General features: G+C 40.6%; 3 protein-coding genes, 3 long non-coding RNA genes and 1 other non-coding gene across 10 annotated transcripts in view; 5 read left to right on the forward strand and 2 right to left on the reverse strand.

Moving 5' to 3' along the window:
* The first annotated feature begins 15,142 nt into the window (after positions 1–15,142).
* On the forward strand, positions 15,143–16,831 carry LOC123956346 (G-protein coupled receptor 22). The gene has a single exon (XM_046028473.1). It carries the CDS (start codon positions 15,143–15,145, stop codon positions 16,829–16,831), a length of 1,689 nt encoding a protein of 562 aa, XP_045884429.1.
* Positions 16,832–17,998: 1,167 nt separating this feature from the next.
* LOC123986907 lies at positions 17,999–21,367 on the reverse strand. Of its 3 annotated transcripts, XR_006829011.1 has the most exons (4): positions 21,314–21,367; positions 20,880–21,202; positions 19,685–19,897; positions 17,999–18,234 (listed from the first exon to the last, which is right to left on the reverse strand). It is a non-coding gene; the product is annotated as an uncharacterized LOC123986907 (long non-coding RNA). The 3 variants fall into 3 exon arrangements; XR_006829010.1 differs by lacking the exon at positions 21,314–21,367 and having other exon boundaries at positions 21,074–21,244; XR_006829012.1 differs by lacking the exon at positions 21,314–21,367 and having other exon boundaries at positions 19,690–19,897; positions 20,880–21,244.
* LOC123986908 lies at positions 21,047–23,696 on the forward strand. The gene is made up of 2 exons (XR_006829013.1): positions 21,047–21,181; positions 22,511–23,696. It is a non-coding gene; the product is annotated as an uncharacterized LOC123986908 (long non-coding RNA).
* On the forward strand, positions 21,324–21,396 carry trnaf-gaa. Its single transcript has one exon. It is a non-coding gene; the product is annotated as a tRNA-Phe (tRNA).
* Positions 23,697–51,976: 28,280 nt separating the features above from the next.
* ip6k2b (inositol hexakisphosphate kinase 2b) lies at positions 51,977–57,543 on the forward strand. Its single transcript, XM_046028392.1, has 4 exons — positions 51,977–52,567; positions 55,088–55,450; positions 55,598–55,773; positions 55,864–57,543. Exons 1-4 carry the CDS (start codon positions 52,354–52,356, stop codon positions 56,452–56,454), a joined length of 1,344 nt encoding a protein of 447 aa, XP_045884348.1. The 5' UTR covers positions 51,977–52,353; the 3' UTR covers positions 56,455–57,543.
* A 9,027-nt stretch (positions 57,544–66,570) lies between these two features.
* Positions 66,571–70,393, reverse strand: LOC123956431. 2 transcript variants are annotated; one of them, XR_006821536.1, is made up of 3 exons: positions 70,224–70,393; positions 70,064–70,148; positions 66,571–66,798 (listed from the first exon to the last, which is right to left on the reverse strand). It is a non-coding gene; the product is annotated as an uncharacterized LOC123956431 (long non-coding RNA). The 2 variants fall into 2 exon arrangements; XR_006821537.1 differs by lacking the exon at positions 66,571–66,798 and adding an exon at positions 69,209–69,402.
* Positions 69,341–72,089, forward strand: part of sec61a1 (SEC61 translocon subunit alpha 1) — a 7,771-nt gene continuing 5,022 nt past the window's right edge. The window contains exons 1-6 of the mRNA XM_046028608.1: positions 69,341–69,460; positions 70,092–70,159; positions 70,249–70,314; positions 71,105–71,183; positions 71,272–71,403; positions 71,480–71,589. Coding sequence (XP_045884564.1) covers positions 69,454–69,460; positions 70,092–70,159; positions 70,249–70,314; positions 71,105–71,183; positions 71,272–71,403; positions 71,480–71,589 — 462 coding nt within the window. The 5' untranslated portion in view covers positions 69,341–69,453. The remainder of the gene's footprint in view (positions 69,461–70,091; positions 70,160–70,248; positions 70,315–71,104; positions 71,184–71,271; positions 71,404–71,479; positions 71,590–72,089) is intronic.

The raw sequence follows: 72,089 nt of genomic DNA on the forward strand, positions 1-72,089 counted from the left end.
CAAGGTCTTGACATGTGTCCAGGTTTACCGGAGGTCGGTGCCTCGGTCTTTGACAGACGGAGGCACCGACCTCCTTATGGCCAAGCATGCTGTGAGACAGGACACAGGACGTACTTAATAACCCACACCTCGGAGGTTAAAGTAAATACAAAAGCCAATGCACATTATCACTCCACTTAATTTCCACATTTATCGGGAAACGTGACCTCTGACTGTTTCCATTCCCTACCTTGTAAAGAAAAAAAAGTGACAGGAGAAAAGCGATCTGATGCTGCAGTATATAGCCTAAATCTCCAGGGATGAAATAGGGAGGTCACAGTACTAATTGGCCACAGAAAAAACATCCTTGAACCCTGTAGGGATTCAGTTTTTATTTCTTTCTCTCTCTTTCTAGTTAGTATCCTGTGATTTGGCGGTATGTTTTTCCCTCATTCTTGTGGATAATTGGCCAAATCCAGACAACTTGAGATGTTTCCGGAGCAGCTACAAGGAGGCTTGACAGAAAATGTTTCACTGGTCTTAACACATCAGAGAAAAAAGGTCACATGTGGTTATCACTCCTTGAAATCAAAGAGCAAGGTTTTCTTTTTAGCCGTTGTACTGACATTTAACAACTCAGTCACATGTTGCATTTGGAGTTTCTTGACTGGAAAACCTGTGCTCTGCTGTTTCTGCGTCTCCTGAACCCCAATGGCTGCATGCACCAAGTTGCGTGCCCCTTGTCTTGGTGTTGCTGAAAGGTGTTCTGGAAAAATCTAACAGCTAATCAGTGAAATAGATGAGAAGGTGTATACACCAAAACAGTAAATGTACAGCATGTATCATCAGAAGGCTGCTGGAATGTGCTGAAAATTACAAATGGATGATAAATTTACAGTGAGGAGAATTTTCCTTTATGTTGCACAGATCCCTGCTGGGAAAGGCGTTTGAATGTGGGTCCCACAGTTTCTCACTATGTCATCTTGCTGCACACGCTGCATCATGTCTCAGCACATAAATGTTTGCTGTATGAATATTTTGTGTGTTTGTATGTGTGTTTTCTGGTGTCTGTGACTCATTCTGAGCTTTTCTGTTGAAATCATGTGTGTTTTTATTTGCTTTCTAGTATTATGTCTGCATGTTTAGATGTTTTTCTGTATTTTTCCTTGGCTGAGTGACACAGGCATATGGTATGTGGGTGTTTGGCAGATGCTCCTAATCACTGGCTAGCTTTGCATTTGTATGAGAACGTTTTCACAAGAGATTCAGATTGGTAGCAAGGGCAATTCACTGGGTTTTTGTGTTTGACGAACAAAAAGAGGCGGCTGCGCTGTCACAGGGGGGCCTTGGTGTCCAAATGGGTGGCGCAGTGAAAGGGAAAAGGTGGGCTACAGAGAAAATATGGTGGGAGGGGGGATGGGTGTGAAGTGGGTGGGGGGTGGGGGGGCAACAACCTGCTAAAATCTTTGGACTGAGACCATGAGGTGTTTAGTACAATCTGTGAGGGATCATGCAAAGTCGTTATGCTCCACTGTCTTCCTGCAAAACTCTGTACTTGCAGTCCCTTTACACACACATGAAGCCATAGATTGATGCACAACAGTAGTTCAATCCACACTGAAACAAACCTGGGCCTGGAAAATACAGTTTGAATCATATTCCAGGCAAATACCAACATGTAGCAATAAGTAATTGTAATATTCAGCTTAGGTATGAGCTAACTGGCTAACAGAGTGGTATATATCTTATCATTCAACTTTTGCCAATAAAGCAAATAAACATGTTTCCCAAAATGTCAAACTATTACTTCAAACTTTGCAGACTCTGCAGACACAACTGTAGGAAATAACTTATAAACCATGATGATGATGATGATGATGATGACACTGATACCAACAAGAGAAATGCATGGGCAAGATTAGGATGGAAAAGAAACACTGGGGTGGGGGTAGTTTAATTTTAGAGGCATGAAATGTTTCTTGCTTAAGGTCATATAAAGAGAAATAAATCCATCGCCTGTTGAGGCCTTGTTTTGATTCAATTCAATAAAAAAAAAACCAATCATATAAAGTCTTAAAAGATTTCAGAACACATTCCACAATGGGAGCTTATGAACAGTGAACAGCTGCACCAGCGCTCCTCGGAGACCCAGGTGTTCACACCTTTTATCTAAATTTCCCTCTGCACAATTTACCTCTCATATTCACTTGCAGAGTAATTTACACCCCTCACTAAAACAACTGTGAATCAGCGTTCAGCTGCAGTGACAGGGACATTATATTTATTGGATGTCCAAGGTCACAGATTTAACGGTCAGTGACCTTGATCCCTGCACACAGCAGATAGTGACAAAGTGATCATACAGCAGCTGGAAGGATGCACCTTACAATAAGATGATAATCCCCAGGTAAAATATGACTTTGTGAATCTGGTCTTTATCTCATCCTCCACCATCGATGAGGTCGTCACATCTTCAAATTTAGAGTTTGACATATAACCCCCAGTGTGCAGCAAAGCATGGACAGAAGCCTCCTCCACAGTGGGGGGGTGGAGACTGATACTCTCAAGTCAAGCCTGAATCCAGTCATTTTCCTTAGAGTGAGAGCAGGTGAAGTGTGTGTAATACGTTTTGAGAGAGGGAGAGGGCGTCTGGGAGATGCAAGTTATTGGAAAATCTCGTTGAATTACTACAGAGGAACGTTCACCCTTGAGGAATCTCAGGTCGTCCTTGTGAAAGGCTACCCATCACACACAAACACAAACACACACCAGCCCCCCAATCCTTCTCCCGCATCCGTGTCTCCTCCCCCTTCCAACAAAAAACCCTCTCCATCCTCCCTCCCTCCCTCTCCGCTTACGGATCACCGTATTGGTCGCTGGGATGGAGCGACTGCGCTCCAGCGAGCGATTAGCGCATAATCATGCATTTGGCCGGTCCGTGTGTAGGATGCTGTACAAGTCCGCTGCGTAAAAGTGGACAGGTGTAGCAAGCCGTGTTGAGTGGGGAATTAAAAGAAACACGCCAAAAACTCTGTGAGGTTATTTGATTTGTGAGCGGGCACCAGCCACTGCTGCGCTCTGCAACTGCAGCTGTGTCGGGTTCCCCCCTCCCGCCCTCCTCCCTCCCGCTGTAATATTTATGACAAAACGGACGAGAAATATTCTGGTCACGTTTTTGGCTGACAGCCGGCTGTCCTGAAGAGTGCTGGACTGAATCGGGGTCCAGTGTTGGAGATAGCGCAGCGCACGACACCTGCAGTAGGATGTAAAGGGAATTCCCACTCACCAAACTGGTAAGTTTAACACCGGAGTACTTTTTTTATTTCATGTAAAAAAAAATCTTCATGATTTCTTTAGGAATACAGTAGGCCTGTATCAGCATATATTTAAATTATGACAATTAGACTTAAAGGATCTTGGCTCTCAGAGGGATACAACCCTTTGCTAAATGAAACAAATGGTGGGCTGTCTAGTGGAGGGACAAGACGGTCCGAACCGGTTTTGATTCTGGACTGGGGGGCGACAACAACAAATCACCTCATCGTCAGATCAGCACTTATGAGGGGCCAGAAAGCAGCCTCTGGACTTGTGATTTTAATCGTTTGTTTGCATTTTCGATATCAAGCGTCTGTGGGACGTATCCTTCAGCAGTTCCTGACCATTTTGGCTTTTTCGTTCTGTGCAGCAACAATTCAGCAATACTTGTAGCTACCACAAAAGAAAGGAAAATCTAAATATATTCGGTTGGGGAAAAATAGACCTATAGTGATTTATTTTGATCTAAGTGGGTTCATAGTAATGTTGAGCCCCCAAGTCCCCAATTTTCCACAGTGATTGTTGATATGCTTCAGTCACATGGATGCGCCACGCTTGACATGAAGGTGGCCCGTTTGATCATTTTTAAAGAGCAGGGGCTCAGTTCACCAACTAATGTTTTGATATGTAGCGTTTTAATAAGATACTTTTATTCCACACTGCACATTATTAATTTGGCTTGAAATGGCATAACCCCATGAGACCATGATTTCAAATGACTGTTTATCTGGACTCTTCTGCATATATATATATTTATATATAATATAACCTTAGAAAGACAGAAAACAGCATGTAGGCCTAATCAGATTTATAGGAAATTGACTCTGCCTCACTTCTGTCACTTCTGCTTTTATGTACATTTTTAATCTAAAATATGATTGGTTGGTAAAGTGTTCCTAAAGCTGTCTTTTTTCCCTGTACCTTGTTCCTCCAATATAATGATAATGTTTAAATATACAAATACTACGACACTGTATTATTTGTAATTCAGCCCTGTCTTGCCATGTGTGACAAAGACGGCTCTCTTGGTGATGAGATGTGAAATGGAAACGTGGGGTTGAGAGGTGGAAGGTCTTCTGTGATGGGTTTCTCCCTGCTGAACACCAAAGCACAAACATATTCTTCAGTTATGGTTATAGTTACATTTAGTTTCATGTAATTGGGTTTTATTTGCCATAAACTTCCCCTGAAAGACTTTTTAAAAACATTTCTATAATATTAACTTTTTTGTTGGCTCACATTACTTTTGTGTTCCCTCATAACACTCACCAGGTTCCCCTGCAACACTTATCAAATTCTCTTACATTAGTGCTTTCCCACTTTTACATACATTCTGAATTCTCATTGTATTCTTGTAACACCCACAATAGTCAGCTTATTGAATTTTTCTTTAGACTTAGCATAAAATAGTGATGCAGTGTTAGTGTAAGTGTGGTTATGTAATTTGTGAACAACTTGAGACAATAATAAAGTAATACTACAATGTAGAGGATGTAGCCTAGTTGGTCAAATAAAAAAAAATTTAATGTTGAAAACACAGCTTGAAAGGAGGATGGTATTGAGAGGTAACACAACCATATTTTACAAAAAACATTTTATTGTTTTCACCATCTTACCAAACAATCAGTCTTTTTAACTGACACTGTGATGAATTAACTACTCTGAACATGTGTTATGACAACCTACTTAAAAGTACTGACTATCTCATCTTGAGATAAAGAGTGAGTGAGTTGAAACCCACCTTTTCTGTGATGTTTTCTGGCTGTGTGTGTGTGTGTTTCCTTCTCTGTTCCGTGTACACCCCCTGCTGTGAATCCCAAAGGGACAATTGTTTTAATGTACCCAAATTTTCACTCTCATGGCAGCAGCCTGTGTGTTTGATTTGCATGTGGGTCATTGTGTGTTTGCGTCTGTGCATGTATTTATAGAGAAGCTTTGATGCTGCTGGTGGGGAAATATTCCACCACACGTGTCACTCTCCAGCTAGAGGCCGCAGCGTAGTTGAAGGAAGATGTCATGAATTATTTCAGCGATGGGCAAAGGAGAACTTTACCTCTCATCTGATGAGTTGATTGAGAAGTTATATTTACCTTCCGTATATCACAGAGTCTTGTTGAGGGTATTATAGGACAACAACAGTGTGGGAAATGCACACAAGATTTATGTAAGAGCTGCTCCATTGTCATAAAAAGTTCCAGGCAAGGACACTTTTTGAATGTGTTGTAAAAGTTCGCAAGTTTATTTATGTAAATGCAATTCTATTGTATCTTTAACTTGTCTTGTAAATAAATCGCTAGACTTTCTGCAAGCATGGCAGGTGTTGAATGAATATGTGTAAAATTTGTCTGCAGTAACTAAAACAAACACATTTACAGCTGTAAAAGCCTCCAGCAACATGCAGTACTTTAATAGCAGCTGTAATTAAGTAATTTAAACAGTAACTATATTTGTTTTTCATTAACGGTACAAAAGAAGAAGCAGTCTTTGAACTATCATAACAAAGGGGGGGGCTAATATACTGACTTGCATGTGGATGTATTGATTACAGATGGCTGAGATTGCTCTTCATTCTTATTAGTGCACACAGTAAATAACAATGTTCCTTGAATTGCATGAGCATACAGAAAGACAGAGGTGAAGCAGACCTCAGAGACACAGGACAGGACAAAAGCAGGAGAAGGATGATGGTGAAAAAGTGAGACACACAAAGAGCAAACAAGAGAGATGGAACGATAAATCATTAGAGGAGCAGAGTGGAGTGACCTGGTGAAATAGACTATCAAGAGGAGGGAGACAGAGTCACCATGGAAGACTTTATGGGCTCAATGTGGCAACCAATAACAGGAATACAGCTGCTTTCTTGCATATTTATTGTACATTTAGGTAAATTCTAGGATAATTACCTGTATATTTTTATGCTGCTGAAATGGCTACATTAGTCAAAACATGACAGACAGATGATGTGAATGTATCCCATTTACTTTGCCTCTCCTGGTTTCCTTATGAAACCTCTTCATGAGAATAGCAAATGAATCCCCTTTTCCCTCCCCTGAGACCTCTGTCTGTCATTATGGTGTGATAGTACAGATGCCTGCAGTGATGCTCTCCCCTCTTGGCCATTGACGTCCTGTCTGCAGGAGATAAATGGCATTAATTGAGCTCTAATTGCCTTTTGGAGTGAAATAGCTTAATCATTTTAACCTGCCGCACACAACTTCAGTCCTTCTTTTTCTAGTTCAGTTCCACGTTCTCCTTTGCTCTTATTCCGTTGCCTTTAAATTTATTTTTCTAGTTTGTCTGATCTCTTCATCTGCTCTCCACTTCTCCTAAACCCCATCGTCCATCAGCTGTTTCAGACAGCTGTAAAACATGATACTGTTGCACATAGAGAGATTCATCTCTCTGCAGGCACTGATCTGCTGGAGCAAGGTTTCATCAAATTTTAAGAGGAAGGTGGCAATTGTCCTGATTTACTGTTTCACTACAATGCCTTTTTAAAGGTATCCTTTGAAGGTTTTGACCACTAGTAGCACCATGGAGCAATATTTGTAGAGAGTTGGTCCCTGCTTTGTTTGCAAATGTTTTATGAGGAAGGAAATGCATTTAACACGTTTCTTAGGCCTCAAGGATACAATGCATTTTAGAATCTTTGTTTACATGAAAAATCCACTGCATCTTTTCATTTTCTTTTTTCCATATGGCAATCGAAAAGGAATTAAAACAGCTGTGCACTTGTCTCCATTGCATACACCCAATTTATTGTATACTCATTTTGTGAAACAGACTGTTAGCGCATCTTAAACTGAGAGCTTTGACAATAAATTTGGTGCATGCATCGGAGATAAGTATGGGGATACTTTGATTTCTTTTCATTTAGACCATTTTTTACATTCTGGAGCTGTAAGACTTGTTGTAGTATGTGTTTACTCTGGAAATTATCTTTCCATTTAGGCAAGTCGAGTTGGAGACTAAACAATTATTGTGCTAGACAAGGTATGCACCTGAAAGTAGAGTTTGTTGGATGCCTTAAAGGGATACTCCAGTTATTTAACATTGCCTTTTTGTTAAACTCTAAGATCACAGGATACTTCACGTCCCATAAAACAACTCAATAGCATTTTTTTTTTGTATTGACCCTGGCTTTCTGGTAAATGCTCATGTCTCTGAAACTCCACGCCACAAGGTTTTAAGGCTTTCTGTGCAGTCACAGAAGATGATAAAAGTGTTTTCACAGGCTGAGTAATACTCATCATGACAAGCAAGCTGATCTTCATGTGCAAAAAAGACAGATTGCACCTTGAATTGTAAAAACAAAAAGGGAAGAAAATGTTAAAAATTCAAATAAAGTAAAGAAATTCCACCATTTTGAGTCAACATATCCTGTTTGTGTGAGATTTTCAGCGTTGGTGTGTGGGTGTGTTCAGCAATGCAGGTCTGCCAGTGCATGTGAGCACGGGTAAAAGCTTTTCTTTGCTAAAAGTCAGTCAGGCCGGTTATCACACAAACAGCTGTTGGTTTGGTGCTTTATCACCAAAGCAGCATTAAATAACTACAGACCTTGCGCTGTAATTTGATTATTTATTCACAGCACAACAAAAAAATCCACACAGGTAGTTGCAGGCTACTTCAGTTTGATGACTGGATTTCCATTAGCTCCTGAATTCAAGTGCTGTTGAAACGGAGGGATGGAGGGACACGTTGCAAATCACAATCAGTCACTTTAGAATACATAAGAAAAGTAGGAGTAATTACTGGTATAATAAAAATATAATGAACACTGTTATACCTCTCCGTTATATTGTACTTCTCATGATTATTACTAATCATTGCTATTCTCTTCGATGAGCCAGTGAACAGCCTTCCAAAGCGCTGATTTACGTAATGGACTCCACTTGCTCTGACTCAGTTTTACTTAATTTCACCAGCTTTCACACTTGATTTTGATTTCTTCTTGTTTTAAAGAACGGTGATTGCATGGCAGCCTTGATTAGTGCTTATTTATGGGTGGCGCATGTAATAGCAAAATTACAGGCTTGGGACGTCATAGATGGATATAGGATACCAAGGAGTGTCTTTAATGAATGGTGGATTCAAATGAAATCCATCAAGCACACTGTCAGGTGATAATGATGCCTCACATGCAGTGGACCAGAGCTGTCTAAGACCAAGGCCTTCTCTCTCTACAGAGCTGTTCTAATAGATTAAAGGCTGTGATAATTACCCTGCCCAGTATAGCTTCGTTATTGATGTTCTGGTAGCAGCAAGAATTGTAGGATGTAAAGTGATTGGACATATATGTCTTTTTTTTGCCTATAAGGTCTCTGATGTAGTGACAGCAGTCTATGAGAGGCTACTTGCACTGTTGCAATATGAAACGTTACTTTAATATTGAAAATCACAGAATAGTCTGTCCAGGCGATCTGGGGGGATTACACTAAGATATTGCATGGCGTGAAAGCAAAGAGCCATGTGGTGGTTGTAAGATGGATGGTGAAGAGGGGCGGCACAACTGGGACTATTAAAAAGAGAGATGGATAGAGGTAGTGAGCGGGTAGCAAACATTCCCCTCCAGCGAGCACGAGACTCAGCATCCATCTGCACACCCCTAAGCCTCCCTCCAATCCATCACTCGCTCACTGCACCTACCTCCTGCTTTTATCTTTTATCCGTCCCTTTCTCTCTAACTTGTCTCAGGCATAAGGGCGAATGGGATTCAGCAGTTTCTTAAACACACAAGATGTCATTCACCTCAGATCGCAATCCATCTTCTGCTGTATCTGCGGAGAGCATATGGGGCAGGGGAGCGTGTGCAGAAACGCGGGCTGGCAGTGGGTGGCTGTGTGGGGGGATGGCAGTTAACGATGCATTGTGGACTACATGATGTTCCTGTGTGTCTTCTGCGAACTTGGCAGGAATTATGATAACCCATTTTTAAATTTTACAGCTTTAAGTGTTGCTCGGCCTCACATAAGGAGTAGTAGTCTTGGCATTAACACTACTAGAGTAAAGTAATAACCACACAGTATTCAGTTTGTTGTGTGCTCTCACATTCAAACTGGATTCCTCCTGAAGTTCCTGAAGCTGTCCTGATCAGAAACATGTTAGATACGGTGGGACGTTGTTGCTCTCACTGAGCAGGTTGTGCTTTTGGCCAGTCCAGGCTTGTTTGCTGGGAGCCTTCCAGGGATGCTGCTGCCCAGCTGGTGGCTGCTTGCTGTTAGCACTGCTGGGTGAATTGAGTGGGAAAATTAAGCCTTTGATCGATTGTCTCACTGCGGACGTTAGGAATACCTAAGACAGCCATGAGTCAGCGTGCTGCATGCGCCATCATCCTGTATGCTTTCTCTCTTTTCCCTCGTTTTCTCCTTCAATCCCCTTCTTTCCTGCCCCTTCTTTCCTCTCATCTGTTTCCCTTTCTTCCCTAAATGTCAACCTTTGGTGAAGAATAAAAGAGCAATGGCTTTTCACCATTTTCTACTGACATTCTACAGTTTTACAAGGAAAAATTCATCAAAGAAAAAAAGATCTCCATGTATAGTGGCCTAAATAAATAAGCACTGTAGTCAGATACAATCTCCCTCTTGTTATCTGAACAACCATGCGCTGCTCACCACCACAGCATTTCGTTTTTCCAATCTCATTTTTGGAAAAGTGATACACTGGTTAGTGTTGTCCTCATGTAAACAGCACTGACTATCCCCGTCCCCTGAGGTGGACCAAAGCGCAGAGACTCATGGAAGAGCTGGATCATTTCTAACTGCTGAAAATAAATCACAGCGGCAGGTATTCTTATTAAAAGTAAGAACTCCTGCCAACAGGACAGAATAACAGCAATCCATTGTGTAACTTACTCAAACCCGCAAGGAGGTATGCACTATTAAACAAGATTTTTCAGATAAATATTAGCTGGTTGAAACATCAGCTCATGGAAGTTTGAGCTGCTCATCAGTCATCTTACTGTGCACTGACTTCATTTTCAAGCAATTCATATTGTCTTATAGCAAGACTGTCAGTCTGAAAAAGCAGAAACAAACTACACTATACCAACTCTAACACTTAGAAATCACTAGACAAAAAATTTACAACAGACAGAGATACAGCAGACCTTGTCTTCTTTGGAAAGTTGTTACACCCTCAGAAATATGCAAACTGAGCACATAAAGTTTTCTAGAGGGCACAGACGTGCTTACATTTAAATAATTAGCAAACGAAAATCTCACGTGTACCGACCACACTGTCACGTCTGGATTGCCGAGGACTGAGGAGAAAATGGGAGAGTGCCCTCAGGCCCTGTGCAGGATCAACACTTTCCTCATACATCAGCACGACGGACAGCAGTCATGACACAAAGGGCCAGATTTAATCATTTCGGAAATGCGTGTGTATGTGTGTTCTTTATCAGACAGGTGCGCTGGCCTGGAAGTGCAGTTGTCATATGATGTGCGTCTTATGTGAAATAAGTGAAGTGTGCCTCTCTGTCCACTGAGGTAAGATTGCAAATATGACATTGTAGTATATTTACGAGTTTATGTGGCTTGTGAGTGTATGGAAAATTCTCTGACTGTAAAAAGCAGGTGCGGTCAGAGAATTGTGCCTCTGTCATTAATGTAAAACTTGAATATATTCTTGGCATCCACCAAGCTGCTGTGGAACTACTGTATGTTGATTGCACTCTTTTGAATCTTGCAGTGTTTTGCTGCAATTATCTTGGGGGTACAGGGAGACATCAGTTATACCAGTGCCATCTACATCCTTTAGCATCTTTTTACGTCAGTTCATGTCTATACTCCACCTACCATGTAAGTGTATCACTGTTAGTTTAAGCCTTGCACATGACCTATAGCACATACAGTTTTGGACATTAAATATCCTTTTCCACTGACATGTATTCTCAGTGTAGTTTATGGTGTATGTTATTTCACCAAGACAAGGCATACACATATGCAAGGATAATAAAATGTCTTCCACTGTGTTGTTTTATACTGAGTCTGGGCCAAAAAGCAGGCATATTGTTTGTCTTTGTGTTGGGAAGAAGTAATTTAGCCTCTGGCAGGAGTCGTCAAGAGACAAAACGAAATACATGGATGGCTTAGACAGTGTGCAAAGTCCATGCAAGATTGCACAAGCAAAGAAAAAGTTTAAAAAAGAAAGAGAGAAGCTGAGCACCCTCTGATATTGTGAGAAGGGGGTTGCCAACCTGTCATCTACTACCTAACACCTATAATAACCGTGACAGCAGGGTCTAGGACACTGTCAGTTTGTTGTTGTTGTTGTTCTGGATCAAAACACAGACTCTACAGTACTTGAGACACCAGATTTGATGAAATCTTCTGCAAAGCCAAAGAAATAATCTATAGATGACGGTTACTCACTTGATTACATACTGAACCAACCAGTAACATTATTTAGCTTTCAATACAGGCCTGTAAAGGACACTGTTGATTGATGTCTGAGGTGAGGGCACATGGGTTTATCAAAACCAATTTAAGACACTGTGACTATAATGAAGTAATCCCTTATGACGATCACTCAACACAACTGATGCTTAAAAACATTTAGCTTCATGTTTGTTTGTCTCTAGGATTAACTACCAAAGCAGAACCGGCAGCTCTCATTTTAACGTTTGGGTTATTTCTTAATATAACATCTTTTGTAGTACATGCCTTTAGTTCCCTCTGCCCCTTTCCTGTCTGTCTGATGTGTCATTCACAGGCTGCATGTCATTTATGATGCTGAAGTATCACCTTCTTTCCTTCTTTCTTTTTTTTCTGTTTCACCACCTTGCACACAAATACACAAGCACACAAATACTCTGGTTGGTTGCAACACACATGCAATGGCACAATGCACTTAGAACCAAAACATTGTTACACCAGATTGCACTGCACTGCCTTGGAGTTCACTGCAGGCTTGTTTTTCGGTTACCAGGACCCCACACTGTATAAGACTGATCTGTAACTCCAAATGAATCTGAGAATTTACAGTTCCCACTGAAAGACACCAACACTGGTGATTAGGAAAAATATCCCAAAGTTCACCACCCTGTCACACATTTTAATTTTCTACTTCCCCCTCTCCCTGTAAATACTAGAACACTTTTCCTGACCGCAGGCCAGAGTCACAGCTGTTCATATGAAGAGCTTGTGACATTTTGTCTTGCCCCCAAACCACACGCTAACAGATTTTCTACTCTTTTGTCTGTGGCTCTTTAGATCTCTTACCAGTTCATCACACAGCACTAAATGTCCGTTATCACTGGATTGACTGTGGCTCATTGTTTCTCTTAGTCATAGAACAGCAAAAATGACTCTTGTGAAAGCTATTCAGCCTGCTCATTTCACCAGTACACAATAGTCCTGTTGTAATTATTGACAGGACGTTTAAGGGAAACAGACGATGGCCTGATGTTTGATGAGACTGATCAAATCAGTGACTGCAGAATATCACGGATAATTTTACTCTTGTCAAAAAGCACCAATGAACCTGTCCCTGTTATCATTTTCACATCATCTGTGAAGATTAACATTTTGATCACATTTGATTGTTGTGTCAGCGATGGTACGCTTACATTTACAAGGAGATTTATTTTGTTTTACTTATATGGTAGCACACAATTCATCTCTTTTCCTGATGTGAATTTACTGAAGTGCTTCTAACAACCCTCAGATGAGATGAGATGGAGGACACTGCTTGGTCAATGCCGTATTGACATGTATGTTGCCTCTGTGATTGACTGTCATATATAAAGTGTTCCTTTGCTTGCTGTGTGATTCTCTGGAGGACCATATTGAACTGTAAACATAACTGATTCTGTTGACATTATAAGGTCACAGCCCGCTAATTATTCTAATGCTAAACGTTCTGCTTGAAAAGTCTCAAACATAGGCTGGATCTGGATTTATACGTTTTTACTCCCAGGACCATGTCTCTGAAATCAGATGATTATGCTGTCATTTTGCAACCCACAGGTCAAATCCACAGACTTTTGACTATTTTATGGATAGGGGAAATTCTACAAATACTGTAGGTTACATTCAAACAAACGTTGTTCATTATGTGATGTACTTCATGATACTGTGACCTGTGTTCAAGTAAATGAATAAAAACAATTATTTAACTGCAGTTGGTGATTAAAGGGAGGAATAAAACAAATTGGCTCACAACTATTTTATGCAGTGCTCAAAATGAGACCACAGATACCTGAGAGTGGATGAGATAGGGAGTGTGTTTCTGTGCTCCCTTGCCTCAGGCTTGTTAAATTGGCAGATCGATGATGCTTTAAATCAATGTTCCAGCAACACCGCAAACCCCATGGAACCCATTAGTGGATTAAGATAGACCACTCTTCCACAGAGTCCTGTTCTGCCTGCAGGTCCTTTCCACATGACAAATGGGAGGTGTGTGAAATGAAAACTGTGAAATAAAACAAAGGGAAAAGGACAAACGAGAGGGTGAAAACAGAAGCTGTTGCAGAGGAAAGGTCGGGTCAGCGCTGCCAGTAAGGACATACCTGTAGCTCTTCGTTGAGGGACTCTCTTACTCAAGATTTCTTTTACTGTGTTTTAAATAGGGGTCTTATATCGAATCAACCAACACACTATTATTTCCCAAGCACAGGAGAGCATCCAGCCAGCCATGAAAAACATGCTCTACATGCAAAGTAGCCTGTCTCAGCCAGTAAACTGAAAAAAGGAACAGAGTAAGAAGGGATGTAGGAGAAAAGATGAGAAAGAGGGGGTGTGGAAAGAGGAGGCCGGAGGAGCTGGTCTTTCTCTGATAGCATTGTTTATGTGCCACTGTCTGTGGATCATTGATCCATTCATCTCCATTACGTCCTCCTGTGAGAACTATTAACTGCTGCCACCCTCAGTTGGGTGCCTGCTGTGTTGACACGCACTGCACGGTCTCTCTACCAGCCCACCAATGTCCCTGCCACCTCACCTCTTGGAGGTATAGAAGCTGACAATTTTGTACTGCTTGGAGGGGGGGGAAACAAGATAGAGGCTTTTCAACTGGCATTTACTGGATTTGTACAGGCGTTCACAAGGTGGGTTGCATGTACAGGTAGATCTTACTACTATAGGCATGTATGTCACTGCCATCTTAACGGTACAGGTGTGGTTGGTTTCCGTATATGTTTCCACTTGATTTATCCTGTAAGCTTCGTTCTGACCCATATAATGTATGTTGTGTAACAATTAAATAAACATCCGCCCACCAATGCATATGAAAAGCACGGTTACATCTTAACAGAAATCAGCATAGCACATGAACTGTAAGCACAGTCAAGAAATAAATCCCCATTGGCCTGTTAAAATGTGTAGACTGTTCAGGGATCCTCTGCTGAGTCCCTGCTTAATGCGCTCATACCTGCAAATGTCCCCCAAGAGACCTCCTGCTCCAATTCCTCTCTGAACTGTTTTGTCTATGCGAGGCATTTTGTTGTCCAACTGCCTAAGCCCAGTGAGACATCATGGGTCAGCAGCAGCAGCTTGAACTGCATCCTATGACTCCAATCAGCTGCCAAGATCACTTTCACCTCGCTGTGTCAACTCAAAGCTTCTCTTCACTTGTGAAATCTGACAAGTTTGACTTGTACTTGTTGTACAGTGCTCTTTTTGAGTAAACAAGCTGACTGACAACTGCTTGATCTTTCTCTGTCCCCTGTCTGTCTTTCTCTCCCTCTTCTCCTTTCTATGTCTCTTTTCTATCTTCTTTATAGAATCAACCACGGAATCTGGCCGTCATCCTCATCACTGCCTCGTTTGAGCCAGAGGAAAAGGAAAGACAGAGCATGGTCTGGTGTGGTGGCCACTGTTGCTATGTGTGAAGGAGTGCTGTGCCGTCAATGGAGACCGAAGGCTATCGTGACGTCCTGGAGACCAGCGATGGTCACGGGGTAGGCCTGCTGGATGGAGGGGGCGAGGTGGGGGTGGAAGAGGGCTGGAGCACACCCTACCCTCTGGGCTTCCAGGTGTCTTTGACCACTGTGCTGATCCTGGAGCTGGTGTTGGGCTTCAGCAGCAACCTGACTGTACTTGTGCTCTACTGTGCTCAGAGCAACCTGGTGGATTCAGTCAGCAACCTGGTCACAGTCAACCTCCATGTGCTGGACATACTGGTCTGTGTGCTGTGTCTGCCACTGACTGTGGCTGTGATCCTGTTACCAGCTAATGGAAATGGAGTCGGCAGCCTGGCCACGCTGTGCTGCTTTCATGAGGCTTGTGTCACATTCACCAGTGTGGCCACAGCAGTCAACGTGCTGGTGATCAGCCTGGACCGATACGACATCTCAGTACGTCCAGCCAGTCGTCTGCTGACCCCCAGGCGTGCAGCATTGCTCCTGGCAGCAGTGTGGGCCGTGTCTCTGGCTGTCTTCTTCCTGCCCTTCCTTGAGGGGGACTTCTTCTCTTTGAAGGCTGAGGGTGGTGAGGATGAGGAGCCGGAAGGGCACAGCAATGACTCTGAGCTCACCACTGGGCTGACCCCCATTTCCCCCACCATCTCTCCTTCCTCTTTACCCTCAACTCATCCTTCCTCCCCTTCAATGCACCTGCCTCCTGTATGGCAGAACAGGACACTGCTGTGTGTAGGAGGGCAGGGGTATTACACAGGCATGGCTATGTATTACCACTTGTTACTTCAAGTGCCGTGCTTCTTCATCGCTGTGGTTGTCATGTTGTTCACCTACTCCAGGATCCTGCAGGCCCTCAACATTCGCATTGGCTCCCACATGATGAGGAGTACGCGTGCGAAGGACTCCGGCTGTAGGATACGCTGCAGGAGGCAGAGGAGGAAGGAACTGAACCTGCCCACAGAGGTAGTGTCCTCCAACCAGAACCAGAACCTCAACCATCCCCCTCTCATCCCCTCTCCCCCCCCTACACCCACATCTCCCCCACCACTCTCCTCCATGCCCCAGGGGATGTCTGACAGTGGAGCAACAGTCACTACTGTCAGTACTGCTGCCACCACTCCCATTGCCACCACACCAGCCACCCCAGCTTCACCAACCCCAGCTTCAGCCTCAACCCAGACCCACGCCACCTCACCACTGCCTGCCTCCTCCATGGGTGTACAGGCCTCAGTGTCTGCCATCATCGCCTTGAGGCGGGCAGTGCGCAGGCACAGGGACCGCCGAGAGCGTCAACGTCGAGTCCTTAAAATGTCCCTAATCATCATATCCACCTTCCTGGGCTGCTGGGCCCCTCTGTCTGCAGTCAATGTTCTGATCCTGTGTCTGGGTCCCAGCGACGGCCTGGTGCGGTTACGTCTCTGCTTCTTGGCTATGGCTTATGGAACCACCATTTTTCATCCTCTGCTCTACGCTTTCACCAGGCAGAAGCTGCGCCGTGCCCTCAAAACACGTGTCAAGAAAAGGGTAGTGTCCCTTCTGCAAGTGGACCCAGCTCCCAGCGGGGGGACAGTTATTCATAACTCCTGGGTGGAAGGTGGAGGCCAGAGGAAGAGTCGCAAGCCACGGGTGGAGGCCAGTGATGGCACTGATCGATGTCTCACAGAGGCAGTGAGGGAATAAGGCTGGAGTGTTTGCATGTCTGGGTGTGTGTGTGTGTGTGTGTGTGTGTGTGTGTGTGTGTGTGTGTGTGTGTGTGTGTGAATTTGAAGAATTGTATGTATTTTCCCTATTTAAGGTGGATTGTGTGTATATTCATGCATGGGTGTGGAAAAAAATGAGAACCAGTTAGTTTACAAGGATCGGACAAATCCCATGACCTCTGGTCCCACGTACAGTATATGTGGACGCTTTCTACTGTCCCTACACAGGCCTTCATTAATCCACTTCCTGACTGACAAGGTGGCCACTGTGTCTCCATGGCAGTACTGGCCAAGTATTATGTCAACACACAAGTAGGGTAAAACGATAGATAACATCAAATGTATACATTATTCCTCCTGAGTGCACTTTCATCTTGCATGTGCATGTACAAATGCACACATAGACAGACAGACACACACACGCACACAATGCACATTGATCTATATTTAGTCATTATCTGTGAAAGCACACTATTATCTACCTGCACAGATTTTCTCAGTGGGAAAAATGTTAATGGAAGTCTATGTTTTTCTTTCTTTCCTTTATTTTTTCATGCCTTAATTGAGTTATTAATATATTCTCATGGTGCTGAATGTCCTACTGTATGTTTACAACAATGTATCAGAGTGACAGGGTTCGCACATACTGTATGTGGTATAGCAAATTAACGGCGGGTAAATGCAAGCATTCAGATTCAAAGTTTACAGGCTCATATGAATTTACCAGGAAACTGCAAAAAAAAATCCATTTTAATTCCAGTAAGCACCCTATTTCTCTATGTGTGCAAGTTAAAGCTAAAAAGGCATGACTTTATTTTTTTTCTAATAAACTTTACAAGTAACAGTCATGATGAGGGCAAGGATGAGCGATTGTGTTCGTATGTTTGCATGTGTGCATGTATGCGTAAATGAATAAACAAGCGTGTGTGTCCATGATGATGTGCAATAAATCATGAGCAAAGCAATGACCCCTAGGATGTGAACAAAGAAAATGTGAACACAGAATTGTTGGCTTTCTATGGACAGTTTAGATTACAGGGGGAAGAGAGAAGAAAGGGGACTTATTCTCTTTAACAGCGGGACACCACAAGGAATAATACAAAAGTAAATTACGTGGATCAATTGTATCTGTGGAGAATCAAAGGGCAACATTTTGTGAAAACTTTATTAAAATTGTGGGTAAAATTTCATCTTAAACCACAGGAATCCCAACTTCTGACATAGGACATCTCATGTTAGGTGTTTGTTGCTCCGGAGGGCCAAGTCACTATTTTTGGACAGCACTTTCAATGACTGCGGAGGCAGGCAGGCTTTTGTCAGTTTCTGGACAGAGTCCTGGACATTTCTTTCTCCTCAGGGCTTTGTGTCTCATTTCCAAACGTTCTGGATGTAAAACAATAAACCAGCCCTCAATCAGCTGTTGTATTATGGGTGTTACAGTAGGCAAAGATTTATGTCCATAAGTAGATAGAGTACACTTTAGACTTTGTCCGGGCTCAAGTCTTGGAGAGCTTTTAGGGCTTTGGGCTATCTCCTTCATCCTCACCCCTTTTACACTATTTATGAGCCAGAAAGAAGACAATAATTCTTGTGTATTCATGTACATTTTTCAGGGATGTAAATATTGAAGTGTCTGTTTTGGGTTTTATTCAAAATAATTGTTTTTTTTTTGGTCACAATCATCTGCCGGACAGAAAATCAGCCATTGTGATAAACTCTGAACGAGTTGGACAGTTAATGTAAAGAGAAGTAAGTGTATTTGTGTTAATACTGTATGTGTGTACACTGTACTGTACATTTATGACCTTGTGTATAGAGAAATATTAGTATTGTATAAGATTTATATTATGTGTTATTATATAGAACAGAATCTGTATTAAAAAGGTGATCTATCGAAGAAGTTCACTGTGTCAGTTCATACACCTTTCATGTTCAGTGTACTGGTTGCTGTCAAATGTTGATTATTACTTATCAGGAAACTTAATTATACAGGAAAATATATTTTGTACATAGCTGTGTAGATGCATTTTATCTGCTATAATACTGGAAAGAAGAAAAATATGAATATGGGTGTCTTCTGTTTGCTTCATGACCTTTCAGATACTCAACAGAATGGAAATGAAAAAGAGAACAAAAGCAATACAGAAGAAGAAATTATATAGATTTACAAGAAATTGCTCATTCTTTTTCAATTTAATAACCTGGATATTTTCTTAACATGTAACAATGACTGACTTAATAATCCAAATCATTTGCAGTATAATTTTACAGAAAAGAGCCGACTGAAAGGGCAAAGAACTTTTTGTATATAATGATTATAATGATGTCTCTGATCATTAAACAATTTAAGAATTCACAAGAATCTGATCTGTAAATGGATTAATTAAATATGATAATTATCTCACTCTCAAATAGAAATACATCACAAATAGAGCTGTATTTCTACAGTCATAACAGGGAACTGCTTGGATTCATCCTACTCTGTGTAACGTGGGAATTCCTCCATCCCTCTTCCTCTGGACCTCACTGTCCAGATCTGTCTCTCTTTTTTCCAGCTGTCCCTCTCTTTCTACATCTCCTGTTTCCACTCCCCGTTTCTCTGATCCCTAAATTTAGAAACTCTGTCCCAGATACTTGCAGTATTTAGTGCTGACTGTACCGAACCCTCACTATGCCTCACTGTGATGTGACAACTGTGCTAATCACCAGTACTAATGAACATCAAAACTTGTTAGTCAGGTAAACATCTGTCAAGGCGACTCAATTTCTTGATGTTGACACCTCATTTTTTATTTTACTAGAACAAATCTGCTGCTCATGCGGTGTGCGTTACCTTACTGATTTGTGCAGTGAAGCAACACTGTAGATTCCTTCATCCTGCTTGATAATCTCATCAGTCTCCCCCTCTTTCACACCCCCATTTCCTCCCTTGGTTCTCCTTCTCTTTATTCCGCCGGCCTGAATCTCTCTCATCTCTTATCCACACTCAGGCCTTCCAGAACAAAGCGAGGAACAGCTGCAATGTCTGTGAAGGAAGGAAAGTCACCTTGGGGGATGACAGAGGAACAAAAACGTGAGAGAGAGAGAGAGAGAGAGAGAGAGAGAGAGAGAGAGAGAATGAGAGACAGTATGGAGGGAAGATTAGGGGGGGAAAAGAGAAGGGAGGCATGGAAGCTGGCTTGGTGACATTATATGACTAATAAAGGGACAGCACTGCATCACTGCAGAGCCACGTTAGGAAAAAAAAAGAAAAACAAACACTAAGTGCAGAATAATAAGATTAGCAAGATCTACTGTTTTCTATCACTGTTGGCCCAGTAGAGTCTTACACTGTTGCCCCTGCCTATCTATCATACTCTGAAAATGTCCTTACATTTGGGTGTCATCCAAAAAACACACAAAAAGTCAGAATAGTCAAGCAATAAAGAACAATAGACCGACAGCGCTTTGACATGACTTAATGCATCTGCTTGTCCCAGTTGTCGCAGAGGCCTTCTGATTTGAGCAATATTTAATAGATTGTAATGTTATCTGATGCTGAGATGCTCAGTTGATACAGCTGTGAGCATGCTGAATGGTTACAGACCCGAAAAACAGAAAGAACAGAAAGGTAATTCAATATAGGTACATTTATTAGTATGTCAAAAATATGAAACACTGGATCTGCTAGCACGTCAATATTCTAAAATACACTGCACTGATGGTGCATGCGTTCTATATCTGTTAGTCTACATTATAGTAATGGGCAAAATGATGAAAAAAAATGTGTTCAGTATATTTACTTTTTCTATAAAGTTTTCTGATTTTGTTAGTTTGGACAAACAAATAGTGAGTAATAAAACAATGTCTTAATTTCATATAAAGTCAACCACTAGCAACACAATTTATTTAAATGCAAAATGATTGAGATAGAGGCTTGATAATACATCACAATCAAAAAGCTATGGCAAGTTGGAAACAGGAAATGACACATAAAGAAAATGGATGGTAAAAGTCACAAATTTTAGTTTTAAACAAGCCTTATTTACCATTGTTATTTTCAGAGGTCCACAGTGACTAAAATATCAACCAGCGTTTAATGTTCACTAATGGCGCCATCTTGTGTTTAAACGTAATTGGTGACCATAGTTGGCGACTAACGTAATATGGCTGAACACGGCTAAATGTAGTTAGATGGTACGTTAAGAGTTTGTATTTCTCCACTGGTGTTCCTGTTAGTTACCGATATCGCTATTCTTTCATTTATCCCGCTAAAGACAGGTCCTGCTGGCTCATCACTCTGCTGAAGAGATTCTGTAGTCTTTCCAGAGCGATGGAGCTAGCCTGCTCGGTACGGCTATATTGACGTTAGCTGTCGGTGATAACATACATTCATGGTTACACAAAGGCTTGATACATGTACGGTATTTGTGTGTTTCTACATATATGAGTAAATATATATTTGAATGTGTTGACCGGCCACTTTTGTACGTGCCGAAATAGCTCAGTTGGGAGAGCGTTAGACTGAAGATCTAAAGGTCCCTGGTTCGATCCCGGGTTTCGGCAGCAGATGGGTATCTATTTTTGTACGCTGCTTCAAAACACGGTTAGCTAATAGAAATGCCATTAGGCAATCACCAAAAAACATGTTAGACTTTTGATAAAAGATGGAAAGCAAGAGGAAAAGCATATAACATTACAACAATGGGAAATTAATCCACAAGGGGGGAAATCCCTTAATGTTTTACCCTAGTTAAAGTAACTTAATGTTAGCAGCGAAATGTACTAAAGCTAAAGTTCAAAATTAAATATTAATATTATTTTTGTTAAGAGGAATGGTTAGATTTAGAATGTTCAATTATGTAACATTGTGTATTAGCTATTGTTTGGCATTTTAATATAACGTTACATTCACCAGAAAGAGTTAAACGTGACAATCCTAATTTTACTCCTCCAACAAACACTGCTGTGTAAAACTTTCAGTGTTAGATTTTTGTTGAGAATTTTATAAATTGATGTAACCTAATTCTGTTGTTATTTTAGAAGCAAGCAAAATTTGTATAGGTGAATTAACAAAGCCAACAAATTACAGAAATTGTAAAATAAAACGTGGTTCAGTAAGTATGAAGCAGAAAATAGTAACGCAGTAGTAATGTAACAGTACCTCATGCATGTATTTAAATAAACCCTAATTTACTTGCCTCCTCTGTCAAATACTTGGGTTTATAGTTCACTGGTTCTGTGTACAGTGTATAAAGGTTGACTACAATTCATTAGTTATTATGCATACCAAGCATGGATATACAGTGCATCATCTACTGAGTGCTCACAACCAAAAGGAAACAAGTTCACATAGATTTTCACCAGGGGGCGATGTTGTCCATTAAATCATTCATCTCAGAACAGCTGGGTTAACTACTCCAATCAGCCCTGACCTGTGGAGCCATGGACTCCACTAGACCTCTGAAGGTGTGCTGTGGTATCAGGCACTAAGATGTTAGCCGCAGATCTTTTAAGTCCTGTGAGGTGGGGCCTCCATGGATCAGACTTGGTTTTTCCACCACATCCCACAGAAGCTCATTTGGATTGAGATTTGTGGAATTTGGAGGCCAAGTCAACAGCTTGAATTCGTTGTTGTGTTCCTCAAACCATTCCTGAATTTTTTTTTGCTTTGTGACAGGGCGCATTATCCTGCTGAAAGAGGTCACTTCCATCAGGGAATCCCGTTTCCATGAATGGGTGTAAATCAAAGGAACATCCACATGAATGGCAGGAACCATGGTAGAACATTGCCTAAAGCATCACACTGCCCTCTTCCCATAATGCATCATGGTGCCATGTGTTCCCATCGTTGTGATGAAAAAGAAAACCTGATTCATCAGATCAGCCCACCTTCTTCCATTGCTCCGTTGTCTAGTTCTGATGCTCATGTGCCCATTGTAAGCTCTTTTGGCAGTGGACAGCAGTCAGCATGGGCACCCTGACCAGTCTGCAGCTACGGAGCCCAGTATGCAACAAACTGTGATGGCCTGTGTGTTGTGACGCCTTTCTATCAGAACTAGCTTTAACTTTTTCACCAATTTGAATCTGTTGGATTGGACAACACTGGCCTTTGCCACCCATGACTCTGTCGCCGGTTCACTGCTTTTCCTTCCTTGAATCACTTTTGATAGCTACTGACCACCACAGACCAGGAACACCCCACTACAGCTGTAGTTTTGGAGATGCTTTGACCCAGTTGTCTAGCCATCACAATTTGGCCCTTGTCAAAGTCACTCAGATCCTTATGCGTGCCATTTTTTCCTGCTTCCAACACATCAACTTTGAGGACAAAATGTTCACTTGCTGCCTGATATGTCCCACCCACTGACAGGTGCCATGATAACGAGATAATCACTGGTATTCACTTCACGTGTCAGTGTTCATAAAGTTATGGCTGATCGGCGTATGTTTGTTCAGAAAATAGACATTGAGGATTAAAAGGCAAATATATATTTCATGATATTCATGCCCACAGTATACAAATTAATATATTTACAGGAACAGAACATCTCTGTTCTTGAGGGTAGCGTAGTAACACAAGCACAAATGTGCTGAAGAAAAAATTCCTGAGTTTAGTTCCTGGAGCTATTTTAAATATATCAGGCCCATGTAACCCTAGCAAGGAGCGGGGGGGTAATGACGTCCAAATATGGTCACTTCAAAACACCAAAGGGCAACGGTCATTATGCCAATTTCGAGGTTTCAAAATGGTAATTTACAAACCAATGGGTGGTGTCACGGTGGCTACGTCCACTTCTCAGTCTATGGTTCGTTCATGCTATGTACTTGTCCATGTTCAAATAAAAATGTCTTTCAAAAGACAATATAGAGATAATATAAATAATATAAATTCATCTCAGCAATTCTCAGACATGCCAGCTTGCTCCTATTCAAACTGAGACAGACTTGTAACCCTTCACCATCTAAAGCCAATTTCAGACCCACATTCAGTTTAATGAGACCAATGCTCTGGGAGAATGGGGGGGTTGGTGCAACAATACTGGCTACTTTGCTGCTGTACATCCTCATCCAGGAAATGTAGTGAATATATAAACGTATGTTATGTAACAGATAGCTTTGGCCAATCATATTGGTGCACTTGCACACAGCAGGTAAAGTAACTTGTAGCATGTATGTCATGTAGCATGGTGCTAATTTACCATTTACCTTGTGAACAATTATTTCTCCTGTGATAACTTTCCAGGGCTGCACAGTCCTGCCTCACAACACTTCGAATTAGATGACCTGTTTTAATTTTACATTTCATCTGCTGTACCTTGTCCACGCCCAAGCAGCCCCTTTGCTTTGTTGTCCCTTCCTCTTGTTGGCTTAAAGGCACCTACATCCCAACAGTTTGATACAAAGACTCACACGACATGCCATGTGACTTCAATGACTCTTGTGTGACGTCAGGGTGTGAAAAAACACAAACTTTAAAGGCTTGGAATTCACCACCACTTGCAAGTTAAGAAACTTTTTGGATAAGTAGCAACATGTTTCTGATTCTTATAATAAGTCCACTAGACTTTTGTTTATTGTTTGGACAGTTTCTGCTTCTGGGTTTTTCAAAATTTATTTTAATGCATAATAGCTGTGGTCCTCCCCATGTGTGTGAAATCTGCGTGCATAACTGTTTACAGATCTCCGGTGAAGGCTATCACATTTCTAAATGGCTATACAAAATCTAAGGTAACTCCAAAGCAACTGTGTTATGTAACTTGCCATCGTCCCTCATTTCACGCATATTTCATATTATGTTTGCATTCCCCCTCAGCAGTAACCTGACACTCCTACACCCTCTAACTCTTTCTCTATTTACCCCTTTAGTCTCTCTCAGTAGTTTTCTCTGTCATTACTTCCTTACACAAGTGATGATTTCACACCACAATTGTTTTGGGTTCATAAGCCTAAATATAAATCATTAAAGAAACAATACCATTTGTCCGCCTTTCACAGCACATCTTATATCACAAGTGAAACATTAGTTTCAGTGAAAATGTTCTTCCAGGACCTCACTCTCTTCCTGCTTGCTCTGCCTGCTGTGTCTGTGTATTTTGAACTTTGTACACACTAAATTTGATCTATCTCTGTCTATTCATATACTTTACTTCTCTGTAAGTATTTCTCTTCTTCTCAGATCTGTTTCTTTGCCTGTGACAGTCCATTAGTGAACATACCACTGCTTAGTTGTTTAGTTTTTTTTCCAGAGAAGACTGAACCCAGTGCACTCTGATCATGAAATGTTTATTTTGTGCGTGTCAGTGTGTCTGTGATGCAGACACATGGAGAGGATGTGTTTGAACTTGTCTTTGATTTGCAGAAATTGTTTACATCTATTCTTCTATATTCAACACTATTTACAGGGTTTCTTCCTCAGTAGAATAAAAGTTTAGGAACCTTCGTAAACAGGATTTTGTTTCTTTGTGTTCAAATGTGTTTTTTCCTGAAAAATGTCTAATTCATTAAACATGTGTCAGCAAACATGTTGAAGTAGTATGCTATAAAAATATGTTTTCGTTTTTTAGTTTTATGCAGACTGAATCATGACTAGCGGATCACGTTCATTGTTAGTAATTTGCTGATATGCAGACGTTTGCTGACATGCAGACAAAAAGTTGATGCACCGGATTGTCTGTGTAAGACATTTGTGTTGTAAGTCAAAGTATAACTCATAACATGTGGTTTTATACAACAGACCGAGATGGTACAAGGCAATGGTTGAAAAAGTCTGGCAATTATCCAAAACCATGCCATTTTTTAACAACATAACATGAAAAAAAGCATGTTTTGTGTTATTGTAAGCCATCATTATTTGAATGTTACATTGAGGACAAAGTCATGCGACCTGGTCTCTGCTAACACCTGGATTTAGCAGTAAAGTTGCCTTTAAGTCCTTTGTGAGTTTAATGACACAGTGGCAAGATTGATGATTCACATACAACTCACCTGTTTCACATCATTTTGACACTTTGTGGTCAGGCAGACATTTTTAGGTGACTTATTGCAATTTTGTGTGTTAATGTGTGTGTGTCAACACACACTTTAATCGCACTTTAGAGTCAACTGAGTATTTATTATATAGGGAGCAGTGAACGATGAAGTGATTTCAGACACAGCCTTAGCCTTTGTCACAGGAGACATTTTGACACGTTGTAGTATAAAGCACAGGTGCAACTTTATGTTAACAATGGCTCAGCTCCTTATAAGTGTCTCAGTAAGCAGTGGCAATGAGCTGGCATGCAAAACACCAGGCCTCTGCAACTGGAAAACCTAAATTGAATGCAGTCGATTGTTAATGTTTTCAATTGCACCTGCACCTTTCCCAATGCGACAAGAAGTCCAATCCATGCCGTGCAAGAGACCTGTCATGTATCTTTGTTTCAGCCCTTTTCTGTTTGTCCAGTGTCCACGGGAAGACTCAGATGTCGTGGACTCAGCAGTTATGTTGAGTTTGTACGTCAGCACTGCAGGCAGAGAACAGGATGAACATGTTTCGCAGCACAGATGCTCAAAATCACTTCCTGTATTTACCCAGACCCACTCCCAAGTACACTTCCTCTTTTGAGACCTCAGATTGCACTTTTGTAGCCTTTAGTGTATTGGCCTAACGAATTCACATGGCCAGTTAAGTTGGGAAGGAAACAGGACAACTGGCGCCCCAGAGTAACTCACGTCGAGGGAACGTGAGAGACAGGTTTGCAAAAAGAACCAGAGACGCATACTTTTAAATGTGCTGTCACCAAATGCAGGCTGTGGTCTAGTTACAGGCCTGGTGCCAAATACACAAAGACCAGGCTGATTCCCTGATGCCAGGAAAGAATGAGGCCTCTGTACCTGTTCCAGTCATGCTTGTCCCAGAAAGTTTACAAACCGCTTCTGTGTCATGATATCACAATTACAGTCTCTGTATTATCTCAGCATTGAACAAAAGAAAGTAACTCTGAATGGCTGACTAATAGGGTTACCTATCCAGGCTAGGAGTATGTGTTTATCTAAATTTCCAAACTTGCTGGAGATAACCATGACCACTTATTATATTACCATTTTCTTGGTCCATTCTTATTACCTACCTATTCTTACCTAATCGTACACTATTTCTTGATTTGTCAAAACTTGTCGGACATGTCAACAGTGGAACAGGTACATTTGTTTTAATTTACAAACCAAAAGCACTTCAGGAAATGCCAGGTCCTTGAGGTTGTTAGAAGACTTCTTTCTCATATATCTGGTCGATAAGAAGGTAGCGGAGCATGCGAGGGTGTGGGAGATCTTGGTGTTCTTCCAACCATTCATATCTGTTATTTTCCACTCATCCCAGACAGCCAAAATGAAAAAGAAAACCTGTTGTCTGTATGCAAAACTTCCTTTCAGGTAAAAAGGGTAAAAACAATCCCGTTTCATTTTGCTTTCTCTTTCATTCCCTTTGAAGGAACTGGTTTCGGTCTAGTTTGTCAGTAGAGTGCAGTTCTTTCCATTATTTCAGCATTAGACCTGTATCTGGAAATAGGGCCAACATTTTCTAGTATGTAATTGATGTGGATTGTGGGATAGCAGGAAGTTCAGCCCATTCATCATTGCAATTTCAGACAAGCTCAAGTGTTTTCTGTCAGCATGAAACAATGAAGTGAAAGGTGTAGTTAAGTTCTGCTGTAGCTCCTATTCTCCTGTTGCCCCCTCAACATGAAACAGAAAGTGATATAAATATCACACCCATTTTTGTGTTATCTGGCTATTGCATTAGCTGAACTTCAGGTTAATATTCTTAATCAACACTTAAACAAAAGGAATGGGGCACTTTTGTCTTGTTTGTAGAAGGTGTGTTTTTTGCATTTTCTGGTCTAGACAAGGATTCAGTTTAAGAATTAAAATCCTTTTAGGAATATAATGTACAATCCACAGCCTGCAGAATGCATAGCAGTATGCTAAAACACCTCTGGAAATCTTGGAAGATGCCAGGACATTTGGTCTGAACCTTCTCTTGAATGTTAGCCAGCAAACTCTGGCAAGTGATCGACTGTCAGCATCTGTCATGTACTTAGAAACATAACTGTACAAATACAGAGATGTCCTTTGGTAGCAAGCATTTATCAGGCTGGCCCCTCTTGTTCCAGTTGTTGATGGACAGCAGGGTAATGCGATACAGTGAGACAAATGCCACAGTGGTAGAGACTGAGAAGGACTTGCAGTATTAGGCCTTTTATAGGGTAGGAATTCCCATTGACCAGTGTGTCGGGGACTCTTTATTTATAGCATGGGAATGAACCTTAAAAGAGTGCTGGCATGAGGTGTTGTTGTGATGTGTCGGGGGTTACTGTTGCTGTGATCCCTGGATCAGCATGTTCCGGTTGTAGCTGTTTCCTGTTACTCGGGCACACAACGAGGGAGCTGACTTCGTTGTGAGACAGTCGGAGAAACAGTCTTACTCAGCACTGACTCCAGCAAAAAGAAAATGATCTTCAAATCCCTCATAGTGCTGCGTATCGTTTAACAGAACATAGAGAAACGGTTGATGATCCCTGTAAGTCCTCTGATGATAGGGGACCTGGTCCAGCCAAAGCCCAGTGAGACTTTAGCGCTGATGTTTCAGAGATTCGCAGAGACAGGGGTGTCATGTGTTAAACACCGGTGGCCCGCAGGGAGTCACTGGCAGCGTTTGGCTTCGTCTTCGCCAGGTGACATTAAGTGTGTTAGGACTGTCAGCTCAGCAGCTATGAGGTTTTATAAACACCATGTGAAGCAACCACATCTTTGCAAGCCTACCAATCATCTTCCTCCCCAGTGTGTGTTTATGGTCCAATGTCATTTATTGACCGGCAATGCCCACTGTTTACACAGATCAGACTTGTCCAAGTTCGCCAAAAACGGACTACATTGCTGCAGTAGACAGTATTCCACAGTTTAATGAAACAGCAATTTATTTTAGAGTAATCTGGTTCAAATAATTCAATAATTCTCTCTCCCCTGCAATCATTGTTAGATTTTATGCTTCTATGTTTGAGTTTGTAAAACATCAACTCCAGCTTAAAAAATTACTTCAATAGTTTCTATTAACATTTTGACTGTGGACTAGTCCTTGAGCCATCCTTCTTTGAAATTAGTATCCTCTGCTAAGATCATTAATTGTTAGCAGCAATGCCCCAATTATCAAGATTACTGTCACACCCTTGAGTTCCTCTTGTCTGTCACACGTGTTGGAACATCGCTGAGGTCAGTGTGAGATGAGGTAATTTTACTCTATTCTTACCGTTCCTCTTGGGAGCCTCAAAAACAGTCTATTGGGTCGGTATTGTTACTTCTATGAACTCATTCTATGGGTCTCTCACTGACAGACACACGCGTATAGTAGTACAAGGGCATATTGATTGTGTAAGGTCCTCTGCAGTGTTAAATAGCCTGTACTGGATCCATTGAGCTGTCACGCGTCAGAGGTTGCCTAGTCTTAGGTTACCACATCCCTGCATCTCAGAATACAGGGTGAAGAGATTGGGATGAATAAGTGAAGCGCTCAGGCCCTAAGGAGCCCTGACACACAGACACACAATATCATGTAACGCCTGCAGCACTACAGCTACTGTACCAGTCCAAAAAGCACAGACACATTTGGAGCTACTTATCTCACATGGACAGCTAGAAGCAACATGCTACATGTTTAAATTAATAGTTTAAACTGGTAAATTAGCTCCAACATTTGTTTAATTGATTCATAAAAATCCGTATAAAATATATTTATATAGTTATATGAATCCAGACATGCAAAATGAGCATTTCTCAGATGTCTGCAGTGCACATATGTCTTGTGCCACAGTGTTGAAGGCAAATAATGTTTTTACAATCTGAAAAAATTACTCTCCCCTCCTGCTCTTAAAGGTTCAGTGTGTAAGTCTTAGTGGCTTCTAATGGTGAGGGTTGCGAATTGCAACCAGTTATTCAAGGTGCATGTGCTCCTTGGATGGTCCTATATCCCGAGTTGTAAAGTCGTTCTTCCGACTTCGGTGTGTTTTCAACTGCTTGTGCAGACTACACGACTTTCAGCTTTGGCCGATGGCCGTGCCGTTCACACTACACAACTTGCCGTCTTGTGACGGGAGTCTTGAAGTCGTTGTGGCGTTCAAACTATGGATTAGCACACGCAGGTAGCAAGGATTGTCTGAACTACAAAGAGCTGGAGGGGAGTAAAAAGAGTTTTGCTGTGAAAAGTAGCTGACTGCTCTCATTGGCTGGATGTGGATGTCGAGTCAGCCGACTCCTCAAAATATTTGGCATGCGAGATATCTGGCAGACGTCGGCGATGTGTCAGAAATGTGTCAGGGAGCCATTTTGACTCATCTTTGAGTAGTTCACACATAACAACTGGCGACCGCATGAGAAGCTATGGTGGGCTCTGTCAGCTCTTGTGCTAAATAATATGTGTGGGCCTCCATTTATCCAAATTTCTCTTCTTTTCTTACTTCTAATAAACCAATCGACTACTACGACTAACGTTACTCGTTCTTTTTTGAACATATTCAACGTAGTGATGAAACATACTCTGTAGCGCAGTTTGGGCTTCTGTAGAAACATGGGGGCGCAACATTACGATGTCCATGTAAGAGGACCCGCGGTATGTGTAGATAGAAATGGCTCATTAAGGTTATGTAAGGTCTTTATACACCACTGAAAATATAGTTATGTATATTAAATTGCATTTCTGTCAATAGATCCTCCTAAATATTACACACTGGATGATTTAATGAGTGTGATAATATTCAGCTCCTTATAATAAAAAAATGTAGAGATCAGATTGCACTGGAAGGAGTTAATTATTTCATTTGTCTGATGTAAACTGAAAGGAAACAAATGTGTAATTTTCACAAATTATTGCATGAGCATGTGTAGTCTGAATAACATGCCAGAGAAACACACTCTTACCTGCACACCCCAGGCAGAGTTAAGAAAATAAAAATGTCTGTCTAATGGATGAATTGCCTTACTTAATACAGAATTAATACATTTTACGTTCCCTTTCATTTGATATGTTTAAGTTTTCGATTTCGATACACTCACTGTGGTGTCCCTTGAAGAATATGCCAGCACATAAGAAATCAGTTTTACATAATGAGGGAAAACATCTCTGCTTTGGGAACAGGTTGTTGAGCACACCTACATTTGTTAAAAAGCTCACAGTGAAGAGGAGGAGGAAGATGACATGTGACAGGGGTACCAGGCTGAATTCAAACCCACTGTAGTTCACAGGTGTATAATGTGATGGACTCTTAAAAAGCTCTTGTCTGTGCATGCCACTGAAGCACAATAGGTTTACTATTATAGCTATTTTTTAAAGACTAACCCAATTTGTAATCATTATCTTCAAGCATGTCAGCGTTAGACAGACTTACATATCTTACACATAATTGTCCCATTCATAGAATCTCTCACCCTCCACTGTAGAAAGAATAACTATTACTCATCCACTGCAAGAGCTCTGTCTTTATTCTTATTTCTCGAGGCTGTAAGTCTAAAAAAAAACAGTGGTCTCCCTCAGTGTGTTTGCTGGGAGTTGCAGCTGTACCATGGAGACAGATCCGTTTCCCTCAATCTTATGTAAGCAAAAGGTGAGGTCATGTCGACAGTGTAAAGTCTGAAGAGAGGAGAAGTTGGGTGTTGACTTTGGCTCGTGACAGGGTATCTGACTCTTATGTAAGGAATAGTTCTCTTTGGGTCTTAAGCTGATTATACACAGAGTAACTTTTAGAGCAATGGTGCTGGGCAATATTGCCAATGGTAATGAGTAAAGATTACTACCGTAATCCCCTTCCTCCAATCAGCCACCCACCACGCGCCGCTGCTATCTGTTCAAAACATAGTCGGACTTGCCACCAGCAACATTGCCCAGCAACATTGCTTAAAATGTTGTCCCGTGTATCATCAGCTTTAGTGAGTCTGAGCTCTTTGGAGGCAGGTGTGGCATGGAGAGAATGAAGGAGGGAGAGGGACAGAGGTACAGATTGGAAAGAGGTGATGGAGTCAATACCACGTCAAAAGGCAAAACATATAGTTCATAGCCAAACGCCCACACTTGAAGGCCGATTGAAATAGAAAGAGGCGAGATCCGATAATCATTTAAAAATGCGAATAACAGTACACATTTTCAGTCAGTTGTCAGTTTTGGAAAGTTACAGATATTGTCAGATGCAGCTCCTCCTATTCCGACGTCAGAGAGGTGTTGGGGACAGTATTTTAGATGTTTGATAAGCTGAAAAGCATTTCTGTATGAGCGTGCTTATACTGTGAGAACATACAGCTATAAGGTGGCCCACTGGCTGTTTCGTATATTAGTTTTACAAATCTAAAACTTCAATTTATTGCCTTGATGATCAGCGTAATATCCTTGCGGACATTGTATAATATCCTTGTGTATATTATTCTGCAACAGACATTTCTTGCTTCTTCGTATTCTTCCGTACTTACACTATTTTGAGTGCACAAGTCTGCTCACACGGTTGCTCCGGTGAACACTGTGAGTTTGACAAGTAAGCACATTACACAGTACACTGTGTACTTAAGGATTCTGTCTGAACTCACCCGTCCTCTCTGCCTATATTTAAGCTGTTCTAGTTAGGAGTAATATGTGTCCTCTTATCCTCTGGCATAGGCTGTAATTTGCCTTTATTTCTCTCATACTGAAAGGCTGGGCTGTTTTTAGCTTCGTCTCTGAAGGTTACTTCCACCATCCCTCCCTCCATATCGCAAGACATACCTACCTTTTTGTTTTTTCTATCTAACTTTTGCAGATACTTTACCTTTCACCTAGGGAGGCCTGCCCTAGTTCCCAGCTCTTTTTTTTTATTTTTGAAGCGAGAAGGAATAGGTGGGAAATACGGATTAGGGTAGAAAATCTCCTGACCATTCCATTTGCTTGATTTATTATCTCATACCAGAGCAGCACCTGCTGGTATAATTAACTCTTCACTTGACTTGTTTATTAAGCCCTGCCACGTTGTGTACCTGACAGCACAAGGCAAATGGACACAGCGTTCATTCGGGGGGTTGTGTTGACATTTGTTTTCACAGCGTAAGCCACTCTTTTTTCTGGCAGTGCCCTCAGTCTGCTGCCACAGTGTTCTCACCCAGTCTGTGTTCTCAGAGGAGATGGCCAAATGCCCTTTGCTGCCTGCCAGTCAAACAGCTTCACATCCACTGCCCCTTCTATTTCATCCTGCCATTGTTTTTCTGTCCTCCTTTTGTCCAAACCCTTTCTTGATCTCTGGGATTTACTGCTGGTAGTTGTGATGGTGGGCTTTGAGGTCAGGGTTATGCAACCCTGGGATTATTCCATGGGACAAATAAAGTTAGACAGGCTGAAACTACAGTACATAGGCCAGAGGTTCAGAGACATTCCTATAGAGCAGGTTAGAGGAAGTCATAGAAGCTGATAGGTTGAGGTTTAAGAGAGTGTCTGTTCCGTGTAAATGTTTACCTAATAGTTTTAAACTGATTACCTAACCTTTATAGGCCTTTCTCCTCTTCCTTTTGGTACGGTTTGTTTTGACTGTGCCCTTTGTTTACGCGTATAAGGACAGATGAGTGGCATATGTGACAGTGGCCTACTCCAGACCCCCTTGGGATTCCCATAATCCACCCAACCCCCACTCCCCATCACAAAGGCCCACTGGATCTAGTTTCCTTTGGCGCCTGAAAGTGACAGAAAGAGAGCAACACATTAATAGGATGATTCAGGGAGGAGTGGTTGAGCCTTCTCACACACACGTCCATACTGGTTGGTGTTTGTTACCCTGGAGAGATCTCATACATGTCAAACTTGTTTAATTAATATTTTGTCAACCTGTTGCCAGTGTTCCTTGCATGTGTTGGCCAACTTCTCTAACCCCATTCCCTGGTACATTCAGAAGCTGAGCTGGGTGCCGAGTAATTATGCTAACATTCCGAATTCAATTCTGTTTGAGTTTTATATTACTCTGCGTCCACTGAACCACTTACTCTGCTTTAAGTTGCATAACTCACAAAGTGCACTTACTGCAAACACATCCATACACCTTAACAAGTACATCATGAGTCCTACATTTTCCTTTTTCTAAAATAAGTAAAAGAAATCAGCAAGTAGGATGAAACCAGCGTCAAAATGAAATTTTCCAGAATGAACTGTCTGTTGATTACTGTGAAGATCTTCTACCAAGTCCAGCCTTTTGCCTTTTATTTTAACCTTCCTTAGGTGTACATTAGTGTAATCCAGTTACCTATACAAAGAAAAGTTTTATTTGTAGTGATAATTCAGCTGTACACAATCAAACTGAGTGTGTGAGTGTGTGTGTATGCTGTATGTATCTGTGTGTACTGTACGTACACAGTATGTCACAGCTGAGGTTAAATGGGGGGCCCTGAACAGTAGTAGGTTAAATGTTGTCATGTCCTACACATCACTGGTGACGCAGGGGAATGATCTGTGGGGTGAGGTAGTAGCGCACACACACGTCTTCACTTTCTCACTCCCTTACCACCATTTACAACGTCATCATTCTTGAGCTGTCCCAACAGACTGCAGCAAAAGCCTGTCCTAGTCATTTACCCACTAAATGACCTCGGTTGCAGCCATTACCACATTACCATAAAAGCCCTTTATCGCGGCAGTCGTCACAATCGCAGAATGTCATTAACACATTTCCAATCACCTCCTCCACATTCACACCAAAAATGCTGCAGTGTGTGACTGTGGCATGACGGTTTGTCAGATTAACTGCTGGGAGCCATTCGTCCTTCACAACCAATCTATGTACTGCTGAGAATTAACGCACATAGTTGCACTCTAGTGATGCTGTATTTTTAATGGTATTACCGTAATCTGTACATGGTCACATTCACTGAAGAAGACAGGCAAGAGAGGTTTTGGGCAGAGAGCCTTGTCTTTTTTATACTGGCCTTCAGAGACTAATAACAGAAAAACTACAGTTACTGGAAATTATTTCTCTCTCAATATTTCAGTTGTGATAGAATAATGCAATTGGCTGTGATTGCTGCAAGTGAAGTGGACAAATATTTGAGTAAATGCCCCAAATGCACTACAGGTAGACTCCTCAATCATTCATTCATCCATTCATTCCTTCATTCATTCCCTTAATAGTGCTAAATCTGTGTTTTAAAAAAGCTATTCCAGGCAGGTCATGGTTCTACTGTATGTATATATATTTTTATATTTTTTAAGTCTATTAATTTGTGTATGTGTATACTCATGCTAATATGTATATAATGCTAACAGCAATGCTAATACAGCCATTTGGTTCTGATTCATAATCTGTATAAATTAGTAAATGAACAGAAGACTGTACCATATATTGTTATCCACCTGTCTTTTTGTCTGTCTGGTATTTTTCCACTGAATTTGTGGAGGGAGATGAGGTGGCAGGTTCTTCATCATAACGGCTCTGTTTTGTTTGTGTGGTGTGTGTTAAGTAGCATTCGGCCTTCCTCCTTCCACCTCATCTTACTTTACACCATCACTCCGAGTCCCGGCAATGCAGCGCTGGCTGTGCTTGGAAAATTCCACACTGCAGCAAAGAGAGGGGTGGCAGCACAGAGAGAGAGAGCAAGAGAGAGAAGGGAGAGACTCAGGTGGGATGCAGGAGGGAAGGGATGAGAATATGCTTGAGAGCTGTAATTGATGTGGGATTTTCATAGTGTCATGGGAGGAGGAACACATTCAGACTTTGAATGATGCAAACACCATGAGATATGCGAAATAAGAGAGACAGAGGAAGTGTGTGTGTGTATCTGCAGTTAGTTAGAGTAAAACATTACACTGTAAAACTGGGGAAAACTAGTGCATTAAATTATTAACTATTTTTTGAAGATTTTAACATACAATCAAAAAACAAGGACTGAATGAGGACAGAGTTATAACCTAAAGGAAATATAGATAATTGTGTGCTATTTAATATAATAAGCTGTGTAAATTTTTAGCGGAAGAAGGGGGGGCTGTAGAGGGAGTGAGGGATGGAGGGATGGAGAAGCGCAGCTCTTTGGGCATTGTAATCTCTGCAGAAACGTGCATCCATCATCACGTGCACAGAGAATAAGCAGAAAACCACTGCAGTACCCCAACTGTACTGCTTAAAGGCACCCACAAATCCTTAACTCAGCTGCAGCTTTAATCCACTCCCCTACTCCCACACATCTATACTGTATTTAAATACAAATTATGCTACTCACACAGATGCATGCCTTTTACTTTCTCATGTCTATTCAAACACATAATTCTTATGATTTATGCACATTACCAGTGTAAATATGACAATAAATAAAATGAACAAGAATGCAGCAGATTGTTTGCCTAGCGCAGGTTGTTTTTCAATGCACTCAATCCATTGTTGGATTTACTATAGACACTGCAATAATTGTAGCCAAAAGACAATGCTGGCGTATTACCTTTTAAGTTGACATGGCAATTTTATCAATCATGCGGCAACATGATCATTCATTTGGAGTCTTGTTTCTAGCCACCTGATAAATGTCCTATAGATAAATGTCCAAAAAGTCTTTTAGCTCTGTTTTTGGTCTCTACCAACTCCTGAGGGAAACATTTTGCCACTGTGTCTGTCTGCTGTTTAGTGCTGAGCAGGTAGTGTAAAGTGGGTTTTTAGATGTTTTTTTCACTGAAAACAGCTGCCTGCTGCTGCCGAAAACGAGCAGTGATAGTCAAGCAAAAGCGTTCCATAAAGTGAGGGCAGCTGCAGACAATTCTCCTCAGGTTCATCAATAGCGACTCCTTTGACATTGTTTTCACATTGTCATTTGATACATTGTTACTATAAAAATATTGATTATAGCCACTTTAATTAGACTTAATTATCCTGTATTGAATGTAAACACAACTCATACAAGAACTAGATACTAATGTCACATTGAAACACACTCAGGGCTAAGTGCCACAAAACACACGTCACATTGTTAAAAATCAATCAACCTGCCTCGGGGATCTGTTCCATACTGATTGATTCAAAGCAAATATCCTAATGCATCAATGATCAACAGCACACAATTTGCAGATAGACTGACAAGCGGTTGGAAAGTTAGGGAAGAGTGTGACACGTGAATTGGAGACGGGTGTGCCACCAGCCCTCATTATGGTGCTCATTATATTCAGTCCACATTTTGAGACACTTCTATTCAAAATGAGGCTAAGTCCTAAGTGCCACTAGTTTATAGCAGTGCTGTTTTAGGTCTAATTTAATTTGCATGAAGCAACTCGTGCCGCAGGGAAGGTCAGGTCTGATTTTTGAGTCAGCACTTCCAGGTTTGTTTACAGAAAATTAAAAAACTTTTTGTGATGCTAGAGTCGCGTGACTCAGTAATACCCTGGAAAAATAAAGTATGATATCTGTAGGTTTATGATCTCAAGCTGCTTTATGATATCAGGTTTATTGTCTGTTCTGTAATGTTCAGTTCAATTTTAATTTGAGTCAAATTGTTGCAGTGCATGTGCAAACCACCTTCAGATATATTTTAGTGTTTAAGATATGTCTGACATTCAAACAATTAAAACTCGAGTAAGGCCAGACACATGTTGGTATTTATTTAAATGACTACCTGAATGTTTAGTACAATTGCTATTTAATGACAAAAGACATTCTTTAGACTGAGCTTATATTGGGAAGTTGAAACCAGATCCAAAACAGAAGTAGCTGTTCGAATCTGATTGTATCATTGCTACGTATGCACTTTGTGTGCTTGTTTGCATCATGGAAATGGTGCTCAGCCTCTAGTTTAAATCTGTGAATTATTCAAACTTCAGCGGTGCTCTGAATCTTAAACAGACAACTCTTGTTACAGGTAACCTTCTTAAACAAAACAAACCAATCTTAGTTTTTGAGTCAGTCTTTTCATCTTTTTCATGGATGCTCAGTCTATTAAGATAGGGAAATATTTCCAAAGATATTGATGTCATTGTGTGTAGATGTTCCTACGAGTCCATAAATTTGTGCCCAAACCCAAAAAGAATCAAACAGGACACTTCTATTATTTGAAACCTTAATCTTGCAGAACTAAAAAATGCTGGCCCCGAACCCACAACTGATGACAAACGTGACTTGCATAAAATCAGCTTTGCAGTTCTGTTGCACTTAGTATAATAAAGCTTTGATGACAATTGCTCATTGGTTAGCAGAACTTTAATGACAATTGCTCATTTGTTAGTTGCTAACCTTAGCGTTGCTAATTTGCTATTACAATTACGGACAGCTCACAGAAGAGTAATTTCCTGTATTTGTGTCACGTGGGTTTTGTCACTGCCTCGCCCCATTAGGAGACTAGTGGCAGGTCCTGAGTCTATTCACTCATAAAATGGATATTAGAAGAAGTGAAGGTGAGAACAGATTATAACAAAGTCTTTCACCCCATAGTCACCAAGTAAATATTAGACACAAACCACATATCTTCCAAACATTCTGACACTAAAATGTCATTTTTCAGGCAGACAAATCAGTTTGAGAAATGTCTCACAGTCTTGGAAGATCTGGTAACAGATCTCCCAGCTGGCAGAGACAGTTCAGAGAGTTATCAGTTATAAGTAAGTTATAAGTTATATTATCCATTGATAACATAATGCACCCACAACCCAATATGCTTCCATGCATCCACACAGGAGAGGCAAGTGTTTACCATTTCGTACCATTGGTGCAGCTTGTAATGCGTTGTTACATCTGTGTCTGTGTTGAGAACAAAACTCTCAACCCTGAGCTGTAGTCCTGTCTCACTGCTGTTGACGAACATCCATTTTCTCAGTACAAACAGTGAATGCAGCAGCAGAGTCAATGGCAGCCTAGCTATTGACTCTGCTCCAGCAGCCTAGTACTTCTGACACTGAGATATTGATGGTCTCTCACCATGATAGCACTAATCAGTGGTATTGAGGTACTGGCTGGCCAGGGCACTAATTAAAAACAGGTGATCAGTTTGGTTTTGATTAAGTTGGTACCATAGTGACACCATTAAGGGATCCACATGGCATAGCAGCCTGAGTAAAGTTCAAACATGATGTCCCATGCAGAGGTCTTCCATGGTTTCAGAGTGACAGTTCTATGGCCTGGTCATCTCAAAAGTTTCATTTATATTTTTCGTGTTCAGACAAGAAACCTAACAAGCACTGAAATAGTTTCTGGCTTAAGTAAGATCACCGTAGTCATCCGCTAGCTGTTAGCTTACCTCAAAACTTAACTGCTCATTAGTTTTTGAGCACCAGTCTGACTGTGCACATCATTATTTCTTAAACCAAAGTAAAGCTCAGCTGCAGTCAAGCACCATTTTTGTCTGGTGCAAAAGGTTAATCTGCTCACTCCAAGTTGGTAAAAAAGATCCATATTATGGCAAGCCATTTTAACATTTATTCTTTACAACTTACTAGTCGCTATTAGTACTTTATTAGTTACTAGTAAAAAAATCCATTAGCTGCTAGTAACTATTCCCGTTTTACAATTGATTAGATACGAGTACTTAATTTTTGGTTACTAGTAACTATTTTTTCGTTTTACTAGTAACAATTCAAATTTACAATCAACAAGCCATTTTACTAGTCATTAATGAATGAAAACTTACTAGTAAGAATTCAAATGTTACTAGTATCTTTTTGAATTGTGACTAGTAACTAATACTAATACTAACTAATAGGTACTCAAATCTAAATAACAGATACCAGTAAAATGTAAATAGTTCCTAGTAACTAATGAATAGTTGATATCTGAACACCAGAGCCCCATTGAAAAGATTTTTGCCATTGATTTCAATGGCAAAAATCTGCAACTAGTTACTGGTAACAAAAAAATAGTTACCAGTAACTAAATTATCATTCACTCTGCAGAGAAGGTGATTGGCTGCATCACTTCAGGCGAGCAGGAAAGATTGCAGCTGACTCATCCCACCCCAGACATGAACTGTTTCAGACTCTCCCCTCTCGCCACAAAAACAGCTTCTTCCCGTCTGCAGCTAGCCTCATCAACAAGGCCCAGGTCCCCCCACTGACACGCCCCCTTTCATATAATGCAAATGTCTCTTGCACATGTAAATATTATTTCATTTCACATCTTACACAAACCTGGCACATTGTACATATTTGTTGTTAATTGTTAATCGTTAGTGTTTTATTGTTATTTTTATTTCAATTTATATATTTATGTACACTGTATCATCTTCCGTCTGCACAACATAAACCGGTATAATGCACATGTAAATATCTGCCTTATTGTTCTTTCTCTGCAATTAGTTGTATTATTTTTCTCTATTCTTTTATTACTCTTATATAACGTGCATTTGTTTATTCCATATTTATTTTTATTTCTACATCTATTTATGTCAACTGTATGTTTGTCTACGTGTAGCACCTTATCACCAAAGCAACTTCCTTGTATGTGTAAAACACTACTTGGCAATAAGGCTCCTTCTGATTCTGATTCGTCTGATTCTAAGGGATTAGTTACTAGTAACTAATGGAAGAGTTTCTAGTAACTAAAAATTAAGTACTAGTATATAATCAATTGTTACTTGTAAAACAGGAATAGTTACTAGTCACTAATAAATAAGTACTCGTAGCATTTAAATAGCGACTAGTGAGTTTTTCCACAATAAGTGTATCTTTTAAGCTAAGTTACTATGAATTGAGTGCACTGCTGCTGATACCATAATGCTGCAGATCATTTTCCAAAGAGAGACATGAAACTTAGAGATAGGCAGTTATTTAGGTAAAAGACACTAATCACCATCCATGAATCCAGCTGGGGATCTTTGTTGCATTTCTCTCCCATCTCTCTTACCCACAATTCTTCAACTCTCCACAGACTTCTATCTCATCAAGAAAGTTGGTGGGAAAAATGGTGGGAAGCTCTAACATCTGAGACTTGACAGTCAAATGCAAAACAGCAACGTTTGTAATGCTTTCATGTTTGCTTATGGTTTGGGTTCTGATTTTAAATATCCAACAAAGTAGAAATCATGTGTTTTTAGCAAGGAATTAACTTCATTCTTAAACTAGAGTCTCCCTAATTTGATGGTCAGCATGTTTGTGTTTGTGTGCAGGGCCACAGTTTTGAACAGCCTGTACTCCAGTCAATGTCATGGGGTTGCAATACAGTCAGATTGGACTCACTGGACTGTTGCATAATACAGCAGGAGCACACAGAACCCATATTCGCTCCTTCCTCTCTCTCAAACACACACATCTGTGGATGCACCAACACAGGCATGCAGATACACACCCAGGCCACATATACACACATGCTCACACACGGCTGATATGTGAGGGAACTCCAAAAGCCTGAAAACAAAACATGCTCTCTGTCTAGCCAAGTGGGGAGGAGTCTTGATTCTGATTTTCAACAGATGATGTTTATCCCACTTTTCCTGGAAAAAGAAAACGGGTGTACTTGACAATGAGACCACTGCACACAGCAGTGAGGACATTCATGTTCATGACCATTGCACCTAGAAAGGATCTTACTTACCACCGCTAAAAATACGGTATCAGAGCAAAAAGTAAAGCCAGCCTTTTATCTTTACTCATTAATCTTAATTGCAGGGACAAACAAGTGCACTCTTTGTCCAGGATACAAGACTAAATCCCTGACTTAAGTATTTTTCCACTCTATTTAATCCTATGCAGTGTCTTGAGAATTGCAAACACTTTCAAATGACATTAATCTCCAGGAGTTATGCTACATTGTAGAAATTGGGGAATAGGTTGGTGATGAATTTTGGGAATGGTAAGACATTGTTTAAGCTCAGTTTTGCTCTTTGGTTTGAGAGTTTTGCTTCCATGTGACCCAATGAACTTCAATTTCATGGAAGTCCTTGAATGGTGAATGTCTCTCTGCTCTGTTTGTTTTGGGCTGAATCTTCAGCATGCACAAGTCTGACCTCAGACAGAATATATATTGTGTGTGTGTGTGTGTGTGTGTGTGTGTGTTGTGCATTAAAATCAAAATATTATGGTTCTAGATTTTGGCAGTCCTACAGTAGACGCCATGTGATGTCCTGTGTAACACGTGGAGAGCAGAAGGAGTGGTTTTGTTTATATAAATGACCTTTTTTTTTGGCTCTCTCTGCACATTTGGGTCATATGAAACTCATTAATGTACAGTGAGTTGCAGCGAGAAATGCAAAGCTGCAAGGTCTGCACCCACTCTCATTGTTTCATTGTCTCATTTTGAGTAATTTATGCCATAGGAAATCGCACTCATTGTCACACTAAAGCACAGACTGCATTAATGAAACCAGATTTGTGAGTTTTAGTTCAAAGCTGACAGCAGTTGTTACTGACGCCTCTCTGTCGTTGCCAATTAACTCCAGGTTTTGGGAAAGCTGCGGGGAAGATACCAGAGATAAAGCTGCTCATGTTTCTCTAAAAACAAAGTCATGAGGTAGGCCATGAGGTTAGAAGTCCCAGGTCAGGTCTCAGGTCCTAGAGTTCAGGTGGACCAATGAAGACCAATGTTTCTCCATGGCCTCTGATTAATGTCTGGAGTCTAGACTTGATTGATTTAAATATGTCACCTTTCTGCAAAAATCTCATTTTTGAATACAAAATATGTTACTTGTGGGATTCGTGTAAATATGATGAGTTCATGAAGGGAGGAGGGGGAGAAACTGTACCAGGCATTCTGAGTTGTCACAAAAAGCACACAAAAAAACAGCTCCAGGCTTCTGTGCTTGGCACCTGAGAAGACTGAAAACTGAATTATGACTGCCTGCATGCCTTAAGAATTTCTTTTTCTTAACACCCAATGAGGTTTTCAGACATGCAGGACTCTACTGTAGGCTCTCTGTCAGTACTGGACCGGATGCAAATTTAAACCCACAACTAAGCTGCATCATGTGAAATCAAATGTATACCCCTTACTTTGTAAATGAGCTTAATGACTGCTTATTACACCAACACAGAACCAAATTTAGTTTGGTTAGTGGCTTTCAACTGGTGACCACAGTGTTAGTACTGAATGTTCATTCGCATGTAGTTGATTCACATATTAATATAGGGAGAAGATGTTGGTGTTGAAGTATGCTCTTTGATGAAAGTGCTTGAATTTAGCTTTTTCAATTTGTGTGTACAAAAGATGGACATTTTGAGTTTACATATTGCTTTGATTTATCCATGTATCTCTGTGTGTGGATCTGTTACTTTCAGGAAACTATATGAGTGCTGCATCCTGCTCCTACATTATGTGAGAAGTCACACAACAAGAATTACTGTGACATTGAATAAAGGAATAACAATCTGTGTGTAGCAACACAGATATTGACATACTTTGCATCGTCTACTATGAAATATCCATTAAACTTTCATTTAATTTAGTATTGGTTCTTTGCAACTTATTTTCTATTTTTTTAAAGAGAAAATGCATTCAGACCCTGCACTTTTCCCATTTGAAAATCAAATTTCATATGCTTCTTGTTTCAAAATGTTGGCAATTTATTTGCAGCAAATTCCTGAAACATTAGTACTATAAAAACAAGAGGAGACTTTTTCAGTTTAAAAACAGGATTTCAGAAAGATTTGAGATGCCAGATGGAGGGACATTTTTGCAATGAGCCGCTGAGCAGATTTACATGATGGCAAAGGTTTTACACAGCAGCGCACAGGATGTGTGAAAGGTTGCACTAGCCAAAGATATGCTCAGCAAGTCTCTGCCAGTGCCGATTCATTCTGGTCCATGTCTGAGAGTGACACCTACTATCCTTTGACTTTGATGGTATGTAGATGTGACAGTGGGCCAGATATGGATTTGGGGCTGGAGGGGGCAGGGCTGCGGGTGTCCGTCTGAGGCAGAGCACGTGGAACAGACTTGGTGCAGCGGATTGGAAAGTACCCAAAGGCCACATGCAGACAGAACCTGGCCACCCAGATCCTGGATAAAGGGGATGTGGAATGTGACCCAATTTTGCCTCCAGGGAAATCAGAGCTCGGGGAGACAGTATCATCAGTGGATCAGGAGTACAGTAAGTCCAAGTAAGTTTTAGGAAGAGGGTGGCTAACCTGGCAGGGTGTAGGTGTGTAAAAATGTCAGCAGAGCTCTAATAGACTACCAGACATGAGCCACAGGGGCTTTGAAAAACCTGAGGCAGTTGTGTGACGTATCCTGTTCGTGTTTACATGGAGAATGAAGTAAAGTACAGAGAAGAATTCAAAGGCTTATTAGTAGCTGGCACACTTGTATCCAACATCACACAGTTTGTTTAATATGGCATGTTAGAATTACACTTCATTTTTATAAGGTCTCTGCTTCCCTGAACCTGTCTGTATCCTGCCCTAACTTACTACAACCCAATAAAACCTTGAACATCTATTCCCACACGGCTCACATACATGCTGTCCTCTTGAGGCTGTTCCCATGGTGAAATGCTGGTGCAGAACTAGAATTGATCCACTGGGTTTAGAAACTGGGCCATAACACTGAGGCAGTTAACCCGCACAATAGACAGAAACATAACCTCTGACACTCCCAGCGACTGACAATCACTCACTCTTCTTTTGTTCTTTTTTTTTAGTGTGATGTGTATGTTTACAGACAGATTTCCTGAGGGGCAACAAGCTGTAGACTTGAATCAAAATGGGTCAGGCTTTAGTTGCTCACTGACAGGATGAAAGTGTCTGGCTGATAGCATAGTATTATCTCAACCTATGGAGGCTGCAGCACTTTTAAATACTGCAATCATCTGGTGTCGAGGCATCTCATGACTGCATGCATTTATCTGTTCCTGACACTGCTCAATACACCAAGTATAGCTTATGCCATAAGATTATAAATGTTCTCAACTTTCACTCTGCACTTGATATTCAGAATGTTCCACAGCTGGCTTCTGCAGCATCAGTGTTTTCAAGTGAACGTGTGTTTGCTTCTCATTGGAATATTGAGCGGCTTGCAGTTTATCCAAGTAAATCCATTTCCAATTCTCCCACTGCCTGTAATCTGGAGGAAGTTTGTTCAGGGATTACCCAGCCCAATAGCTAGTTCCCTCCGGCCATAGACCATTCGTCACCTAGAAATTATACGTTTCCTTTTGCGTTCTCAACGATTTTCAGATATTGAGCTTCAAAGTTTCTGCATTCCAAATGGCAAAAACAAAATGTGGAACAAGTCTCATACATAAAAATGACAAACACCCTAAATGTATTCTAAATGTACAATATCAGCAGGTCAAATGCAGAGGGAACCTTTTAATCCTAAGAACTCACTTCCTGCTTGGAATTGTTTTCAAAACATGATTTTCAAGTAACACAGAGTTACAGAGTTTACTCATACTTTTAAACCGTGAAAGTAATGTCTGTGTGTATGTAAGTTAAATGTAGTGCTTTCTGTGACATTTCTACAACCTTCTTTTAGGATGAATCATATTATATATATTATTAATTTATGGTAGGAATATGGTTGGTTATTAAAAAGTTATTCCAGGAACCATTCATTTAAGGTTTATTTGGGTAGTTAGTAGACAGTAAGTCTAACCAAGGCTTTATTCCACAGACAGTGAGACAAAGTATAAAGTATAAGGATTTTCTTGATATTCTCTCTACAGATCAGTACAATAATCAGGTAAGTGTGTTGGGTTCATCTACGTTTACGTTTTTGTCCCAGCAAGGAAGTGTAGAAGGTCAGTGTAAAGAAAATATTAGGTTTTGTTTATATCAGAAATGTTGACTTTGATGCACCAAAATATGTCTTTTTTAGGGGGAAAGGAAAGAAAAAAATAGATGGATGTTTGAAATTAGTGTTTATGTTGTAATTGCAACCCTGTCAATTCAAATATAAAAATAATATTAGATTCTTAGTCCAAAAAACTAAGACATTTTAAGACTTTTTAAAGAACTGGAATAAGATGCTTCAAGATGTTTTCATGTTTCACAAAGAGAAAGGTCTCACATTCTCGTGACAGACAGGAGTACAGGCTCTGGTAAAGTTCATTGAGTAAATCTTCTCTGACAGTTGTTGTTGACTGTATGCTTTCAAAGACAGTTATACGGCTAGTCTGTACATACCACCACCACCTCTTCAAAGAGGTCAGACCTGCATAACTGGCTGCCACCAGTTATGCTTCACATGGAAATAGATATTTTAAACTCAGGGACAAAAAAAAAACACTACCACACACTCCTGTTTGTTCTTAGTACCATCTGTGTAGATTTTAAGATAATTGTGATGACTGTTCTTCAGGTACATATTTGTTTTAATTCCCACTTCATTCATTCGCCATTATCTTTTTTTTTTTTGCAGAATACTCATGTCTGTGTATTTACTTCTGGGAAAGGCAAAGGGGGTGTGCAACTAACTGGGGTGACCTGGTTAACTCTAAGGCCCCCATTCCGTATGTTCTTGCTCTTTCTTACCTTGACCACCCACACCCCTGAACTAGAGATAGAACAATTCTTGTTTTCTAAATAAAAAGTCAAAAAATGCATGTAAATTAAGAAAACTCCTCACATATTGTTAATAGCAGAATACGTGATTAACATGTGAATAGCTCAAAAGCACAAAAATGTCAGCTAGAACCTTGCAATTCCATGGTGAAGCATTGTACATGCCTGTGCACAACTATGTGTTACAATTTGATGGGCTTCAGGAATGTATTGATGCACTTTTAGAAGCCAGAAGAAGTTAGACTGGTATGGTTGGTTAGGTACAAGAAAATTATCACCAATAAAACTGACACATTTAGACCAATTATAACTACAAAAATCAAGTTCACATTACTGGATGTGCAAAGGTTGGGCAGTTTTTGGCAGTTTTAGTGCATAGGCTATTCCAGTTTCTTAACTTGTGTTAGTTCATGTGACCATGCTCTGAGGATTGAAATAAACTGTCAACTTACCTTGAAGACCACTGGCATCAAAATGATACTGTTTGTATAAACCCACTCACCCCAATTTTATCAGTCTGTGTCTATTTTTTCACTCTTCAGCGTCTGCTTTGGAGAACCCTCCCCTGTGTAAACAATGCATGATAGGCTAGTGTGAGACAGGTCATAAGAGGGTTTATTGCTATTCCTCATTTCAATAGTTAGCAAAAAATGTGACGCATCAATAGAGAAAGTCTTATCCTCGCAATGGATTATTTACTTGTTGTTATTGCCCTGACTCACTCTTTTATGATAATATTTTCTGTTTAACAATACATCCTCATGGCTATTCAGGGATTCTCATGTTCGTCACTGTCTTATGCAAAATTAACTGTTGACATACACATTGTTTGTCATTTTGTTCATACAAGTGCAGCAATCTACCCTTTTCTGTCATTTCTTGGGAGGAAATTCAGGACACACTGTGTGTGACGCTAAATAGATAATCTATGCAACTTGTTAAAACAAGTCTTGAATAAATAATAACTAAATAATGTATGTAATAAATAATGACTAAATAATAACAAATGTTGTTTGCTGGGGATGGTTGATGTTGGCAGATATACACCAGTTGACAAAACAGGTGTTTTGATTGTGTATTTTAATCATCAAGCAGTCTGTGCCTTGTGATCAGGTGAGCCTTTTTTTCCATCATAGACAAATGGAAAGTCAGAAGGAATTATATGTGGAGCATGAGGGGTGGGGGTGGGGAATGCAGTAGTAAACAAGGCTGTCCTTGACTTGGCATTGGCTGTCAGAGTGGCAGCAACACTCATAACCATCAACACAGTTTTATGTAGCAGCCATAGCCTAAATGCAGGAGCATAACGGCCCATCCCCTCTCTGCTCTCATACTCTACCATGTTTCGCTTCCTCACGTGTCTGGCTTTCTGGGGGGTGTGTGTGTCACTGTTATGATTTTTCCCAGAAAGGAATTTCAAGGCACTCCTTGCCTCACAGCACAAATCTTACTCCCCAAATTCGGCTGTTTTATAACTATACTGTTTCCTCCTGAGATAGAAGGAGCTTTTCAAATCTTGACTCATTACCTTAATGGAAAAGTAGTCCATAAAAAGTCCGTGATTAGGCTGTCCATGGACATCTACAGCCATGTGTTGTCAAAAATGTGTTGCAGAGAAGGTCGGGTCGCTGCACATGGTGGGACATGTGTGTATGTCTTCTCCACCGCCATTGAAAAGCAGTGCATTCCCTGAGCTTTTTTTATGGGAACCATAGGCTAGTAAAGTGAATAGCAGTCATCCAATTCTGTGATACCATACAATATTCAGAATAATCCATTAGGCAAACTGGGCCACATCACAGACAGAAGAGTGATAGCTAAGCTCATGGGGGAAAACAGTCAGAGCAAGGATCACACTCTCTAGGTCACACTAGTACAGTATTAATTACGGATTCTTCTCTGTGATTGTTACACCTCACCTTAACTATGTTGTATGATGCTGATCATAAAGGTGTATCAAGCATATCCTTTTTCAGAGTTGTGTCAGCAGTATTTTATATCGCTCAGATAAGGCAGGATCAATAAACGGCAGCAGAGCTAGTTAAAAAAAAATCTAAGAACTGTGGATTTACCAATCCAGCTTACCAAACACCTCTTCTTAGGATGTCTGCCAGTACCGAGTACCAATCCAATACCAACGCTCTCTTTATCCCAAATGTAAAGTCTCTAAACTTCACTGTGTAGAAGTCAGATGTGATAGCAGGAACACTGAATTTTACACTGACATTGTCAAAAACTGTATTTAATGTGAATCGGCCAAGTCAGTATCAGAGGTGATACTGATCAAATTAGTTCATTCCAAATAAGTAACATGTCATGGTGTTTTTGATTTAAAAGAAAAAGAAAACATTTAACCATTTAATTTCTGTAAGTGCTGATGCATTTGTACAAGGCTGGATTTCTAGAGACTTCTGCTGCAATTCTGATGCGTGGAGTTTACAATGACTGCTGTGTTTGTAGAAGGCCATGCATTATACAGTGTGCATGGAGGTGGTTGTTGGACATTGCATCACTGCTCTGTTTCATAGTTGGTTTGAGGGCCCTGTGGCACAGCCTGGACCTTTTGTCCTGGGGCACGGACCCATGACATGAGAGGGGAAGCCATGCTAAGCTGACACAACACTGACCCATCAGTGAGGCCAGGGTGACTAGGCTAGAAAGACGTTAACTCATACACATGAACACACACTTTCTTGCATCCTTCTTACTGTATATACTATCATGAATTTTAGTGGGATGAGTCACAGTTCGGTTCGTCCCACAAAACAATGTTGAAGAGTTTAATGTTTTTTTTACTTTATTTTATTTTAATGAAATGTCTGATCTCTAGAGCACACACACACACACAGAAACACACAAGTTCATCTCTGACCACAGTGTTGAGGCCCACTCTACACCTTTGCAATCACACAAGTAAGTCCTTCACACGGTAACACGACACGGCCATGGTTTTCTTTTCCCGAAAGATGGACTGGCATGATTAAGTCAGTATTGTTTTGTTGATCCTGGGATCAGAACGTCTGGGAAACCCAGAGTCCTAACACACACACACACACACAAACACACATTGCTCTACACACGCTTATCTCTTCTTTTCTTTTGTTCTACGTTTCACACCAGACCACCGGGGAGCCCCTGCCTATGAGACCAGTGGAAAGAGAAGAGTGGGTACCATGCTTAAGGGCTGATCATTTAATCCCCTCCCTGACTTGGTCTGGAATCCTTTTTTCCCATTTGTAATCCCAGTGCAGAACTGGAACATCAGAGATTAGTGTGTGATTAGGCTGTAACCGTCCAGTGACCTGAGCTTGCCCACAGTACCTCAGCTTTGTCTGGCCTGGCACACCGGTCAGACTCATTAGGTCGACTGCCACTCACAAATAAATTTCCAGTTTGGTCTGTATATCTGAAGCTTGTTGAGTGAGCAATGCTCCTTTACTTTACAGTCAGCCAAACAGCTAACATACCAGGATTTTTTACTTATTTGTAGATATTATGTCACAGCCTACACCAAACATGTTTGTCTTCTGGCATTGTATTATCAAACACTGTGGGAAAATGATAAAACCTAGGGTCAGGGATTTACACCACTGAAAAATGTTCCAGTATTGTGGTTAGCATGTTAGCTTGCAATGCTGTGCAATGTAAACAAAACTAAAATAACAGATGCACCAAAATATTGCTATCAGGGGTTTATTTATAGCAGCGGCGAGGTTATCTACCAATGGGATGCATGTTAGGTTGCAAAAGAATGTTGGTCTCTGATACACAGATGATGCACTGCAAAGATCGGAAACTTGTTTAATCACTGCCCATTTTTGTTTGTGTTTAGTGTTGCACACTTTAACCCAATCTCTTAACCAGAACCAAGGCAGTATATTCATATGAATAAATGTGATCCTGTTCAGGTCTTTGTGTTTACGCCATTAATGGAATCATGTCCAGAAACGTTGTCTTCTTACTCATTTAATTTTCTTGGGTCCAGACCTCTGAATCCACCCACTGAGTTGACTGATTTTGGTCTGGCATCATGACATGAAACAGCAGTTTATTGGTTAAAAAGCGATTGATCCAATGAGTGCCGCTGGGTGGACTAAAGATTAGAACTAACGGCATTGTCAAGGAGGAGTAATAAGCAACCACTATAGACAAGATATGCACTGCTATCGAGGTTGTTCTAAATTGATTAAAAGTAAGTAGTCTGTATTTACTTCGCTCTGCTCTACTCTTAAACCGGTATGTTGGCATGGCTGTGCATCAGTGTATGGAAAGCCGTTTTAACATTTATTCCTTAAAATTTACTAGTCGCTATTTAAAAGCAACTAGTACATATTTATTAGTTACTAGTAACTAATGGAATACTTACAAGTAACTAATAAAAAAGCACTAGTAGCTTTTAAATAGCGACTAATAAGTTTTAAAGAGTAAATGTTAAAACTGCCATAATCAGTGTCTACTTACAATTATGTTCGATTCAGGTGGTCTCTAGTGATTGGTTAGGGAAAATCCCCCCTCCCCCACAGAAACCAGTTAAAGTTGAAGCAATGTCCGACTAAATATGGAGACTGACATTTTTGCTGCCATGATGACTTTCCATTATTTCCAGATTATTTTGACAGATACTGCGATATAAATCAGGATTTTAGTGGGAATATTCATTTTTGCTGATCATAATGATGATGTGATTTTTGCTGGGATCTGGACCAAACAAGGACGTTCCCTTACATCTGGAGAACGTGATTTGTAGGCTGGGATGTCACTGTAGCACCACAGTGCTTCATTTAGTTCAATTTGTTGTGACACATTTTACCTTGATCAAAATTATTGATCAAATTTATTGGCACATCCATTATACAAAAGCACTGATATCATATGGAAGTGATGCAGCCACCCATGTTTTGTAATAATTTCATTTTATTATATCCCACCCCCTCCCTACTGAAGGGATTTTTTTCAGTTGGATGCTTTCAAAAATCTAGCTGTGTCTTGCTGGTTTCTCCAAAGTTGCCTACCACAGCTTAAATAGACAGAGCTGTTTTGGCACAGATTCAACCCTCAATTGACATCAAAGTCACATGCCTAATGACATGTTGGCTTCCAAGTCATAAACAATCTTTCTCATCTCTGTCTTTCATATGATGTGAACATGGCATTAATCTCTGAGTTGTTTCTGTTCCACTGGTGCGTAAACATCCTCTCAATCATACAAGATATTTATATTCATCTACATAGGTAACACATTTAAATTGCCCTGATATTTGACTTCCACTGCATGTACTTACGCTGCCCAAACACACCTTGTTACTGAGATATGAAAAGTGAAGTCGAAATTGTAGAGTGAAAAAGAAACGACCTATGTGCAATTTCGATTTCCTTCTTCCCTTCATTTAATGGTCTGTCGCAGTTTGCTTCCAAGGTTATTAAACAAAATTAAACTTAAAATTCAATGTGAAGCCTGTCTCCAAAGTAACAACAACAATGAAACGTGCAAGTACATTTAAAGAAATCCCGTCAGTACTGTGTTTTTGTGTCTAGTATTTTTCCTGTTCTCCCCTCCCCCCATGTTTTCTCTCCTTCCTCTTTGTTTGCCTGATCTGCTTGATCCTCTCCTAGGTGCCTTGTCTCCTCCCAGCGACAGCTGCGGCTCTATGATTGGCTGTCTGTGGGGAGAGGTGGGACTTGCTGGTTGTCCTTTCTGTTTTTCTAGCTGGAGGAGCAGCTCTGTCGTCAGTTGCTCTGTCGTCAGTTTCGGAAACAGTCCGATAGCTGAAACGCACGTTGCTATAAAGTGTGTTAAGCAGGTTTGAAGTAATATTTTATTACGTATACAAACACAGAGAATATCCAGTACAGCGGAGGAGCTCTACAGGTTGACCTCATAGGAGGAAAATAACGGGAATACGGGATTTTGTCGTTCACTCTGTCCTTCCTGTTCAGCCTTTTGTTTGTCACCGCTGCGCTTGAGCAGGCGACCAGTAGCGCCCCCGTGCGAGCCAACAGAAAAGAGCTCTAGGATAGGGAGCCAAACGAGCGGCCGAGCTTCTTGCTTCCCGACCGACGTGGGTCCCACCAGCTTAGCTGTCCGATGCGGAGTGAGGATGAGTCCAGCTCTGGAAGCCCTCATGCAGGCGGACGGGACTCCATATCCCGGAAAAGGGGTGATGCTTGAGCCCTTCGTGCACCAGGTGGGAGGCCACTCCTGTGTGCTACGATTTGGGGAACAAACAATCTGCAAACCCCTAATCCCCCGGGAGCACCAGTTCTACAAGAGCCTCCCTCCAGAGATGAGGAAGTTCACCCCTCAGTATAAAGGTAAGACCCCCTTCCCAAATCTGGGGGAAGTGTCAAGACAGCGTATATGAGATGATGTTTTGGTATCTGGCTTTAATCGTTTCCTTCTTTTTCCGTAGCTTTATGCTAGCAGCTTGCAATATATAATGTACCATTTGCTGCATTTGATATTAGCGTTACACTGCAAACAAATGCATCTGTTCAGATCATAAGGTTGCTGTTCTGCTATGGGCAGAGTGATGGGTTGTTGCAATGGCTCAAAGAACAATGATGTACACAACAACACACTACATAATGTGTTCACATATCTATAGATACATTTCTGTTTTCAATGGCATCATAATGGGACCTGTGTTCAGCGTCACTCATGTAAGAATGAAGCAATTGGCAGGCCTGACTACCTACCAATACGGTGAGTAGCCAGAGGCTCTTTACGTGCGATGCCTGGCTTAAAGGCGGGTACGGTTTCAGAGTGAGATAGAGTTCCACAGGGATCAAAAATAAATGGGACAGATCACCAGGAGAGAAATGCTAACGTCAAGTTGAAGAAATGTCCAGGACTGCTTGCAGGTCCGTCACAGAAACGTTGGATCAGTCTTTTGTATTTTGTTTTTTTTTAAACCAAGATTTTCTTAAAAAGACAAACCGCTGTTTCAATGCCACACACGAATACACATTTTTATCTACACACATAGGCATTTCCTGTTTCTCACGATTTCACCCACAGACAATGACACCTAGCACATGCTGATACAGACGTCTGTAGGGGGTCAAATGACTGTGGTAAGACACACTCATGGTATCTTGACTCCTCAGAAATGCAGCATGGGACTATAAAAAGACTCAGGATGAGGAGGATGTGGGATTTGGAGGGGCAGATAGTAGAGGACATCTGGGGCCTTTGAATGCTCCTCAGCAGTGACATTCTTACATTGTCACTTACATTTCACACAATACATACTGGTGCTTTGCTTAGAGATAAAGACATTTCAACAATATCTAATTGTTCCAGGACACCTTGCTACACCTTGTAATCTGAGCAAAGAAGAAATTCATGCTTATAACTAACTGTACAACATATTATGAACATTAAGGCCATCACAAATGTGTATATGTAGATAAAGATAGTGTACAGGATTTTAATTGCAAGATGCAGACATGAAAGCAGGATTTGACATCCAGAGCTATTGAACCTAATTATACAAAAGCCACTGATAATGATCTGCAACTATGTCAAACCCCTGCTAGTATATTACAGTCAATTAATGCTGGTGGGCTGTAAAAGTATTTATCGATGCCCCCGTTTTACAAGTTTATGAGCCCTTCTTGTGAATTTAGTCAGAGTGACTCACAAGTTCCCACACTCACTGAGGTGATGTGATGACAGTGCAGCACAGTCCACAGTCAAGGACAGACTTTAGAGGCAGGGCTTCCTGCAGGATGATGATGTCCGTGCACGTGACATCAGCCGTGCCTCAGGCTGCGGAAGAAACGTGAATGCTGGGTCCTCAGGCCCGCCAGTTAACATGCAAAAACACAATGCTTTTTTAAAACACTTTTCCTGTTTGGTCTGGTTGTTCTCCGAATAAATTGCTTTTTATCTGGTGGCTGTTTCGTAATGTGATGCAAAGTGTATCATATCTCTGCCACTTTCTCTTTCGATCACTTTCAACCACATCTCTCCTAACTATCTGTGTGTTATCTGTTATCAGACGCGGCAGCTGTGATGTTTATTCTGAGTGCAAAACTTCCCCTACCCTACACAGAGAAGTGTGACACACACAGCCCCTTCTGGGGACTTGTTGTAGGGGCGGGGGTGTTTGTGGATCATGTCATAAAATAGCATTGGCCTTAAAGCACACTGTGTTTCTTATATCATTAAGATGGTTCTGGAAACATCTGTTAGACCCTGTACCCCTCTCTGGTTTGTTTGTAAAATCAGGGTTGATGCTTCTATACAAACTGCATTAAATGTCTGTTGATTCTTTCAAGGCCTGTATTATGAACTGTGTCTACAGACACATGTCACTGAATCATGGTATAGCACTGTTTTTTCTTTTTTTCTATTTAGCTGTTGTTCACTGTATGTTTTTGTGTGTGGAAAGAGAGAACTGTTCTTGCATTTTTTTTCATGTCATTGCAGGCTGCTTGAAATTCTGTATTTTGAGTTATTGTGTGTGTTTTCATGAGGAGTTGCTTAATAAATGTGCTTCTCAGTTTGACACATTTCAGCCTCGCGTGGTGTTTTGTGTCTCATTTTCTGAATAATGAGTCTTATAAATACAGTTTATTCTCTGACATGTTGCTCTGTTTGTTAATGTCCTGCTTTCCTCTTCACATCTATAGCCTCAACCTCCCATACAACATGTTCGGATATTCGCATGAAAAAAAGCACTGTATGAATGTGTTAGTATCTTTGTGGAAATTCATAAAAAGATTTAGGAAGGCCTGATAAATGGCTACCTAATATGATTCCCATTATTATAAATGATTCCCAGTACCCATAACCACTCTCTGGTGCTCCTTCTCTTCCTCTCTCAGGTGTCGTGTCAGTCAGTTTCGAAGAGGATGAGGAAGGGAACCTGTGCCTCATCGCCTACCCCCTTCACAGCGAATCGGGCGACCTGGAAAACAACGATCCCTCAGCGGACTGCGAGCCCAAGACCAAGATGCTGAAGTGGAGCAACAAGAAGCAGTCCTCGTTGCTTCTGGAAAGTGACAACTACAGCAAAGACAGAGCTCGACACAGCCGCAAAGAAGACAAGCAGCAGGCAGAGGTTCTCTATTTCAGCCTGGAGAAAGGAAATGTGGTGCCACAGATTAAACACAACCCCTGGAGTCTCAAATGTCATCAGCAGCACCTACAGAGGATGAAGGAGAACGCAAAGCACCGTAACCAATACAGTATCCTTTCATGAATCAACAGCAATTCCTGTGTGTCTGAGAGGGCAGTGAAGTAGAGGGATGGGTCTTTTATGTCAATATAAGCACTTACACTGTCTTAGTTCATAGGTCTTTTGCTGTTGTGTGATCCTTGACCCACATTCACAGAATTTATTCTTTTGGAGAACTTGACATGGCGCTACAGAGTACCATGTGTCTTAGACTTGAAGATGGGAACTCGCCAACACGGGGATGATGCTTCAGAGGAGAAGAAAGCCCACCAGATTCGCAAGTGTCAACAGAGCACATCAGCCTCTATTGGGGTGCGACTTTGTGGCATGCAGGTATGGTAGAGATGTAACACAATTCTGCATTGATGTTCTTTTTATTGGTGATGTGAAACTGTAGTGCTTATGTTTCTGTGTGACCCACAGGTGTACCAGTCAGACTCAGGCCAGCTGATGTTCATGAATAAGTACCAGGGCCGTAAGATGACCCTTGCAGGCTTCAAGGAGGCTCTCTACCAGTTCTTCCACAACGGACGCCGCCTCCGCAGAGAGCTGTTGTCCCCGGTGCTGCGCAGACTCCGGGAAATGCAAGCTGCCCTGGAGGCCTGCGAGTCCTACCGCTTCTACTCCAGCTCCCTGCTCATTATATATGACGGAGACCCACCCAGGACTCCCACTAGACCTAGACACCACGGTGGGGAAGAAGGTGATGAGGATGAGCCATCTGATGAGGAGGAAGACGAAGAAGATGAAGGGGCCTTTGGTTTCCCCCGTTCCTCCTCAGCAGGTGGCAGTGCGAGTGTGGCTGGAGGAAGCAGCAGCAGCCACTCATCCCACAGCACAGGAGAGGCCAGCAGCCCTGCGGTAGACGTGCGCATGATTGACTTTGCTCACACCACCTGCCGGCACTATGGAGAAGACAGTGTGGTGCACGAAGGCCAGGACAGTGATTTCATCTTCGGCCTTCAGAACCTGATCACCATCATCTCCCAGCTGGAGGATCACAGTACTGACTGAGGCTGCACTGGAGCCAACATGGTCAAAATTTTAAGCCTGGGATGAGCTCCCTGAGCTGAAACCCTCCTTACTGGTGCATTGTCCTTATGCCTACATAGGGTTCTGATTGTCCTCTGCTTGGAGGGAATCTCAAGACACCTCGGGGTCAAGGGTAGTGTCTGTGTGGCCATCCCTGTACTCTCTTAGTTGCTCCGAGGACAGGGCTATGTGTGCCCCTACTTGCACTTTTCTCTTTTTGAGACTGCACCTTTTTCTTTGTTAGACATGGTAGGAGAAATGTTGTATGAGACAGCAGTCTCTACAACCACAGGAACTCCTGTAGCATCCTAGGACCCTCCTCCACTTCTCATCTGGTACAGACGAGTTTCTATGAGGTTCTCTCTGAGAGAGAAAGAGCGAGACAGAGATAATTGAAGCTCAAGTGTAGTTCTAGGAGCCTGACGTGGTGCTTTACCTGTGACATGACATACGTTTTGGGGTTTTCTTTGGATGAAGTTTGGACTGCCGGCCCCCAACAGCACAGCACATTATTTGTGGGGGAGTTGACTGTTCAAGGTTAGCAGCCTTGTAGCCAATGACAACTTAAGCTTCTGAGAAGGACATTTTGTGTTTATGTTGGTGTCTCTTGTATCAAACATGTTTTGTGTGTCCATCGGGTGCTCGGATTTACACTTTTTGGTGGAAGACAATTATTTAGGTCTAGAAGAAGGGATTTGCCTTTTTTTCCAACAGTTGGTCCCCCCTATACCTTTTTGCCTATAAAACGAAGACATCTAGAAAAGGGGATAATATCCTTGTTTTGTCACTGTCTTTGTTTTTGTCTGATTCTCTCTTCTTCATTCCTGAAACTTTGACTTAACAAAGAGAATATATTGATTTAAAAACACTAGCTACAAAGACTATATAGAGACTATTTATTTGAAAGGATTGTTTAAAAACTAAAAAAAAAATGGAAACCTCTACATTCCATATTACCACTCTAAATGTTTTGTTCTGACTTTGACAGACTTTGATTTATTTTATTTTTGCAAGAGCTGTGTGTTAACATTGTCTTGGAAAATAAAGGCATTCATTTCTGGTTTAAAAAAAAAAAAAAAAGCTATGGTCCATCTTGTGTTTATTTACATCATGTAGTGTTTGAATAATATACATTCACTGGACAGGAAGTGGCGAATTGAGAAAGGGAAATGACATGTGAGCAGGACCCGTTGCAGAACATTGCAAGGAAACATGTTCAATCCGAAAACGTTGCAAACCGTTACAAAATGTTTTGAGATTGAACTCCCCCCTGGTAAGTGTGAGAGGCTGCAAGGACCTAAAATTATATGATGTGACAGCACCTCACTTTGTATCATGTTGTTATGACTAGGGCAAAACAGTTTTGGATTTGGGACTATTTTACTATTTTTTTACTTTCCTCATGGCTGAGACACTGAGTGACTGATTTGAGCATTTTCCTGATTTTTTTCACAGCAAATTTATTATTAGAAATTTACTTGTGGACAAGAGGTCAGTTTCAAATAATCATTGTACTTGTTTTTATGAAAACAGCATCAAACACTTACATGCAAACTTCTCTTTTCTGGTAGTATCTCCATACACCCCTCAGGTTGGACAGAGGTGCTTGTTACATCAAAAAGTGTCTCTGCAGTGAGATGGATTCTGAAGATTAAGATTTTATTGCAGATTGTTGCTGAGGGCGCATAACACTGAAATTAAGAGACAGACAAACCAATATGTGATGACACATGAGAAATGCGACGTGATGCTGTTGAGGTTGATGGACGTGACTTGAAGTCTTGCAGCCATGGTTGAATATTTCTCAAATGAAATATAAAACCATTTGGAGAAGATGCTAGTATTAAGGATAATTTGCTCTAACATCACTGAACACTGTGACGTGAGTTTCTATGCAAAAACGAGTTATATTGATTATTAACCAAAACATCAGGACCTGGTACTGTGTGCTTATTCAGTGTGTATTTTTTTAATTTAGACAAAACTGATCCACAGGAAAGTATCTGCCGAAGGAACAGGCTTTACTCTTTCAGGATTTTTCCTTTGTTTTCACAAATACAATATGCTTGAGAAAGTGTAAATACAAAGATTGCAAACCTCACCTCATGCATGCGTCATCATAGTTAAAGAGTTCATTATTAAGCAGTTTAGTTGAGCTTTTGGCCTGGTTGCCATTCAGGGGCGACATCGGTGCCTGATCTGCACCAGGAAGGCATAGGGCTCAGATTCTCACTTCAAACATGAAAAACGTCCACTTGGGCTGTAATGCCAAGCAGGAAGTATTACAAGGTGTGAGCAAGCAGCCACATGCACCAACAGCTCCAAAGCAGCAACCTCGGATGACCACTGTTCAACATACTTTATGCACCCTCAACTCCGTAGTGAAAGTTGGTGCCTGCCAAAACCAGCGGCTTTGTAGTCAGCCTAATCGGCTTTACAGCACCGGAAAACACTCTTGAGTCCACGGAAACACTGGCTCTGTGGAAAGTATGCCTAGAATGCTGCATCACTTTTCAACAACTTGGCAACCTGCTTCAAAGTAAAGTTTCAGTTATTGTTGTATTTGTAAAGGCTAGGTGTTGTTTTGGATAAAGTAGCAGATTTCAACCCTGGACAATTGTGTGACTTGGGAAATCTGTGGAGCAGGTTAAAAAACATTAAGAGGTGGCTTATGTTGTTAAAGAAGTCATATAACAGTTATGAAATTTATTTATTTATTTAGAGATGTGAGGTTTTCTAGTCTTTTTGATGTTTGTGCAGGTGCAGTAAAACATATTTGGCAACACTAGTATTCAGGACAAACTGGTCAGACCAATGACACCCAGTAAACAAACTGTGGGCCCTCAGGAGCATCATGCAGCACTCTCCTGCCACAACCACACATCATCATCGCATCAGCAGTTTCCTCTACGACAGGCTGGAACAGACTGATGACGCAGGGCCTACAGATGACCCACATACCCGCGCTTTATGTGAGATTGTTACGAGTTACGAGATTGTTCATGCACATATCCCCCCAAAATAAACAACTAGACATGGGTGGATTAAGCAATATCAAATCTAATAAGACATTTAAGACAAAACGTCTTATCTGTCTGCCTGTCCAGGATGTGAGGGGGTTTTGTCCAGTTTGGTGCAGTGGACCTCATCAAAGGAAAGTAAAGAGAGAGACAGACAGTTTAAGAGACATGATATCATGGGGCACAAGATCAGAGGGATCCTCTTTTCAGATCTAAAAATAAACACATTCCCTGCTCATCTGCTGCCTTCTACAAAACAGATTCAACAGACCCAAGCTTGTTCATATGGTTTGAATGATGAAGTGCACTGTCTCCTGTGTATTGAGACATTTCTTCACTTGATTTGCTCTCTTTTTTTTGGTTAAGTGGGCTCGTCTGTCTGTGCTGTGTCTGTGTTGTATGCATGTGGGTGTGCTGGTGTGGGACAGTTGCCTTGGTGACTGAAGTGACTTTTATAACAGTGATACATTACTATGGCAACAGCACCAGTATCTTTAGCAGTTCTGCACTACAAAACAAGGGGGTGGCTCGGTCTCATTGCTCATACAAAAATATTCACATAACCTGAATAAATGACACCTGGCATAGAACTAATTGTGGAGTGAAATGATCCTTCTGTTTTCACTGGATTAGGGGGCTCGGTTTCAAAATATTGCAAGAAAACATCAATTAGTGAAGCATTGCACTCACGGAATTACTGCAAGTGTGATCAGACTGAATGTAATTTGATCAACATAGTGGTTTTGCAAAGTACTAAAAGAACGAATAAAGCCTGATTGACCCCAATAGCACACAGGAATGTGCGAGTTATGATGTAAGAGCCGGTGATTAATCTTACTCTGATGATCACACGTGAATGCAAAGTTCTTATGTGGAGGTGTACACGCAGGTGTTTGCAGCAGAGTGACACCAGTATGCAGTGTTTGCATACTGGTGTCAGAGTATGACAGTTCAAGCTGATTTAAATTCTTTTGATATTGTTTGATTGGCATTCTGGCTACCTGAGCTTCTCAGCCTGATGACTTTAAAAGTCATTCTGTTGCAGACCTGCCTGATCTCGTGCTGCAAAAGAGAAGCCACTTCTCTGTGATGTGAGAATCTGCAGTACAGCACATGCACTCCCACTCTCCCTGCAGCAACAACAGAGAAGTGTATGTGAGCTTAAAATAACCCAGACACAAAGGCAATAGGAGGTATGAGTTTGTTCCCGATGAAAAATGTTTTGGTTCAGACAATGGACAGAGAAAGGTATCACTGCATTATGTACCATTGGAGTACCATACAGTTAGAACATGTGTGAGCTTTCAAGACCTAAAACAGAAATGTTGTCTGGAAAACCAAGACACTCAAAGGACCATTTTATGAAGTTGGTGATGACTGATTACAGCGTAGATATAAAGGGTATAATTAAAATAACTGATATGCGTTCAATGAAAAAATTTACTTAACCTGAGGAGAGTCAAAGGTAATGTTTCTGTCAGCAAATGGATGGATGACGCGTGCGGTCCTTGCGCACAATGTTCAAAGACTACGACGCCACAACCCGTTATGCAACCCCCCTTGAACCCTGGTCAGCAGATCAATCAGATAACAACACACAGGCCCCAGAAGGAATAACATGATCAGAAGTAGAATTTATGATACAATAAAACTAAGCACACTGTGTCCTTACTGTCAGCCCATTTTCATATCAGGCCAATTGTGTCAGAATTTTACTTCCATAGTCTGCTGGCACTGTCTTAATGTAAAGTCTTATCACCTCTTTAACCTTTGTCCCTGAAGGCCTAATTAACATTAGTTGAAATGTTTAACCTATCAAGGGATCTGCTGCGTAACTAGATGGATAGCTGGATCTTGGCCTCAGTTGTGCAAGACTTGCTTTTTTTTAATCAAACCTCATGTAGTGAACAAGATAAAGGACGCCTGAATGCTGAAGTTAGACAGTATACATGTGAGTTTTCCTTTGGACAGGACCAGATGTTCCGCTGGGGTTATGTAACTCCTCAGGGGTCTCACTAAATGTTTTGTCTCATTTCTGAGCAGCTGCCATCAGGGGTTGTGTCAGTCCATCAACAGCTGTTCTCAAAGTTTATTTATGTTACCAAATCCAAGAGTCAACTCTTGTGTATTGAACAACACCACATATTTTCACATATTTATACAGATGGAATATAAATGAAAGTCAAAACAACATTAATTGTCAGGCAGCCATGGACCTTCAAAACAGCTTCAACGCTCCTTAGCAGAGATTATCTGTTGTCTGTTGAACTCTAGGAGGATTTACACCATTATGGTTTCCAGTTAAAACAGCAAAATTTTGGACCTAAATAATATCAGGTGTGCCAGCCTAAGGTAAACCTGTGCAATACCCATGCTGTCTGATCAGCATCTTGATATGCCACACCTGTTAGGTGGATGGATTATCTCTGCAAAGGAGAAGTGCTCACTGACATAGATTTTGACAGATTTGTGAACAATATTTGAGAGAAATAGGCCTTTTGTGTACACAGAGGAAGCTCATGATGAATGGGGGCAAAAACAAAAGTGTTGCGTTTATAATTTTTTCAGTGTATATTGATTTGCCGTGACCCTTTCCTCTAAGGGGACTGGTGGACCCAAATCATGCCTTAGCATAAAAGAGCCAGCTGATCCCCTCACTGTAGTGGTCAAGCATTAAAGCCTATAGTTCTTATAGACCTCAATGCAGATGTCACTTCAACCACTATTCCCACGCTAGTTGAGTAGTCTATGTGACTGAAGCGTCTTGCCATCTGCACCCCAATAATCACCCATGTCACAAAGTCACTAAGATCTCTCCCTCTTGCAGTCTTGAGCATGAAAGGATGTTAATTACTTTAGTTAATGACTGTCATGCAGTACACATGCATGGAAGCATCTGCATTAGTTTTGTTTCACCACTAATTTTGTTTAGATTTTTGCTTTAATTTGCCACTTTTGTGTATTGTAATTTGTAATTAAATGTCCTGTTAGAAGGAAATGTGAAATGTAAAAGAAGAGCGATGTGTGTGTGTGTGTGTGTGTGTGTGTGTGTGTGTGTGTATGTGTGTGTGTGTGTGTGTGTGTGTGTGTGTATGTGTGTGTGTGTGTGTGTGTGTGTTTGAAAAGAGAAGCCCTTTCTCGGCCAGTCAAGATATTTGTATCCACATTACAGTACAGGCGCACTCATTTTCCCTGCAGCAACCGCAGTGAGTATGGTTGCTTAAAATAACCCAGACAAGACAGGCCGAGAGAGCTACGAGTGTGTCTGGAATAATCTGGATTAAGCCTGATGACTACAGTCCAGTTAAGGACGGTTAACTCTTGCAGTGTTATGTCATGGCTTGTCAGTCACGCCACATTTTCCCGTCAGTGAGATTGTTTTGGTCCTCGGCTGGTAAAAACATGGCTGCATTTATCTCCCTCACAGATATGTTCCTCTTCATACATCCCATGACACCAGACTCTTTCCCCGCAGTAATTGCAGTGCCCGTAGGTGGATTATAATGAGTGAGTGTGTATGTAGGGGGAGGAGGTGTCTTTCAATGAAAAGTCCTTAGTAGCTGTGCACTCTCATTCATCTGCAGCACAATGATGTCACTGGGTACTTTTTAATTAATGTAATTAAGATTGTAGCAGTCACGTTAGCTTATTCATTTTTCTTGAAGGAATTTTTCAACAGGTTGTCTTGCTTCTTTATTGTGTGTTGTATTGCTTCCAGTGATGTTTCACAAATATTTAATCTATTTTACTCCGATACAGTTGTAGACCTCTGTTGATTGTCTTTATACTGTGTTTATTGAACCTTTTACAGTAACTATGGGATTTAATCCTTATATTTAACCCTCATATTCTCAGCATTACTGCTATTGTCAAAGAACAGCTGGTCTTTTAAGACACATTGCAATTCATTTTGTAAAACATGAGACTATACATCTCGGCTGGCTGTCATGGTCTTGTTTATGTTAAGAACGTAGATGTCAGGGAACCTTTGAACTGGTTATATAAGACCGCATTGACCACAGCTGTTAAAGTAAGATTAACAGGACGACAACAGCAAATGCCTCCCCACTCTATGCCTCTGGGATTTGAAGGTGCTATTATTTACAAAGCTTCATCCCCAATTTAGACATCCCACATTTACACTGTGCCTTTCTATGAATTGAGCTGAACTAAAGGTTTATGGACAGTGACACATGTTTAAGCCATATTATTAGCAGCATTGTGTCAGTTGGTCCATCATTTTGGTCCAGACTAAAATATCTCAACAACTATTGGATGGATTAACATGAAATCATATTCCTCTCAGGATGAATTGTAACTGATTTTTTAACATCCGAATGAATCCGTCCAACACTTTGGTTTTTTGGCAAAATACCTGCTAAACTAATGAACGAACCAGCCTCAGTTGTGCTGTGTGTTTAACTTTAGTGCTGATTAGCTAATGTTAGCATGCTAACATGCAAAACTACGATGGTGAACATTCAGTATTTGATGCATTTACTGTAATAAACCATGTTTATTTAAAGCTGAGGAGCAGAGCTGTTCTTCAGTAACCCTCCAAAGCTGTGTGAGAAAATGTCTGCAGGGAGGAGATAGGGGTCGCAGATCTGTAGATGTTGTTGTTACCAGGTGCATGAGGGCAAGGACACAGTGTTGTACTGTTAAGGTTTTCCCAGAGTGGTAGCGGACAGAAAACAAGAGAAGCGGGATAAGACAGCTGAGCATGGAGTGACTCACACCCTCAGTCTCATGGTGATCTTGTGACTCTTTACTCCCACACAGTTTCTTGTGTTGATGCATCCAATGTTCACTCCTCCCCTAAAAAAAACTGGACATTCCAGGGAGGTGGGAGATGGCAGAGAACGTGGTATTAACCTGTCACTGTAAACATCAGAGTTCAGCCTTTCCCAGACATGTGCTTTTACCTCCCTACGTCAGGATTCAGGCAATCTATGAGCGAGATAATCTGCTTTACACACACATAGGTGTGCACTAATTGAAACACAAACAAGTAACCAGGGTTCGATGGAGGGTGTTAACTCTTTTACAGCACAGAGTGAAACACTCCTCTCTTGTACAAGCAACAAGGAATTAGATGAATGTGAGGGGGAAAAGGCAGGGGTGTAAAAGAACAATAGTGATAGTTCAACATTCCTTCACGTTGCAGCAAAGTCAGACTCTTATGTAATGCCAGCAGCATATGTGTCCATGTTCATGTGGACATTGGCAAAGAGAGGGCATGTATTAAGAGTGTGTAAGCTTGAGATATACACTAATGCAGCCATCATTAATGCTGGTATTACTTAAAGCTCAGAGATTGTGAAAAAATATATTAAATATATTGATTTAGACCAGTGACTACTCTAATTGTGAGTTTTTTGTCAGTTCAGTTTAACATCCAGTGAATATCACCACGAAACCGTTAGATGCTCTCAACATAAACTACTTATATACAGTAGGCTACATGTAAGGGTAAAATGATATGACATGGGGCACAGAAAATTACCCTCAACGTCCCCCGGCTCACTTGTTGCATGTCGCTCCCAATCTTTCTCCCTCATTTCCTGTCATCTCCCTGACCCCTAACAAAGATATGTTTTTTTCACATGCTTCCTTAGAGTTAGACGAGAAGATCGATACCACTTTCATGCCTGTCATGTTCAGTATGAAGCTGGAGCCAGCTGAGCTGTAACAAACCTAAAGCTTATCTCTAGTTAAATATGGGGGTTTATGTAATGGGTTTTTGCTCGGCTGGGAGCAGTTACTTCGTGGAGTGTCCGCTGGTTGCTTAGAAAATGGTGTTTTGAAAATGTTGTTTTTGTACAGGTAAACAAACTCTGTTACTTTAGAGGTGTTGGTGGGTGGGCATTGGTATTGTTGTTTCCCTGTGTTTCCATTCATATTTACTTATATTTACAGTTCAGACATGAGAGTGGTATCTTCTCATATTCTATAACATTCTATAAAAAATAGCATGTGACATATTTCCCTACCAAACTACGTATATATTTAACTTTTGGTCTCATTTAGACTCTTGTCATGAGTCTTGATTTAATTGCAGGTAGGTAGGCCTATCACATTTTCACTTTACTCACGCAGTCACTCTGATGACGACTGGCTACTCGTGTATGTTGTTCTGTATTTACCATGTATGTAGCTTGGGCCTGTTGACCTTTAAAGTTCTGTGTCTGGTCCTAGAATTGTTGTTCTTAAAAAAACAAACAACTGTGTCCTCCAGTGTAATAACCAAATGAGGAACCTTAGATAAGGCTTCATTCTGTTTGAGCAGCCTCTCGGTTATCTTTTCCCTTGTACCACAACACTATGGGCACTCTGTTATCAGGGTATGCTCTGAAAGACTGAGCTCTTTCTCTGCTACACTGTGTGTGCCGTTCTCCTCTTTCAACTATGTGAGAAATGCTTCACCAACTATTTACAACATCCTGTTGACTGATACTCTGTCATACTGCATTTTTGAAGGGAAAGATTGATGTTCAGGGCCACTGCCTTTATAATACTATATATATTATATGTATTGGTGTATTATTCCGATTTTCATATGTATTGTATCACACTTGAATAGCCACCACTGGCTAAATACGTTTCATGTCATGAAGAAAGTAGCCCTGTTTACTAAGCACTTCCAGTTCATAGTCACATTTGGGACATGAACTGTACAGCTGTGGCAAGGCTCTGTGGTCCTATACGGTACTTGACCACAGTAAGTATTTGCGGCAAATCTCAACATAATAAATCTATTCCAACTTTCTTCTTTTAAAAATTATGTAGTAGGGACTTCAAATAAGTAGCAAAGTAAGAGTCTAAAGTAGGGCTCAGAAATACCTTGAGACTGAGACATCCGTTGGAAATAAATGCTGTTTGTATCATCATTCTCAGTCAACGTTTTTGACATGCTGCTGTTTGTGGTGACTCTTTGGTTGTTGTGCATTATTTTATTGAAGGTGTTGCCCGTTACTATTATTTGACACCAGTATGCCTCTCTCAAGCACATGCATACCATTAACATGATAATATTTACAAATGAAGCATTTATTACAGGCCTATTGCAGTGCATTTATTGACATAGTAAAGTGTTCCTTTATTTTGTCAACTCCCTTCATGCGACTCCCTTCATTCGTGTGACTTTGCCTTTGTTTACAGTCATCCTGGCTTGAGAGAAGCTTGGTATTTAAAAGTGTCTTCATCGGCCTGCATTTCCTGAACTAGATCCTTTTCAGGCCACTGCTGCTCTCTGGTGGAGACATGCATGTGTTCCTGCAGGGAGGAATAGTTGAACAGCAAATATCTGCTGGTCAGAGCAGAAATATAAGCAAAAGTAAGAATAATGTGTAAAAAAAAGTATTATCAGAAAAATAAACTCAGTGTATCAAAAGTGTATGTACTAATGTTGAATGGCCTCTTCAGAGCCTTGAGTCATTACATATTGTATCATTGATTATTATTATCAATGCAGAAACATACAATGAACATTTAATGATTCAGCTGTTCAAGGTGGAGTTAACTGCTTTATATAGCTGTTGTTGATTCGTCATATTTTGAAGTTTGGAATGCAAAGCCTTAATCAGCAAAGTAACTAGTGACTACAGCTGTCAAATAAATGTAGTGGAGTAAAAAGCACAGTGTTTATATCTGAAATGTAATGGAGAAGATCTGTAAAGTTGCATTAAATGCAGGGCAAGACAGGCAAAAATGAGCTCTGTGTTTATATTGAGGCCCATAAACCGACCAGTATGTCTACGCTGGAAAACTACCCTGCCCCAGGTTTGCTGTATGTCAATTGGTTTATGATAATTTGGTTGAACAAAAGTGCAATTAAGTATATGCTCCATGTAAGCATAGTATCAAGTGAAGAATTAAAACTGGATTTTGACACAGAGCCTCACAATAAGACAGGGCCTCAAGAGGTGTACATGCAGGAGCCACATGTGGACCATTTCAGTTATTACACTGCACTACTACACTACTCTTCAGTGCTGCATATTATCAAACAATCAAATTACAACTCACACAGACAACATGAAGCCTTTAGGCCCCCAGACTTGTTCAGCCCTAACCCATTATAACTGGCTGATTTTTAAATACCCTTTTTTCCTCCCCAGAACTTTATTAAAGTCAACACATTAATAAACAACAATGACATGGTGATGACATGAAATAGGCCTACAAATTCCACAAACAATGTATTTAAGGTAAATAAATCAAATACATTTAAAGATAAAAACAAGAAAAGAGATTTTAAAAACAAGTGTAGGAATTGCACATAGGTGGTAAGAATTAGAAAAATAAATACAAAATTTGTTTAAAAAATATATAATAGTTGTTGCAAGACTTTTGTTGTTGTGTGTTTTAACATATTTAGTAGAAAAAAACAATTCATGTTCAACGAAGGAGAAATTGTGAGCTGCCGCACTGAACTGACATGTAATTTTCCTAATGAAATCACCTACTCTTATCTGAGTTTCAAAATAAGAAATATCATCTTCACAGTTTAAATTCAGAGGCTGCTCGTGTTTAGCTACATCACTGGAGGCTGGTTCATTAAATATTTTATTTTATTTTACTGAATCTTATTCATCTTACAAAAATCTTCAACCAAAACAAAAGTACATAAAAACAACAGAATAATAGAACATAACACAGCTAGATACATATAAGGCTATCATGTAACAAGCAAAAAGGCTTTAAAGGTTCAGTGTGCAAGTTTTAATGGCATCTAGTGGTGAAGGTTGCGAATTGCAATCAGCAGCTCGTTGTGCATTCACGTGCTCCTCGAATGGTCCCATTTCCCGAATTGTGAAGTCGCTCTTCCGACTTCAGTGTGTGTTCATTTACTCTTAAGTCGAAATGTTGAATGAACATGGACGCTACAACAAAGATGTGTTTGATTAGCATATAAACAACACACAGATATCTAGGTCTAGGTCTAGCTCTACCTGGACAGTAAACTAACCGTCAAAATTTTTTGCAATAAGAGATATTGCACAAATCAAAGTTTTGTGTACTTCTTTATGTCCCATGTATTCACCGCTCCCCCCTCCCTTTCCAAGCGCGCAGGAGAAGCTATGGTGGCCTACATGCTCTGTCGGTTCTTGTGCTAAATAGTACATGTGGTCCTCCATTTGTCCAAATTTTTCTTCTATTCTTACTTCTAATAAACCAGTCGACTAATACTACTAGTACTTCTTTACGTACGTATTCAAGGTAGTGACAAAATTCACTCTGTAGTGCCATTTGTCCGTTCAGGCTACTGTAGAAACATGGCAGCGCAACATGGCGACGTCCATGTAAGAGGACCAATAGGTTATTTTTTCTCACATACTGTAAACAGATCATCTACACTGCAATTCAAACATTTTCAACATATAAAAGATAATTCATATAGCGGTATATGGTTCTAAACTTTCTTAGCTCTGAATGGCATTGGTTTGTCAAGGTGATTAACTGGTCAAGAACATAGTTTTAAACAGTAGGCTATGTAGATAGAAATGGCTCATTAAGGTAATAAAAACATAACGGTTCATTATGTAAGGTCTTTATACACCTCTGAACACAGTTATGTACATTATATTGCATTTCTGTCAATAGATCTTCCTATATATAACACTGGACTTCTTGCTTGTACACACTGGAAAAATCTTTACACATTTTAACTGTTTTAATTGTTTTACTTTTCTTTAGACCACATAATGTTTCACTATAATGTTTGTTATTTCTATATTGAAATGTTGTGTTTATGTTTTTTTTTTTCAGACGTTTTGCATGAATAAATGTAATATTTTCCATTAGCTGGTTCTTTAAATCGTTGGGGTTCGTGTCTGTAGTGGTGACGTGTCTCTAACGTGTCTCCTCCTCCCGCTCCTCCTCCCGGCAGCTCAGGCTGAGATTCACTCTGGTCACATTTACACAGTAAAGAAGCACATAGGTGGACAGCTGGGACATCATGGGCAGTGAGTATGACTTTGACACACAAGTTGTACTAGACTTTATATCTTGAGCCTGTGCAGAAACACCGGAAACGCTGTTCTAACTGTTCTTGGCAACTTAGTTAGCGAGCAGGCGTATTAGCGCTGGCATTAATACCAGGCTAGCTTACGTTGCTAGCTAGCTTAGTTGGCAGTTGCTTTTGTACTGTTATGAGCCTTTTGTGATAATAAGCGGTTAGTGGATTCAGTAAAACACATAAGGAGTATTTTTTTTCAGCTGGATTTCTTGCTTGTAATAAGGTCTGCGAAGCGCCACGGCGGCTCTTGTTGGTTGGAAACATCTCCTAAGCTAACTTGTTAGCCACTCATTCAAAGACGCTGACAGTCTAGTGATGACGACGCATAACGTTAACACAACCGGCGTAATCTCGAGCCTGCTGCTCCTCGATCACCTGCCTCCTGCTAACAAGAAACATGTGGAAATTATAATGTTAAATAGCTAGATACACCGTGAAAATGCCTAATTTGACATTTAAAGATGTTTGGTTTTGGTTATTGTAAATTCAAATCTATCTTGAGTCCGCCCACCGTTCACTGCCACGTCCCACTGACGGCCAGTTAACTCACGTAAATACTCATGTCTGCTTGTTTCCAGTCAAATTCTTGGAGGTGATAAAGCCATTCTGTGCAGTGCTGCCAGAGATCCAGAAACCTGAAAGAAAGGTGTGTATTACGCTTCATTTATTGGTGCATTTGGCAATTTATAATTAATAATTTGTTTTAATACCTGGCATAATGTGATTGTCCAACAGATCCAGTTCAGAGAGAAGGTATTATGGACTGCCATCACTCTCTTCATCTTCCTGGTGTGTTGCCAGGTAAGCGTCACAATTAATTACTAATAATAATCTGTTCCTTTAGTCAATTTAGTTGAAAAGGAAGCACAAATTTAGATGATTTCAATATCAATAACATTTTGAAGAAAAACAAACATCAACTAAAATCCCACACACTATGGTCAGTTGTTCTCACTTTATTAATGATAATTTGGTCCTCAGACCCTAGGTAGATAAAATTCTTAAATGACCTTCATCAAAGGTCTGAGGACCAAAATATTGTTAATAAAGTTTTTGAGCCAACACATCTGTCAATAAGACCTCTTAGCATGAAAGACATTTGTGTTTTGATAGTTGAATTGAGACATAATTTATTCATGTATCAGTTGTTTTCAAGTAATTATTTGACTGCTAATCACAACTAATCATAGCCCATAGTTATGCCTTAAAGTTGAATATCGTGTCCTGCTATCATTGATTAATTTTCTGCTGGTTGATATGTTAATTCATTAAAGAAATATTTTGCCCTTCACCACTTGCAGTAAAATTAGCACTGTTTAGTATGAGTACATAGTCTGTTTAAGAATATGTGTCCTGACAAATGTCAAACTATCCCAGCTGAACTAAGAAATATACGTTTCTTATCTTGAATACTGTGGATTTGTTTGTAGTGTTGCACTGCCTAGTTTCGGTTACACTAGAAAGTTGATTTACATGTTGTGAATGAAAGATAAAAAATGAAAGTTAAAATAGCATCACTGAAAAAAAAAGAAAAAAAGAAAAATCATTCTCTGACCCTGTGAAAACTGTTTCCGAAAACTGTTTTCTCCAGATTCCCCTCTTTGGCATCATGTCCTCAGACTCTGCAGATCCATTCTATTGGATGAGAGTAATTCTGGCCTCAAACAGAGGTATTGGTCTAGCTAATAACTGAATAAAAGTCTAAATGCATGTTTGCTTCTCCTGCTGGTATACCCTAACTTGAATATCTCCCTCCAGGTACCCTGATGGAGCTGGGTATCTCACCTATTGTCACCTCAGGCCTGATAATGCAGCTGCTCGCTGGAGCTAAGATCATTGAAGTTGGAGACACACCGAAGGACAGAGCCCTCTTCAATGGAGCTCAGAAATGTAACTAAACTATCATTAGGTGGTTCTATTTCATAATTATTTTTATAGATCGTCTAATCCCTGTGATGTTTTTCAGTGTTTGGAATGATCATCACCATCGGTCAGGCCATCGTATATGTGATGACCGGCATGTACGGAGATCCCTCGGAGATGGGTGCAGGAATCTGTCTGCTCATCATCATTCAGGTGAGGACAAGAATTTTCTTAAAATTTGTCATAACAAATTGCGTAATTAGACTAAAATATATATATTTTATAATTAAAACTGGCTTTCAGTTTGCACTTTACGGAAAATAATACAATGTGAAAAAAGAACACAATATAGAACAAACCAACATTATTTTTAGGATTATGACTACATGTTTCTTTTCCAGGTTCTTTGCATTCAACCCTGTGTTAGCTTGGATCAGTATCCACTTCTTTGCTTCCCCAATGTTCCCCAAATATTGGTGATTTTATTGCCACAGACAAATACCCTACAGTGATGTTGACATTTAAAATAAGCACGAAACTGACACCACTTTTCCACTGTCGTCTTGAGGTGCATCAAGGTCATTTCAGAGTATCTCAGAGAAACATCTCATTATGTCAAGTTATAAAGTTTTAAAATAGTCATTGTTCATTGTTGTTATTAGAATTACGTGCCTAACAGATTAGTTTAGATTAATTGAGTAAAATATGCCCCA

The sequence above is a fragment of the Micropterus dolomieu genome, linkage group LG18, assembly GCF_021292245.1.
Source record: "Micropterus dolomieu isolate WLL.071019.BEF.003 ecotype Adirondacks linkage group LG18, ASM2129224v1, whole genome shotgun sequence".
Classification (NCBI taxonomy): Eukaryota; Metazoa; Chordata; class Actinopteri; order Centrarchiformes; family Centrarchidae; genus Micropterus; species Micropterus dolomieu.

Bases quoted from the DNA above. Each gene is read 5' to 3' on its own strand.
- LOC123956346 (XM_046028473.1), top strand. From the start codon at position 15,143: ATGGAGACCGAAGGCTATCGTGACGTCCTGGAGACCAGCGATGGTCAC.
- ip6k2b (XM_046028392.1), top strand. From the start codon at position 52,354: ATGAGTCCAGCTCTGGAAGCCCTCATGCAGGCGGACGGGACTCCATAT. The intron at 55,451-55,597 runs GTATCCTTTCAT...CCACATTCACAG, and splicing joins AAAGCACCGTAACCAATACA to AATTTATTCTTTTGGAGAAC. The intron at 55,774-55,863 runs GTATGGTAGAGA...TGTGACCCACAG, and splicing joins TGCGACTTTGTGGCATGCAG to GTGTACCAGTCAGACTCAGG.